At 55.3% G+C, this 69,657-nt stretch overlaps 1 protein-coding gene and 2 pseudogenes across 1 annotated transcript; 1 reads left to right on the forward strand and 2 right to left on the reverse strand.

Annotated features, from left to right (window-relative positions):
* Nucleotides 1–10,176: 10,176 nt before the first annotated feature.
* On the reverse strand, nt 10,177–11,102 carry LOC147913726 (uncharacterized; annotated as a pseudogene).
* Nucleotides 11,103–19,693: 8,591 nt separating this feature from the next.
* Nucleotides 19,694–39,980, forward strand: PDGFB (platelet derived growth factor subunit B). Its single transcript, XM_004437872.3, has 7 exons — nt 19,694–20,732; nt 28,711–28,807; nt 31,096–31,185; nt 32,388–32,593; nt 33,955–34,099; nt 37,577–37,727; nt 38,095–39,980. The coding sequence occupies exons 1-6, from the start codon at nt 20,670–20,672 to the stop codon at nt 37,699–37,701; spliced, it is 726 nt and encodes a 241-aa protein (XP_004437929.1). The 5' UTR covers nt 19,694–20,669; the 3' UTR covers nt 37,702–37,727; nt 38,095–39,980.
* LOC147913727 (uncharacterized) lies at nt 22,220–25,825 on the reverse strand (annotated as a pseudogene).
* Nucleotides 39,981–69,657: the final 29,677 nt, after the last annotated feature.

Below are 69,657 nucleotides of genomic sequence, written 5' to 3' on the forward strand. Positions count from 1 at the left end.
ATGGCTAAATAAACTATGGAACTTCCACTTGACAAAATATTAGGTGGCCAATAAAAATGAGGTTCAGAGAAGAGGAAAAAGAGACGAAGTTATGGAGAGTGAAATAAGCAGAAATGTGCCCGTGTTATAATGGTGAGGCAAAAAGGCAGGATACCAGCATTTTGTTTTTTTCTTTTAATATACAGTATGATCTCAGCCATGTTTAAAAAAAGTCCAAAACAAAAAACTATGGAAGGAAATACATCAAACCTTAACAATGATTGTCTCTGGGTGGTGGGGCTGTGGGTGGTGATTTTTCTTCCTTATTTTGACTTTTCTGCATTTTTCAGATTTTCGTAAGTGAACACGTATTGTTGCTTTTATAGTAAAGACACGAAAAATGAAAAAGAATTAGAGTTCGGGAGTGGGAGTCGATGCCATCTAAGATCTGCCTGGGTTTCTGAGGTGGAAGGTCAAACTCACCTCCGGGGCTTCAGGGAAGGTTCTGGGCTTGGGGTTGGCAGCCAGAATGTCACAACCAGGGCTGCCTGTGTGACCCTGGGCAAATCGCTCCATCCCTTTGGGCCTCAGTGGTGTCACCTGTCACATGGGGCCTGGTCCCCTAGTTCACAGGGGTGTAGTGGGAGCAGGACAAGATCGTGGCTTTATAAGGCCTTCGGGAACTCTGACAGAACAAACGCAAGTGGTGTCGTTATTATCAGTTCCAGGGAAGGCCAGCTGCTTTCAGACACCTGGAACAGATGTCAGCGTCCTCATCATGGAGTGCCAAGGACCGTGGCCCTGGTGGGGCAGATGTTCCTGCCTCACTTTGGAAGATGGAACTGGGGTGATTTCCAGAACCGTATCACGGGGCAGAGGGAGAGTGTGCCGGGGGGTTGGAGTCCTGGGTTCTGGTCCCAGCCCTCCCCCCGCTGCTGTGTGACGGGCGAGAGTCCCTCAGCCACCCTGGCCTCGGCTTCCCCTATGCCACGGGCTCTGGACACAGAGATCACCAAGATTCCCAAACTGTCTCTGTTTGAACGAGGCCACCTCACCCATGCTCTTAGGGGCAGGGACCCAGGAGTCTGAGGGGCAGCCTCTTACCGGCTGGGGTCCCCAGAACCTCTCTCTACGTGTGGCCTATGATCTCATTTCCAGCTCATCATCCCCCACGAGGGTGGGGGGTGAGGTTGGGGGACATTTCCCTGAGGGTCTCTGGAGGCTCAGTCTGCCATGATGGGTGGGATTACTCTCAGTTTCCCTCAGCATCCTCTGTTACTTGACCCCTCCGTGGATCCAGCGGTGGGGGAGGGTGGAGGCTGCTCCGGGGTGGGCAGTGTGCACCCGCGGCCTGCATGCTCCCAGCCTGTCCTTGGCACCTTGAGGAACCTCAGAAGCCCCGTCCTGACCACTCCAGCCTCCCCCATGACACGCAGTAGATCTGTCTGTACAAATCTGTCACGTCCTGTAGACGCAGAACAAGGCCCTCAGACCTAACTATGGTCTAATTAACCACAGGGTCCATGCTGTCCCGTGTTCCCCCAGGCCGGGCCCTCCGCAGGACCCACTGCGGTGACTCTCCAGACTCATTCCGTGAGACAGGCCGTGATGCTCTTCAGCACCTCCAGACGGGGAAGCAGGCTCAGAGAGGTGAAGCAACTCGCCCAAGTTCACACAGCTGGCAAGGGGCCAGCACCAGGATTTGAACCCAGGCTGTCTGGCTGGAGTCCACACTTGTGACCACCATGTTTTGGGATCATGTAGCCTCTTCCAGCCGCTGCTCTGCAAACGAGGAGAAGCTCAGCACAGGTGAGTGGCTCTCACGCTCCAGCGGCAGATTAGCGCACAGCCCAGGCCCGCACCCGACCCTGGATTTGGGGAATGGGCTGTTTGCTCAGGAGTGAGAGGGGGTCTGTCTGTCGTAGTCATCCCTGGCTTCTGCGCCCACACAGCGCTTGGGACACAGGCCGGTGGACAACGGGCTGGTTGGACCTGGATAACTTGTTCATTCATTCATTCATCTACTGAGACCCTGCTTGGAGCCAAGCCCTACGCCCAGCCCTGGGGGAAAGAGCCGAGCAATACCCATCTTCTGCTTATAACCCAGGGACTTCCAGGAAGAGGTGACAGCTGAGATTTGGTCAGAGGGAGGAAAGGGCGCTCTGGGAATAGCTGAGGCATTTGGGGAACCCCCCCAGTTTCTGGGAGGGTTGGCAAAAGGGAAGGAGGGGAGGCTGCCAGGGTCTGATGCTGCCGGGGGCCAGTCGGTGGGTCAGGGGTTGGAAGGCAGATGGAGAGTCCAAAGGCAGTCAGCCACGGGCTGAGGGTCGCTGCTTTGTCCACTGCTGTCCACTCGGGAAGTCTGAGGCCCACCCCTCAGAGAGGAGTCGGGGGAGGGGAGGTGCAGTTTAGGAAACGATGTACTCCCTGCCATCCCGAGTTACAGCTGGAAAGGGAAGTGGGGGCTGGGGGCTGGGTGGGGCTGAGGTCACAAGGCAGGAGGGGGGTGGCAGAGCGGCACCCCAGCTCGGGTCTGGGGGGCGGTTCTGCAAGCATTAGTCCCTCAGAGGCAGGACGGAGAGAGGGAAGTGGACCCAGCACCCAGGCTTCTCTGACGTCATGTCCAGCTGCTCGCTTCCTCACTCACTTCCCACTGGCCTTGTTGCTGTTTCTGCAATGTATCCAGCTCATTCTCACCTCAGGGCCTTTGCACGTGCTGTTCCTTCTGCCTGCAATGGCTCTCTTCTTTTAATCATTCATCTCTTCAAATGTCAGCTCCTCTGCAAAGTCTCCCGACCCCTCTAAACTGCACTGCCCCCTCCCTGTCCATCTCCTCTGTTTCCTAACACATATGATTGTTCATTATTGTCCCCATAGCTGGCTGCCCCATGTAACTGCCCAATTGCTCACTTGTTCATTGTCTGTTCCCCCTCTCAGGACATAAGCTCCATGAGGACAGGGGCTTGGTCTGTCTTGTTTGTCCCTAAACCCCCAGCTCCAGGCACAGTGCCTGGCCCACAGTGGGCCCTCAACACCATGGCACTGAGCACTCATCGTGTGCCAGGCACCGTCCTGTGGGCAGTAACTCATTTATTCTGAAAGCCCTGTGGGCAGGGGCCAATCCTGGATCGGCGGGTCCTGAAGCTGAATCAGTCTGGGGTCTCTAAGGAGAACATACATGATTAGGAATATGAGATAGGAACAGGGCCTTGGGAGGGACCATGGCAGTGAGGGCCTCTGGGGTGGGGATTGTCCCTATGTTGGATGTGAGGAAACCGAGGCACAGAGAGGTTAAGTGACTTGCCCCCTTGGCTTGCAAGTGGCAGCCCTGGGATTTGAACCCAGGACGTCTGGATTCAAAGACTCTGGAAGGCTTGGATCTCTAAAGCTTTTGCTCAATGTTGTTGAATCTGTGGATGACTGGTTAGCCTTCAATAAATGATTACCTTCTCCGGGCCTCAGTTTCCGCATTTGGAGCATGAGGGCAAGAGGGTAGCCCAATTCAAGAAGCTCAATGCCCCTTCTCTTCCCCTCTCACCCACCAGGGTTTCAGGGTTCTGGAGTCATTCATTCATTCAATAGACACCTGAAGCCCTGCTATGTGCCAGGCTCTCCTCTAGGCACTGAGGATCAAGTAGTGAAAACAAAGTCACTGTTGGAGGCAGACAGCAAAAGATTGAGATGCAGTTTATCATCACTATTAGGAGGTGGGACGTTCAATGGAGAAAAAGAAAGCAGGGGGAGAATGGGGGGTTTTGGGGGCCAGGTGGTTGGGGGAGGCTTCATTGAGTAGGTGACATTTGAGCTGAGAGCTGAAGGGGTGAGGGAGCGAGCCAGGCAGACATCTGGGGGAAAAGAAATCCTAGGCAGAAGGAACAGCATGGACAATGGCCCTGAGGAAGGGACGTGCTTGATGAGTTTGGGGAAGCAGCTGGAGCAGAGTAAGGGATGCGGGGGGAAGCTGAGGTCAGAGAGGTCATGGGGCAGATCATGTAGGGCGTGTGGGTCGCTGTCAGGACTTGAGAGCGATGGGAGCCACTGCAGGGCTTCGAGCAGAGGTGTCTCTGCTCCACACGCTCACTCCGGCTGCTGCATGAACAGACTGAAGGGTCGAGGGCAGAAGCAGGGAGACCAGTGGGGAGACTACTGCAGTCGTCCAGGCAGAGATGATGGTGGCCCAGATTAGGGTGGTGGGTGGAGACAAGAGAAGAAGCTGGATTCTAGATTATTCTGCACATTGGTCCAACAGGATTTGCAATGGGTCATGTTCTAATTAGTGACTGCTGCATAACAAACCAACCCCAAACTCAGTAGCTTAAAACAATTAGAATCCTTTTGCTATTTGTCCTCGTTTCTGTGGGTCAGGAATTTGGGAAGGGCATAACTGGGTGGTCTGCCTGGGAGTCTCACACAGGTGCAGCCAGTGGCTGGCGCTGGAATGGCAGGGCGGGAGCAGTGTGTGCTGCCTGGGCATCTTCCTCCTCTTCCTGTCCCCCAGGGCCCCACCCGTGGTCTCTCTGTGTGGCTGGTTGGGCTTCCTCACAGCGTGGCGGCTCAGAGCGCCACAGATGGCTGCCCCAAGAGAACCAAGCAGGAGCTACATTGCATTATCTGACCTAGCTCAGAAGCCAAAGCACGTCGCTTTTGCAAATCCAAGTCTACCCAGATTCCAGGAGAGGGAACGTGGGAGGAGTGTGTCTCCCCGAGAGGAGTGTCAACATTGTGCTATAAGAAGAGCACGTGGGATGGGAGACAGCGCTGTGGCCCTTTCCGGAAAACCCAACTTATCACTGATGGAAAAAGCTGAATTTGAGCACTGTCAGCGGGTGACGTGACCAAACTGCTCAGCTTCTGCACACCTCTGTTTCCTCATTTGTAAGAGAGGGCGGCTATCAGCTACGTCGTAAGGTTGGGATTCCAGGAGAGCCATACCTCTCACAGGGCCGGCTCCATGGACGAGCTTCCCCCACACTTCTCGCAACCATGCTCGCCTGGCTCCTGCAGCCTGGAGGGGTTCTCCTCCACGGAGAAGATGGAAACAAGAGGCGTTGAGTGGCTGTGCCTCGCGGCGTCTGTTAACTCCGTGCCATCTGCCGGGGCTGCCCTCCCGCTTGTGTGTGCGCCTGCGTGTGTGTACACATGTGCGTACACATGTGCTTCTGTGTGCTCCCGCACGTACTCCTGTGCCCGGGAGCCTCTCTCTCTCGAGCTCCCGTGCCACGAGCAGCATCCCAGCCTCCAGCCGGCTTCTCCAGCAGGAAACGTCGCCTCGCCCGCCATGGCCAGATGCTCACCTGGTCCTGAGGATTCCTCTCAAACCCAGTTCTCAGGGTGGCCCCCCTCGCCTTTCTGGGGCCAGGCCTGTCACTGTCACCTCCATCTTGCCATGTCCCCTGATCCTCCTCAACCCTCCTCTCCACGGCCCACACAGCAGCCTGAGCGATCTCCTCAGACGCAGGGGTGACCACATCACTCTCCTGCTTACAGAATTCTAGAAAGGGCAACATTGTAGCACTAGAAGGCAGCCCAGTGGTTGTCCCAGGGGAAGGGGAAGGGATTCACCAGGAAGGGCACGCAGGAACTTTTAGGGCGATGAAAATGTTCTGTCCTGATCGAGGTGGTGGGTACATGAGCATATATACCTGAAGTTTGACAACGGGTGACTTTCGTTGTGTATATGTTACACCTTGATAAAGCTGACAACAAACCTTCCCAGGCTCCTCATCCATCCGGCGCTTGTTGAGCGCTCCTGCATGCCTGGCGCTGTTTAGGCCCTGGGGCACAGCAGCGGACAAAGCAGACAAAATCCCCGTCCTCATGGGTGGGGGAGACAGCAGACGAGTAACCACGGGAGATGGACAGCATGGCTAGGGGGAAAATCAGAGCAGCCCAGGGGACAGGAGGCCCAGCCCGTTTCGAGGCCTTGGGCAGCCTGCCCCCTCTCCACTGCACCCTCCCAGAGCTCTCCCTTCAAGGCTGTTCCCCAGCAGCTGGGGTGGGGCTGGGCTCTGGGAGAGGGGGCCCTGGTGGCCTGTGCTTCCCGCGCCAGCAGGAGGAGACAGGGACACACTCATGCTCCCACCTCAATGGGGCGGGTGAGGGGACACAGTTGTTCCTTGTAAGCCTGCCCTGGGCACACACACGCCCAGACCTGGGCACACACCTACTCCTCGACACCAGTGCACACACGAATGTTGGACTCTGGCCCAAGCGCACATCCACATCCCGACTTTGGTGCTCATTCTCTTTCACGCACATCTAATGGTTTCCACACTCTCCGGGAGCACATCTCATGGCACAAACACATACAGCCTGGTGCACGCACACATGCACGCACATGCACACACACAGGTACATTTCGGGTCTGCTGCACACGTGGTAAGAGCTAATGCATACTGAGCACTTTTATGTATTTATCTCAATCTTCCCCACAGCCCTATGAGACAGGTACCATCATGACCCCACTTTACAGATGGGGAAATGGAGGTGCCGAGGGGGTAGTTACCTTGCCCAAAGTCTGAGACTGACAGCAGAGAGCCGGGATCTGAAGCCAGGCAGTCTGGCTCTGGGGTCTGGTGTTGGTGGCTCTCCATAGAGACCGCCAGGTGCTGGGGACACCTGTTTCCAGTGTCTCCTGCCCACCAGGAGGCCTGTGCCCCATGTGTGCACAGCACTTCAGTGTTTACAAAGCCCTCTCCCACCCCGTGACGGGAATAGGGTGGGTCAATCACCCCGTTTTACAGACGAGGAAATCCAGGGAGAAAGGACAGTCGTGGGTCTTCCTCAAGGTCAGGGGTGACGGCAGAGCCCACATCCCAGTCTCCTGGGCCGTGGGTCTTGCCCCAGCCTCCGGGAGTGTTGACTGCTGGTCATCGCCAGGTGCGCTGTCCTCCTGCTGCACAGACTCAGGAATTTTCTGTAGATCTGTGAGCAAGGGGAGGAGTGAGGGGCATTTGAGCATCGTGGGCGTTGGGCGGGATGGGGAGCCTTCCCGAGGAGGCAGAATGTCCAGCCTGGTCCAGCAGGGCTGTGGGAGTGGACAGGGAGTCTGAGCCAGCCCCTCAGAGAGGCCAGGTCCTGGGTCCCCCAGCCACTCTTGGGACCAGCCCCTACACAGCAGGTGTGCCTCGTCCGTGCCTGTCTGATGGGGGTGGCTTGTTCTAGCTGGGGAACAGGGACCACAGAGGACTCTGGAATCTGGATCCCCTGAGGGAGAGCAGGGTCGAGGCCAAGGGCGAGAGGAACGTGAGCAGGCCCCGTGTCTCTGTGGGCACCTGTCTGGGGGTGGGGAGAGCCGGCCCAGGAAGCGTGGCTCCCAGCCCATCCGCACTCTCTCTGGCCTCTGCGGGAGGCTGCACCCGGCCAGGCATTGTTCGCAGGTTTAAAAATAAAGGCGTCTTGGCCTGCGCCCTGCTGGCAGAGGGGAGGAGGGGGTGGCCCTGCCCCAGCCTGAAGGGCATCTGGCTGGAAAAGGAGGCCTCACCCAGCTCCACCACCAGCCGAGCTGGGAGCGTGGGGGGCCCCAGAGAATGGCCAGCACCTCAGCGTCCCCTGCTGTGAGAGGTGTGGGGGGCGGGGTCTGGGTGCCCGCTGCCCTCTCCTCACTCTAGGTGCTCAAGAGTGCCCCCCACCCTCACCAGAACAACCCGGGGCCACTGCAGGGACACGCGCTCCCCAGTACCCTCTTTCCCCCACCAGCTAATAGTAAGAGCTACGTCCCAACAACCCCAGTGGGGAAGGCATGTTATTATTACCACTAGACAAATGAGGAAATCAAGGCTCAGAGAGGGTTAGTAACTTGGTCAAGGCCACACAAGGTCAGGGGAGGAGTCAGGGCTCAAGCCGAGGTCTGTCTGACTCCTGTCTGGCTCCTAACCAGGATCCCCCCTGCCCAGGCTCCCGTCCCAGGCCCTCCCTCCCTCCCTCAGTGTCTGAAGGGTTAACAGGAGCACTGAGGGTGCAGCAGTCAGAGGAAGAGAGGAAGAGTGTGGCGGGGGCACTGTCACTGGGGAACCAGCTCCCCGACTCCCGGAGGGATGGTAAGTGGAGAGAGCAGGCCAGCAGACCTCCCAGAGCAGGTCAGGGAGCTGGGTCAGCTCCAGCACTGGACGTCCCTCACCTGAGATGCGGCAGGTCTCCCCCATGGCTGCCAGCCTCCCCATTCCAGATGAGATCCGGTGATCCCTCGTCCGCCCCCGAGGCCCTGCCGAGGTTGGCACACTGGTTCTGGCACCGGAAAGTGACATTCCAGAGGCCCCCCACAACTCCCTGCCAGCCCTGGATTCTTGGCAGAGCAGGAGAGCGGGGGCTTCTGGGAGACGCACAGGGCAGAGGCGTGGGGAGAGGGTTGCCGTGGGGGAGGGGGAGAGGGGCCAGCGCTGGAACACCTGTCTTCAGAACGTGGGAGGAGCCAGGCCCGAGACAGGGCAGACCCCCCACCCATCCCCCAGGGACGGTGCACACCCCTACCCCAACAGGAGCCTGGGCAGGGGCCACAGTGCAGCCTAGACTGAGGGGACTGGGCTGAAGGCAGCCGTCTCAGACATGGTGTTCTTGAAAAGACACATCCTTTTCATGCGGCAAAGTTCCTCTTAATATCCACTATAAAAGGTTTTCCAGGCAGAGCTCCGACTCACTGTGTGACCTTTGGCAAGACATATGCCCTCTCTGGGCCTCAGAGACTCATGAGAGGACCGAAGCAGGTAGAGCTTGAGGGTGCCCTCTAGCAAACGGTCTTTATGATCCCAAGGTGTTGTGACTTTGGCCTCTTCCCTGCTCTCCCTGCTGCCCCATCTCTACACAGCAGCTGAGAGATCCCTTGAAATCTGTGAGTCAGGCATGTGGCTCCTCTGCTCTTCACGCGGTGGGGAGGGGGCTGCCTCACACAGGGCACGCCACCCCACCTTCTTCCCCCTCTGGCCCCTGCTGCCTCCTGATCCCTGCCCACCTGCCCCTCTGCCTCCTGGAGTGGTCTCCTGGCCTCCTGACCGCCCCATACCAGACAAGTCTCTTCTCCCTGGGGCATCTGCCCTTGTCCCTCCTCTGGCCTGGAGGGCGCGGCCCCACCCAGATCGTGGAATAGTTCTTTCTGGTCATCGAAGGATCAGCTCCAATGTCTTTTCTCAGAAAGGCCTTCTCTGACCCTTTTGCTAGAAGCCTGGCCCTCCACCCACCCAGGTTTCCAGATCGCATCTCTGGTTTATTCTCTTCATAACATGTCATGACTGAAATGCTCTTGGTCCTTTAGTGCTGACTTGCTGACTGTCTTTCTTCCTCTAGACTGTCCACTCCGGGAGGGCAGGGTCACGCTCTGTCCCCGGCGCCGGGCCCAGCACGCAGCAGACGCTCAGTGAGTCTTTTCTGAATGGATGACTGTGAGGCTTGGTGTTTCTTCCAACATGCCCAGGCCCCTGGCTCTTCAGCGTGGCCTTCTTCCCTGGGAGGTCGCCGCTTGCTCCCTCCCTCTGTGCCTCCCCCAGCACGGCTGGAGGGAAAGTCCCTGGAGACGCAGCTCTGGGCCCAGCAGCCCGAGGAGCCGGGCAGGGCAGGAGGGAAAGAGGGAGGGAGGGAAGACCCATGACCCGTTGTCCCCTCACAGCCCGTTCCCCAAAGCAGGAGAGCAGCCCTGGCCCTGGAAAACCCCTGGGTCTGGCTGCTGGGGCAGGCAGTTCCGGGGTGACCTCATTGTCTTGAAGGAGGGCAGCAGGGGCAGGAAGCAAGGAGGCATCAGATGGGCTAAATTTAGAGCGTTTGATTCAGCCCAGGCAGGGCAATATTCCTGGAGGCTCCATTGTTTTCGAGGGGCCAGAGGGCAGGCTGTCCGTTGAATGGCTGGGTCTGAGCCATGCCAAGCTGTCTGGGCATGCAGGGGTGGGGGGCGGTGGGTGGGGTAGCCCCCTTCCCACCTGGGGGGAAGCCAGGCCAAGGGTCATCAGGGCAGAGCCAGGTGGGGTGCAGGCTCTGGGGATGCTGCCCTTGGGATTAAGGCCAAAGGTGGGAAGGAGGATGCCTCACAGACGAGGAGGGGGGCCCTGGGTGGTCCTGCTTAGAACCGCTTGGCTGTGCCAGAACAGCCGTTAGTCCTCCTCCCTGCTCTGTCACTTTACAGGCCAGGGGTGAGGTTCAGACCCAGGGAACGAGTTGCTGAAGGCCACAGTGATGCCCTGTGTCCTGACTGCCAGCCTGGGTCCGCAGCAATCAGCTGCGCCCCAGGCCCGCTGCCCTCCCAGCAGGAGAGATGCTGTGGGCCAGCTCCCCGCCAGGCCAGGCAGCGGCAGGGGGACAGGAGAGGGTGGCTCAGCCTGCGCAGGCTCCAGAACCTGTTGCCATGGCAACCCGGGGTCCAGGCCTGCCCTGCTCTGAAGAGGAGCCTGAAGCCGAGGATTTCCCTGGGGGAGCAGGCAGGGGCTGGGGCTGCCTTCTGACCCTGGCCTGCCAGGGCTGGGGACTCGGCCCGCGGCCCCGCCTAGCCGCATGGGCTGATCACACGGGCTGGGCCAGTGATCCTGCGGGTGTCCTGTTTCTGTACCCACACCTCCTGGCCACACTGTGGCCAGGCAGCCAAAGGAGGCTGGAGATTGTCCCCGATTCAGGGCCACCCTGATGGGGGAAGGCTCGGTGGGCCCAGTGTCCAGGAACTTTGTGCTCCTGTCCAAGTCCCCCACCTCGCATCCTACAAATTCCACTGAGGCCCCGGGAACTCCTGGGCCACCTGCTTTGCAAATGGGGGGAGGGGACCAGAAGTTCCAAAGGACCTGCTCTTCCTACTGACCTGTGACAGGCAGAGGGAGAGGACCAGTGATGCTCAGAGCGTGGCCCCTGCTCTCTGCCTTCTGTCCAGCTCAGGGAGGGCCTTGGGGAGGAAATCCCTCCTCTCCCCAGCCCCATGGTCCAGGTGAGTAACCTGAGGGTCTGAGCTAGGAAGAGGCCTGTCTGAGGCCACACACGGGGCAGTAACTTTGCCTGTGCTCCTGGGCCCTGCCCACTGTGAGTCCCCAGGCACCAGCTCTCTCCCTGCAGCCCCACTGCCCTGCCCGGGGCGGTGGCCCATGCTGTTCGCTGCTCCTCTTGATTTCACATCATGACTCATGTTATCATGTTCTCAGGAGCTGAGTAACCACCTGAGTTATTTATACCCTGGCTTAGCAGGCTTCCTTCCCTCCTCCCAGAGCTCGGGCAGCAAGGACGGAATGGGGGTGGGGAGGACCTGGGAGAGGGGATATGGACTGGGAGAAGGCAGCTGAGCACCCCCCCGATCCCCTCCCTGGGGTACCACCCCCATAAAGCACACAAAAATAGCCGTGATGATCCCAGCAAACAGGATGGGCCTGGGTCCGTGGCATCGATATATAGGTATTATGATGGTTTGGGGAGGGGGGAATTCCTTTCCCGAGCGAGTCACCCGTCTGGAAAAATAAAGAAGGAAAAAGCTGAAATTTTTTCCTTCCATCAAAACAGGAAGGAGCTGGGGGAGGTGGGGGGTGGACGGGGAGATGACGGGTGGAGGCCGAGATGCATCCTCTACCCTGGGGTGGTCTTCAGGGAAGGGAAGCCCACTGGCCCACCTGGCCCAGGCTGGCCCTGGCTGCCCCAGGGGTGTTTTCACTCTCCCTTCCTCCCAGGCCTATGTGCATTCATGGACACACACGGATGCCCACGTGCACACAGACTTGTGTCCCCCCCAGTCCCCTCTCACACTCGTGTCACACAGACATGCCCACCCCCACCAGATTCCACATGAAAAAACATTTCACTCTGGGTGGGTGGGACTTGGGGGGGTCTGCCTTCCTGACTTGTTTTTCTCTCCTTTTGAGAAGTGTGCTGGGAGTCCTGTGACATAAGTTCAAACCTGGCTCCACCTCTACCCAGCAGGGCGATCTCGGGGAGGTCACCTGCCCTCTCTGGGCCTCGGTTTTCTCATCTGTAATAAGGGTATGGTTGTCCCATGCTGCTTCCTTCTGGGGCAAATCATGGGGACTGCCTCATCCCATGAGGAAATCGTACCACAGATCTGTTTACCGAGCACTCTCTGTGTGCTAAGCACCCACATTCAGTCACCAGATTAACCACATCACCAAATGTGGTAGGTAGTCCACAGCCCAGAGGGCAGGGACTCACCCAGCGTCAGACAGCTGGGACACAGTGGAGGCTGGTCGTGAACTCTGGGCTTCTCAGCACTGTTTGCATCCAAGGAAAGATGAAGGAGGTCCCGTCAGAGCCCCAAGGAGGAGGAGGAGGAAGAGGGGGAGGAAGAAGGATGCCCAGCCCTGGGCCTCCCGCCCCCCACCCCGGGACAATTGATGACAACTCCGTGGCTGCAGAGGGCTGTGGCCTGGAGACCGGGGGCACGTCTGTGCCCAGGGAGCATCATGCCCACTGTTGTGGTGGGTACTATTAAGACGATTAGTCACTCCCGCTGGGTGCCTTCTGTTTGCTTATTGACTTATATAAGCACCGCCAGAGGGTGTTTGTACAGTTGTCTCGGTCTTTCTGTCTGTCTTCCATCTGCCTGCCTCAGCCTGTAAGCCCCTCAAGGGCAAGGGGCTCCGAAGAGGTGAGCCGGTAAAGTAGGACAAGCCGGGTACCACGCGGGGCACGTCTGCACATCCTCCTCACAACCAGGTTGTGTCGGGTCCCCATTCTACAGATGAGGACACTGAGGTCGTAGACTGTGCTCTTCCAAGCCCAGCCCTGGATGGCCTGGGACAGTCCTTCTAGGAAGGGCAGCTCTGAAGCCCAGGGCACTGGTTCAAATCTTGGCTCGGTCACTTCCTGATCCTGTGAATTAGGGAAGTCATGTGACTGCTCCAAGACTCAGTTGTCCTGTCTGTAAAATGGGGATAGTGTACTCTGCTCTCCCTGGATTGCCAGGTGGTTCAGGGGATGGTGTATTAGTTCAAGCCACATGAAATCACGGTGTTTGACCATTTTGACCCATCCTTTGGATCAGTGCTTCTAAAACCACTGTGCACAGGAGCCACAGGGCTCTTCGTAAAATGCAGATTCTGACTTGGCAGGTCTGAGGTAGGCCTGGCACCGTGCATTCCTAACAAGCCCCTAGGGGAAGCAGCTGTTGCTGGCCGGTGGCCCACATTCTGAGGATCAACAGTGTAGACCTAGCCCACAATGAAAACGTAATAACTGTGCTGTGTGCTGAGCACCTGGGCTGTGCCAGGCACTGGGCTGGTGCCTGTACATCCATCCGGTCCTCACAGCAACCCTGCAAGGCAAATGTGGTCCTCCTCAGTCTAGAGATGAGGAAACTGGGGCGCAGAGAGGTCAATGTCCTGCCCAAGGACACACAGCCAGTAAGTGGCACGGCCAGGTCTGAAGCCAGGCCTGCGGAGCTTCGCCACCAGGGTCTTTATCCATTAATCCAAACCTCTCCACAGGCTCTCGGTCCATGCCCTCGAGCAGCTCGCAGCCCTGGCGGGGACCGGGACATGGAGACATCCTCAGGCACCTCCAGGCAGTGGTGGGAAAGGACCCCTTGCTACTTTTGGGAACTCACCCCCAGGAAAAGCTCTCCAGTGGGCAGGCAGGACAGGGGAGGAAGCGGGTGGGACCTGGGTCGGTGGGGAACACGCAGGGCATGCTGGGAGGGGATAGCACAAGTGAGGGGGGATCCGCTACTCCTTGTGAACCCCAGCCTCGCCCAGGCCCCCTTCTCTCCTACTACCTGCTTCCCTCCCTCTCCCACTGAACACACTTCCAGAGTCACCGCCCTGGGGTCCTTGCCCCCAGCAGAGGAGGGCCAGGGGTCCCTGAAGTTGGCAGAACTGAATGTCACCCCATTTCTGACCCTGACTCACTGTGTGACCTTGAGTAAGTCACATGACATCTCTGAACCTCAGACGTTCCCTCCGAGCACCCTTGGCTTGTCCCATAGGGACAGGGTCTTGAACATCCAGGCCATGTCAGACCTTCTATCAAAGGGGAACTTCTTAATGGCGGTGGGAGGAGAAGGGCACTCGGGGTGGTGGGATGAGCCAAGGGAGAGGGGAGGACGAGGCCGCTGCACCTGCCATCACCAGGGTTCCCTGTCCAGTGTCGGCCCAGCATGGTGGGGCATCGCTCACGGCAGCGAGAGGAAGCTCCTCAAACAGAGGTCAGGCCTAATGCCCACCAGAGGGCTGTCCTCAGATAGTGGTGGAGCTCGGTCAGAATCTGTGGGTGAGTGAGGGCGTGGCCCATGTGAACAGGGCAGTTGTGTGTTTTCATCTTTGCTGGGCCTGGCAGATGGGTGTCAAGGTCCAGAGAGTGATGCTGGCCCCAGGCTGCCCAGGTCCAAATCCCAGTCCTGTCCTCGCTTGTCCTTGACCTTGCAAAGCTGCCCCAGACCTTGGTTTCCCCGTCTGTGAAATGGGGGTGATCACAGCTCCTCTCTCATAGGAACGTTGTGAGGCTGAACTGAGTTAACAGACCTGAAGGGCTTGGAGCAAGCTGCTGACACAGTGCGACCCATGTAAACATTTGCTCTTAAAAATATTGACGAAAAATTTGTGACTTTTACACCGTGGCAGGCTTCCCATTCTTTTGAGGCCCTTCATGTTCTTCGCAGTTACAGATACCTTCCTCTGGAAAGCTGGGGAGGGCCTGTGTGGTACCCCCACCAAGAGGGACTGCCTGCCACCTGCCTGCCGGCCTCTCCCTCCTGCCCCCTGCCCTTCCAGAATTCCCAAATCCTCAGAGCAAGGCAACAAGGACACCTAATTTGGAAAGGGCTGGCTAATCTAGATCCAGTACACAGTTTCCTGCCTGGGGGGCAGCAAATGGCTATCGGCCCTGGGGTGGTGAGCGGGTCCTGGGGCCCACCCCCTCCAGCCCTGCACAGCCTCCTCCATCTAGCTCGGTTAATTTTCTGTGTGCAAAGTGACATGAAAAGTTGGGCAGCTCCAATCCAGGCCACACAGGGAGGCATCATGTAACAGGGAGACGGCAAAAGCGTGGGCATCATAGCCCTGCATTCAAATCCTGGCACTGCCACTTCCTCGCTGGGCAATGCTGGGCCTCAGTGCCCCCTCTCTCAAGGATGAACACGGTAAGACCATAGGCCCTCCAGGAAGGGGGCAAGGACTCAGCCAGCCTCCTTCCTTTGCTGGTAACCTGGTAATAATTGTTCTCCCTGTGGGCTGTGGGTGACAGTTCAGGTAAAGTGCTCGGGGCAGGCCGAACGCTCTGTAAGGGAGGTTGTCATGACAACCAGAGTCCTGGCGGCCCCGCAGGTGAGCAGCCAAGGGCGCAGCGAGGATGACCCGTCTCTGGGGAGAGCGGGCCAGCACCAGATCCCGGGTGGGGTCATCTCCCAGCCCACATGGCCCGGCTCCCCTGGCCCCGGGGGGCCTTGCTCGATTTCCAGCCAGCTTCCAGGACAGGTAGATCTGAGCTGCCCCGTCTAAACATCCTCTTCCTCATCTGGAGACTGGACGAGCTAAAAATGCATCGGCTCGGCCCAGGAAAACAAACACTGGGCTTCCCTTGCCTTTGTATATAGCACATAGGCCCAAGGCCGCAGAAGCAGTGCGGTGGGCTCCCCCGGCTGCCCCAGGCCCGGGGGTCTGTCTGTCTGTCTGCCTTCCTGGGGTCTCTCCTGCCTCCCTAGTACTCACGGCCACAGTGGCCAGAGCCTCACCAGGTGGGGGGGTCTCCAACAGCAGTGGGGGCCCTATATGAGGACTCCTCCCTCCCCCAGGTGACACGCCTGTGGACTTCCCGGCCTTGGGCTCCTCTCCAAGCCCTCTTGCTGGAGGGCACAGGTGGGAGTGTGCGTGCGCTCGGGCAGGCAGCTTGGAGTAATAGTAACGATCATCGTGATAACCAACACTGGGGATGTGCTCACTCCATGCTTTCAATTCTTCGGAGACATTAACTCGTTTGACTCCAGGTATAATTACTGTTGTCACCCAGATTTTACAGATGAGGAAACGGAGGCTCAGAAAGGGGAAGTAACTTGCCCAGGGTCACAAGCTGGTAGATGGGAGAATGGGGCTGTGGACCCAAGTGGGCTTTGATGAGGAGCCTCGCCTCTTGCCCTCTTGAAACCTCAGTTTCCTCATCCGTAAAATGAGCACATACAAGGTAACACCTCCCTCGCAGATGGGGAGGCGGGGACGGGACAGTGAGGGGTCTGGGGTGGCCGATCGCAGCTACACAGCGGCATGGGGGTAGAGTGTGGACTTTGCCATCATACAGCCCAGGGCTGGTGTCTCAGGCCATTTGTGGCATGACCTGGGACTGTCCCCAGTTTGGAGCCCCACTTCCTCCTCCATCAAGTCGGGAAAAGCAAACTTGCGTGCCATGGTGGTGCCAGGGCCCTGTCAGCAGAGCGGGGGTACCCAGGACACGTCACTCCCATCCTTCTGGACTTGAGGGCACCAGTCTGCCCCTGGGATTGAAGTCAACAGCTTTCTTGGCCCCAGGCCCCCACTCCCAGGGTGTAAGATGCTTTTAATGGATGAGAGCTTGGACGGCTCTAAGGCCAGAGTCTAAAAAGCCCCCAGCCTTGGGCAGGTACCCTGGCCCCCAGCACTTAGCTGAGGGCTGTGGCCACTTGGTTTTCCGCTTGGCTCAGACCCGTTGGGGGTGGGTGGTGGTGAGAGCCATGGATGTGCAGCCTCCCACCCCACATAGCCCACTCCCAGCCCTACTGGAAAGCCTGATTCTGCAGTGGTCCCAACACTAAAGATGGGCTGGGGCCTTCCCAGCTCTGTGAGGGGGTGCCCCTCAGGTGCCCCGTGCTTCCAAGTTTAGAGGCTCATGTCACAGGCCCCCTCTCCTCCTCTCATCACTCCTCAGGCGGGGTCTGGCATCTTTGCCCTAACAAGCCAAGACTCAGAGGGAGAAACAGGCAAGACATTTACTCATGTACTCATTCCTTCAGCCGACATTCATGGAGCAAGTACTGTATGGAGAGCTGCAGTGAGGCGCTCGCTCGTTCAGATCTCGGTCTAGTGCTAGACTGATAAACAGGCAATGACGGTACCATGGGGTACATGCTGTGGGAACCCAGAGCAAGCACCAAGCCTGGGGGGCTTCCTGGAGGAGGTGCCGGCTATGCCGAGCCTGACACGAGGAAGAGGAGGTGTTCTTTAGAGAACTGCTGGTGTGGAAAGACCCATACGTTGACATGGGGTCTGCAAGGAGAGGAGACAGGAAAAGGGTTCTCCTTAGCGTGGCATTCAGGCCAGGTGCCATGTGGCCCCTGCTGCCTCTGCTGTCCCTGTCCTGCTACTTCTAACCAGTGCACCAAGACATCTGGATTGTAATGATTTGTGTCCATCTCACTCGAGAGCCTGGAGGTCCCGGAGTGCCAGGGCTGGGTCTCCTTCCTCATTCCATTTCCCAGTGCTTCCCACAGGGCCCGCATACAGTAGGTGCTCATTGATACTGCTCCCAGTAGCCTTCCCCACTCTGCATCCCTCCCCTGAGGCTGAGCTGTGTGCTCCCACAGCACTTTGTGTGTAAGTGAGGGCTCACGTCAGTACAGCTCCTTTCCGATGGCAAAGCACTTTCACAAATAGTAATGTGTTTGATGCTCACAAAAGCCCTGTGTGAAAAGCGTCACTGTTGTCATCATCACACCTGCCAGGAGACAGCACAGCATGGTGGTTTAAGCGTGTGGGCTGAGCAGCTGGACTGCTTGGGTTCAAGACCTAGCTCTACCACTTCCTGGCTGTGTGACCTTGAACAAGTTGCTGAACCTCTCTGTGCTTCAATTTCCCCATTTGTCAGATAGGCGTAACATATCTCATAGGAGCACCGAGAGGCTACATGCAGAGTAAGAAGAACACTCCCTACCACACAGTCACCTCAATAATCATGGTGGCTGTTATCCCATTTATAGATAGGGACACAGAAGGCCACGGTCAAGACCACCCAGCTGTCCGATGGAGCAGGGTTTTATCTCTAAGTCTGTAGACTTCAGATCTTGTGTTTTGGGATTATCTTCCCATCCCCTCCCCCTCATCTCCCTGTCACCCTGTCTCCTAATTTATCTGTTTACGCATCTGTCTGTCCTTCTGGATGGGGCTCCCCCAGGTCAGGAGTCTGTATTAGCATTTTACTGTCTCCCCAGTGCCTGGAACGGCGCCTGGCCACCGGAACACGGGAAAGCTGTGTTGAAGGAAAGAGGCCCTCCAGGGGCCTGCCTTCCCGCTCTGCGCTTCCACACGGTTATCTCGTCTGAGCCTCCAGACCACTCACGGCAGGTAAAAATTCTTCTACGACTGTATCGAGGTACAAGAGACTGCACACATCAGTTTTAATATATGTGTATACCTGGGAACCGATCACCACCAGCAAGAACGACAAACATTTCCAGTACCCCTAAACTTTCCCCATGCCTCTTTGAAATCCCTCCCTCCTTCCAATCATAGATTTATCTCCAGATTACAGGGGAGGAAGTCGAGGTACAGAGAGGTTGACCTTCCCAGAGACACTCGGCCACGAATGGCCACTCCAGGATCTGGGCCGAGGTGAGCTGGCCCCGGCCTGCCTCTGTGCCATGCTGCCTGGCAGTGATGGGCAGAGTGGGCGCCTGTGGTTGTCTGTAGAGAGGCCCTCTTGGGAAGCCCCCCTCCTCCACGCCGCCCTCACTCAGGTCCAAGGAGACAGTTTACAAAGAGACGGTGGGCATGCCTGTCTCGGTGACGAGGGTGTGTGCTGTGCGAGGAGCAGATTGACACCCCAAAGGGATGTTTGGGTACAAAGGGCAGATGACAGAGCCAGTGCAAGGGGACCAGATAAAGGTGTCCTAAAGCCAAGAGCCAGGTGATGCTGTGAGCCTGCGGGTCCCGTGGTGGGTGCTGGGCTCGGCAGGCGTGCGTGTGACTGTGACTGTGACCGTGTGACAGCTGAAGGCAGGGACGCAGCAGCTCCCAGAGCTGGGGGTGGAAGGCGTTAACTGTGTGAATGCTGGCGTGGGTGGGGGCCCTGGGCCTCAAACCTGGGGGGCTGAGGGAGGTAGTAAACATCAGAGTGACTGGAGGATCATGATGGCTCCCTGCAAGGATGCTGCAGGGCGGTGGGGGCTTGTGTGACTTTGCAGTTCAACAAATTCAAATTCAGCCAACGCTGGCAGGGCTTGTGGTGTGCCAGGCAACCAGCTAGGAGCAGGAGACATGGGCCCGGCTTTCAGCTGAACGGTCCCGGCTGCCGGGTTTGTGTGATCCCCTTGTGGCTGGCTGCTTTCTGCCTTTTCTGGCATTCAGTCCTTACACTAACCCCATCCTACTTTGAGGCTGGATGGAGGAGCACAGAAAGGAAGTGACTTGACCAAGGTCACCCAGCGACTCAGCGCCAGGGCAGGATCTGAACCAAGCTGCAGAGCCTGAGTCCTTCACCATCCTTCCGTGCCAGGTGCAAATGTCTGGTCCTGGAGGTGTGGGCTTGGCCTCCTGGCCGGCCCTGGAGACATACCCCCACCACGTGGGCTAGAAAGCAGACCAGGTCACTGTGCTGAGGGGCGCGGCTGTTGGTCGCCCCTAGTTCTCTCTTCCCAAGAGCTAGATTCATGGACAGAGGGGCTGCCAGGCTCTCAGAGACCCCTAAGCGCCCCATCCTTGTCTCAGGCCCTCCCTGAGCTCCCGCCCCCCCTCCCCTCCCTCCTGGTGCTGACTCTCGGCCAGAAGAGGAAAGGCTGTCTCCACCCACCTCTCTCCTCTATAAAGGCCAGAACAGCTGAAAGGGTGGCAACTTCTCCTCCTGCCGCCGGGAGCAGCCCGTCTGCCTCCCTGCGCTCCCGCAGCCTCCCCCGCTGCTTCCCTGAGGGCTCCCGTCCGGCCGCCAGCGCCCATCTTTCATTCCCGAGATAGAGATATTTTGCGCACACACACATACACACACGCGCAAAAAGGAAAAAAAAGCCCACCCTCCAGCCTCGTTGCAAAGAGAAAGCCGGAGCAGCCGCAGCTCGCAGCCCGCAGAGGACGCCCAGAGCGGCGAGCGGGCAGGCAGACAGACCGACGGACTCGCGCCGCCTCCACCTGTCTGCCGCGCCCGGCGCAGCGCGCAGCCGGCACGCCGCGCGCGCGGAGCAGCCGTGCCCGCCGCCCGGGCCCCGCGCCAGGGCGCACACGCTCCGGCCCCCCCCGCCCGGCCCGGGCGGGAGTTTGCACCTCTCTCTGCCCGGGTACTCGGGCCGCAGCTGCAAAGCCAACTTTGAAAAAAGTTTTTTTGGGGAGACTTTGGCTTTGAGGTGCCCAGTTCTGCGCTTTCCGACTTCGGGGGCCTTTCCAGAAAATGTTGCAAAGAAGCTAAGCCGGCGGGCAGAGGAAAACGCCTTTAGCCGGCGAGTGAAGACGAACCACCGACTGCCGTGTTCTTTTTCCTCCTGGAGGTTGGAGTCCCCTGGGCGCCCCCACACGGCTAGACGCCTCGGCTGGTTCGCGACGCAGCCCCCCGGCCGTGGATGCTCGCTCGGGTTCAGGATCCGCCCAGGTAGCGGCCTCAGACCCTCGTCCCGCGCCCAGGCCCTCCCAGCCCCCCAACGACGGAGACGGGGCCGGGGGCGGCGGCGCCCGGGGGCCATGCGGCTGAGCCGCGGCGGCGGCTGCAGCGGCCAGAGCGCCTGATCGCCGCAGACCCGAGCGGAGCCCACCTCCCTCCCCAGCCCCCGCCCCCCACCCTGGCCGCGGGGGCGGCGCGCTCGGTCCACGCGTCCGGGGCCCTGCGGGGCCGGGCCCGGAGTCGGCATGAATCGCTGCTGGGCGCTCTTCCTGTCTCTCTGCTGCTACCTGCGTCTGGTCAGCGCCGAGGTGAGTTGCGACGGCGGCTGGGGCTAGTTCGCTTCATTCATTACCCCCACCCCCACCCCTGACCGCCCTCTCCTCTCCCTGCAGTGAACTTTGGACCCTTGCAGCCTTTCGGCCTGGCGCCGGGCACTAGGTGACCTCCGAGGGCTGGGACGTGAGGTCCGGGAGGTGCCAGGCTCTAAGGGGAGGAGGCAGCGGTGGCTTTCTTTCCCATGGGCGATCCCACATTTCCGAGCTTCTAAGTGTCGGGGGAGGGTGTGTGTGGTCCTGTCTCCCAGCCCTCAGGAACCCGAGAATAAGCCCCCTCCCGGCCGAAGGGAGAGGGGGTGGGGTGGTGCCGCGGGTGCAGAAGGCAGCGCGTCCTCCCGAGCCCACTTCGGTTCTAGCTTAGATTCTGTCCAGGACCCGGCTTGTCCGGGAGGTGCGAGCTCGCGCACCGGTGACAGCCACGCCAACCTTCAGCGGAGGTTTGCGTCCCACCCTGGCTCCCGCTCCAGGTCGGGGTGGTCGCCCTCTGGCCCGCACAGGGCATGCCCAGCCGGAGAGCGCAGTCCAGGAGCAGCATGTGTCTTGGGTGCGGGGAGCGGGGGACGAGAGAGAGGTCTTGGGCACTCGGGATTAGGAGAGGAGTGGGGGTTCTTAGGAAATCCAGCCCCTGGGGCGCTGTGTGCCTGAGGCCCCGCCATACCTGCGCCCGCGCCCTGCGAGAGGAAGCACCTCTCCCCGGCTTGCAGGGTGCGGAGCGCGCCGCCTGTAAAAGCCTAGCTGCAAGGGAGGTGGGGTCTAAAAACGTCTGCGGAGCTCTCAGGTCGGATCAGTGCCCCCACCCTCCCAGGCTCACGTAGCAGTGAGTTGGCAAGTCTACCCGGAATCCAGGTGGGAAAGGGGGCGGGGCAGGGAGGAGGCGCGAGGTGGAGGCGAGGCGAGGGCAGCGGGTAGCGCGGCGTGCCAGGGTCCCGTCCCGCCTCTACTCGGCCGCGGCCGGGATCCCGCACCTCGCCCGCTCCCGGGGAGGGCCGGCCCCTCTCGGCCTCCAACGAGGCGCAGGGAGGCGGCGGCGGCGAAGGGGTTAAGGTGAAGGGCTCCGAGGCCGCGGCCCGGCCTTGGGCCGCCGCCAGCGCAGGTTGTTTTGACCACGGAAGAGCCGTCGCCGTCTCCTTTTGTTCTCCCGGCTCCTCGAGGGCCGCCGGCCGCCCGCCCTGGGGCCCCGCCCTTCCGCGGCCACCCCCAGCGGCCCGCACCCGGGAGGGAGGACGCAGGGCTCGGCCGGGCCGCCTGCAGGCCCCTCCCGACGCCCCCTCCTCTCCTCTCCTGCAGCCCCCCGGGCCGCGGCCAGCTGTTGGGGAGGGGGCCGCCGGCCGGCCCCAGCTGCCGCCTCGCCTCGCCGCGGGGCCTGGGGGCTGGGCCCGGTGCCAGGGCGTCCTGGGAACGGCGGCGCCCCCGCCGCTGCTCTCCGCAGCCCACCCCGCTTGGCCCCCCGACTGGCTCACTCACCCCACGCATGCACACTCTTGGCCGGAGGCGATGCTGCGCTCCGGCGGGCGGGCGGGCGGGCGAGCGCGCAAAGCGACGGGCACGCACTACCGCGGCCGGGTCGCGCGCTCGCCGCCGCCACGCCCGTGCACATGCGGGGCACACGCGCGCGCACCGCACACACATGCACGCCATGGCCCCCGCACACGCGGCCTGAGCACACGTGCGCGCACACCCACGCACGCATACGGGCACGCACGGTCCCTCTACACCCAGCGCCAGGTGCCCGCCCCCGCGCAACAGGTGGGTCCTGGAACCTCATCACCTCTGTAGTGACCCCATTTCCTTCCTGGGTCTCATGAGGGAAGGGGAACCGGAGCCCTCCCATCAGGTCCCGGCTCGACGGAACCCCCTTTTTTTTGCCTGGTCAGGTCAGCTCCACGCCCCTCCAGCATTACCCTCTGTGATTGCTTTTTCCAGCCACCCCCGTGTGGCCGAAAGCGGTGGTGATGTGCCCTGGGGGGCGCTGTGATGTCCAGAGCATTTCTGTCTTCAAATGAGCCCTTCTTTGAACCTCCAAGACTGGAGGACCCCGAGCCGCTGAGGGGCTCCCACCCCCGACTGTTCTGGCTTCTTTGCTGATCCCGGCATGCTCAGGGGAGACCGAGTGACAGCTGGATGAGGCTGTCCCAGGCCTGCCCTCACCATTTCCAGCTTCAGCCAGCACCTTCTCCTCCTCTTCCACAAGTCTCATGGGTATGTGCGTCTAGGGAGGAGGCTGTGGCACAGAAGCTGGTGCCTTCTCCTCCCTTTAATCACAGCATCCTTGAACGCATAGCCCTCAGGACCCACGATTGTGTGGTGCTTTGCAGTTTACGAAGCACTTTCCTGCTAGGCCTGAGTAAGCCTCAGGTGGCTGAGGGAGGAGACCTAAAGGGAAGACCTGCCGACATGGGGGCCAGTCCAGGAAGGGAGACTCTGGGAGGGCTTGCTGGTGGAGGTGGGCTTCGGGCTGGCCGTGTCCCGGGCCTGCTTGGACTGAGCCTCAGGTGGAGGCTTCAGCAGCTGGGAAGGAGGGGTGGGAGCTCTGAGGCCTATGAGGTCCCATCTCCATCAGCTGAGCTGGCTTCCTGGAGGGTGACTCCCGCTGTCATGTGACGCCTCCGGCCTCAGCACCCTTCTGCCGGGGAAGGAGTGAAGGAGCCCTGCAGGCCTTCACCACCCAGATGGTTCCTTGTGGTTTGCTGATGGCCTTAGGCGGTGGGAGACCCACCTGCTGGACTCTCCCAGTCCTGGAAGTGTGTGCAAGTTAGGATCAATCAGAATTTGGAGGCTTTGCTGCAAGACCCAGGAGCAGCGTGTGTGTGTGTGTGTGTGTGTGTGTGTGTGTGTGTGTGTGAAAGCGAGAGAGATTGATTCAGCAGGCGTGGTAAAGAGATGTTTGCCGTGGGCCTCATAAGTCCCTCTCAAAGTCTTCCCTCACCCCCCATTGAAATGTCCCTTCTAGAACAGCTGTTTTCATTTTCTGGTTTATTTAGTTATTATCTGCTCTTCCTGACCGGAGTGTAGACTCCACGAGAGAGCTTTTGTCTTGGTCCCCACTGTCTCCCGTGCTTAGAGTGGTGCCTGCTGCATGGTGGGGACCCTGAAATATTTGCAGAAAGGGTAGTGAGCCCTGGGGGGCAGGGAATGAGCAGATGTGTGTCTGGTGCTTGCTAAGTGCTTTATAAACATGGCCTCAGTTAATCCTCACTCTGAGGGTAGCCCAGTGTGGCTACACTGCCCGCCGACAGGCATCCGCCTTCGAGGACCCCCCGCCTTGAGAGACAAGCGTGTCTTGTCTTCCGTGTCTTGGGACTTGGACTGTCAAGATTGGACAGGTTGGAAGGGAAGGAACAGGAGGAAAATCCAGTTGCAAAGGTTCTGTGTATCTTGAGCTGGGTCTCAGTTTCCGCCACCTAAGAGAATGAGCAGGTTGTGTGAGTACAGCCTTCCCCGAGAGCAGCAGAATGACTGGGCCTCTTGAAAATGCAGATTCCTGGGCCCTGCCCCGTGCTGGGAGTTAAGACGGGGGTGGGGTGGGGCAGTGATTGCGTGGGGGGCCAGGATTGTAATTGCTGCACTGGCCCCTCTCCTGTTCTATCATTTTTTCTGCTTGAGAGGTGGGGAGCCCACTGGGGGCTGGGCTAACATTAAGAAGAGGAGGGGGAGTGGGAGGGTCCCAGAAGCAATAAGGAAGGGCAATCTAGGTGGGAAAGTCTGATTCTAAAAGGCTTCTGTGGTCTGCCCAGAGAAGACTTCTTCCAAGGGCTTGGCTTGGCACTGAGTCTAAGTCAGGCCTGAGACTGTCAGGCTGGCGGGTGCTCGGAGGCCTGCTCGGCCTCTCCCTCTGCCAGCCGCTGACAACGCCCCTGGTTGCTTGGGCCGAGCCTGTGTCATCTCCCTCAGCGGAACGGCAGGTGGGCTGGGGAGTGTGTAGCTATGTGTGCTCCGGGGCCCAGGCGGAGGGTGGGGTCCGAGCCCCTTTGATCTGCCAGCCTGGTCAGGAGCAGGTAATTCACCTGGCCTCACGCTGGCTCGTGCGCTTCCTACCTCCTGCAGCTGGCAGTGGGGGTGGGGTGGGGGAGGAGGCTGTTTGCCTTGGCCTGGTAGGCTGGCTTCGCCCCAGCTGCCTTCTTGCCACACCCTTGCCCTGCCAGGAACCCAGGCCTCAGATCCGGGGCATGTTCCTCAGGGTGCCAGGCCTCCTTTCCCGAGCAGCTCCGGGTGGAGGAGGTGGGAGAATCTTACGGGATTCTCTGAGGGGAGCTGCCCAGCTAAGGAAGCTTCTAGAACCAGGAAAACGGGGCTCCAGGCTGCTCACCCTCCCACCCCAAGAGGAGCCTCTGACCCCAGGCAGGTGCCCATGAGTCTCCCCCAGGGCATTGCATCCTGGAGCTGACTACAGGCTGAATTCCCCATCCCTCACCCACCCCCCACCCGGAAGGGACCTGCCAGCCCACGCAGCCCCAGGCAGTGCCAGCATCGAGCTAGGGGGCTGTTTCCTGGGGCCCAGCACAGGGGATAATGGAAAGCCAGACATTCTTCCATGGGCAGGCAGCTCTCCACTCACCCATTGTCATCCTCAAAAATGTCCTGCACTGCTGGCCTGGGCATGTGTGCTGCTCGATGCTGCCCTCAAAGGAGCCAGACTGAAGGAGTGAGTGACAACCACAGGGACAGCTCAGTTAAGTCACCGTTATTTGCCGGCTGCTCTGCTGGGTGCAGTTACCCCTCCCCGTAACCCCAGGTGAGGTATTATTAGCACCATTTACAAGATAAAGAAGTAGAGATTTTAGATTGTTCAAAGACTTACTCCAGGAATCCAGGTTTCCTTGGCAGCGGAAGCCCTTGCTCCTTCGTCTACCACCGAGTTCCTCATCCTCTGCACTATTGACATTGTGGGCCAGATAATTCTCAACTGTGGAAGGCTGTCCTGTGTGTAGCAGGATGTTTAGCAGCAGCACCAGCCTCCGCCTCCTAGATACCAGCAGCACCTCGCTAGTTGTGACCACTGAAAACGCCTCCAGCCGTGGCCACTGTCCCCTGGGGGCCCCTGGTTGAGATCCACTGCTCTCTGACATGCCACAGGGGTCAAGAGGCAACAGGAACTGAACGTGACGCCGGAGACGGGAGGCCGGAAGCCCCGTGGTGGAAGCTCCGTGGCTGGAAGAGGGAAGGACTCGGCTCTGCTACTTGCTAGTCGTGTCGACCTGTGGCCATTTACTTAATTTTTCTAAGCCTCAGTTTCCTCCTCTGGAAGATGGGGATAAATAGCACCAGCCTCTGGGACTGGTAGTTAGTCCAGCGTTTAGCTCTGTCTGGCTCGTAGTCAGCCCTCCCTAAATACAAGTGAGCTGTGGTATTATTATCAAATCCAGGGGGCTCCCAGTGAGTTCTGGGCATCCAGTGACCAAATTACCAGGAGCATGTGCAGGAATGGCCTCTCGACCTAGAATAAAGTGGACTCATACAGGCAATTTGCTGGGGTCGGGGGGGAGGATATCCCAGGAGGCCCTCCTGGTAGAGGAGGTGGGAGAATCATCTGGGAGAGAACCCCCATATGGAGAAGGGGGATTCTTCATGCATTTCATCAGTCTTCACTGAGCACCTACCGTGTGTGTCTCCCACCTTCCCAGTCTCTCTCCTGGGCTCTTCCCCGCTCAGCCTTGGAGGGTCTGTGTTTCTACAAGACGCCGTCTCCTTTGCCTCACAGCCCAGGCGCAGACATCTGCCAGGCCTGATTGGGGGTCTGTCTACTCTGCCACGGCTGGCAGCTGCAGCCAGCTCTCCAGTGGGCAAGGAAGTCTTGGCATGAGTGCTGTGGGCCATTTGGTACTGGGCCTTTGGGCCCCTCTCCCGGGGGGTGGTTCATTGAATCATTACTCCACAAATAGCCAGGGAGACCTGCGGGGCGCCCCCATCCTTGGCTTTCCTCTGCTGCTTCTCCTGCCACTCCCAGGCAGAATTAGAATCAAATCAAATGTTCTTCAAGCCCCTTGATTCACCGGTGAAGCCAGGACCAGAGAGGGGCAGTGACCAGTCTAAGGTCATGGGGCGGTTGGTAGTGGTACAAGGATGGTCTCCAGCTCTCACGCCCAGTTCTGGGGTTGACAAAACCCCTAGGGGAGCAGCCGGCCATGGTCTTACCTGGAGACCAGCCGCATGCCTTCTGTTCTATGGGGTGGGTCCTGGGTCCACATTTGGTGACTACTGAAGGTGCTGTCTCCGCCTGGGGTTGGAGGAGGCAGGGCACTTGGGGGTGGGGGAGGAAAGTGAGGGGCAGCTAAGCTGACGCCCCTCCCCCATCTTGCACATACACCCCTGGCTCCCGGCTGTGCAGCCGGGATCCTGAAGGAAAGACCCCAACTCCCACCAGGCTTTCTGCTCGGCCCCCAACCTTCCCTGTCTCGAACCTCCTGACAGCCCTGGACACCGGGCTGGATTATAAACTCCACATTCAAACGGAGCAGCTGAGCTCGAGGGTTTCAAGGAATTCATTTTAAAGGCGGTCATGCCCACCCTTCACCCTGGCTTCTCGGGCTCCAAGGCCAACTTGGGTGGCCAGAGCAGGACATGGTGGCATGCCTGGAGGAGGTGTTCCCAGATGCCCTGATAAGTGTTGAGGAAATGGAGCTTTGGGGGAGACTGATTAATCGCCAGGCTCCTAATGGAGCTTTTGGGGAGAGCCCCCCGGGGCTGGCCGCGAGGCAGGATGACCTCCCTCCCTATTGGGCAGTGAGAGGGCAGCGTTCCTCCCTCGGAGGCAGGCTGTGCGAAGCCTGGAACTCCAGTGCTTGGAGTGTTCAGTGAACCAATGGGAGCAGGAGCTCTTCCCTTCTTAATCTAGGGAAACTGAGGCACAGAGTGGTTTAATCCAAGATTCAACAAGAGTAAGTCAGGTCTGCTGACACCCTCCCCGGGGCTCCTTCTAGACCGTGCCACTGGTGTGTTTGTGTGTGCTGTGTGTGTGTTCGCGTGGGAGTGAGTTCCGACCTGCAGCAGCATCTTACACACTTTCTTTGCCCCGAGGCACCGGGTGTCCGGATTGTGTTTCTCAGCTCTCATGTGCCCTCACCTCTTTCTCAAGACCTCTGGCATCAGCCCCTCGGGTCTCCCCGGACTGTGGGGGACGTGACTGTGACCTTCCTATCGGGCTGCTGTCATGTCATTGTGGGACCTGCGGTTTCCCTGGAGGAAGCCGGCTCTGAGTGGGGCCTGTTAAAGTGCTTATTAAGTTTCAAGTGTTTTTGGTAACAGGCCAGAGAGCCTCTAAAAATAGGGTTTGTTTGGGCACGGGGCATGGGTAAGCTTTCAGGTTTCCCGGTCGTATCTGAGGGTTTCCTTCTCTCCTCTTTTGAGCGAGACACTAAATAGATATCGCTAGTATGTGTGGCCTCCAGAGACCATCCGACTCTGCAAGCATTTATTAAACACCTCGTGTACCCGGGAGGCTGGGAGTACAGGCTCTGCCGTCAGAAAGGCTTGGGTTTGAATGCAGCTTCTGCCGATAATCAGCTTGGGACTTGGACAAAGGATGTCACCTGTTTGAGCCTCTGTTTTCTCATCTGTAAAATGGGGATAATCATTTCTCCCCTGAGGAATGCTGGCTGTCGTTAGCTGTCAGGTGTGGAGGGGAAGCAGCGAGGAATCATGTTGTTGGAGTCTCCAGGAACCGGTGGTGTGATGGAGACATTACACCATCAAGTCTAATGCAAAGCAAGCTGGGGTTCCTGTTTCGGGGTTGGGGGTGCAGCATCTGAGCTGGGTCTTAGAGGCCTTTGTGCTTCTGGTTGTCAGGCCTGGAATCTGCCCCACCGCCGGGCCCCAGCCTGGCTGTCCATTTACCCGTGGCCGAGGGGCCCTCAGGAACTTTCCATAGGAGGGGGTGTGTCTGTTAGGGGAAGAGGGCCACGGCTGGAAAGCCCTCCCTCCCAGCTCACCTGGTCCCCCGGTGTCTGCCTGGCAGGGGGACCCCATTCCTGAGGAGCTCTACGAGATGTTGAGCGACCACTCGATCCGCTCCTTCGATGACCTCCAGCGCCTGCTGCACGGAGACTCCGTAGGTAAATTGAATCCTCGTCTGTCGCTCTGGCTCTCCACTAGGTCCTCCGGAGACGGGAGGGGCTGGGCAAGGGGCATCCCCTCTTCCTTGACAGCCAGAGAACCGGCGGCCCGTGGCAGCCCAGGAAGGCTCAACCACACCTGTCCAGGGCGGGGCTGAGTAGGCGGACGGGTTGGTACCTGGGATGTGGGGCGTGGCAGGAGAAGCACCCACATGTGGCTCTGGCTTTTTGCAGAGGGTGGGGTGCTGGGAGGAGGGGCACGGGGAAGGCGCCCAGCGCCCCTCCCAAGTTTGTATTCAGGTGTGGACCCAGCTGGGGAGGGTGGTGCCGGAGGAGCCACCTCCCTGCCCCCCTGGCTTAGGGCCTGTCTATAAGGTCTCCCAGGGACACCTGGCCTGACCGGCGGGCAGCCCTGCCCATCTCGAGAGCACGCTCAGAGAATGGGCACGTGCTCGGTGACACACACGTGGCGGGGCTGGCGGGCTGGGTCAGGAATGTATTTATAAACGCTGTCTTCAGAGCAAATTCCATTCTATTCTAACCTCTGGCCTGTTCCCCGGAGCCCTGGTCAGCACCCCCCCTGCACCCCAGCTCCCCTTCCCTCGGGGGTTTTGTCTCTTTGTCACTTTGTAATCCTTGCCCAGACTGCTATCTACGGGGGACAGCGTTTCCTGCCTTTGTTTCTTCTCCCATTGGGCCCCTGGCTCCCTCTCAAAAGCATTCCCAGGGCCTTTCAAACCTGCCTCTGCCGGGAGCTGGCGAGGCAGGCGGGAGGGGGCCCCAGCCGGGCCCACCTATTGTTCGCCAGGCCCCCCACCCCACGTCTCCCGCACCCCCCACCCCATGCCCGACTGGCCAGCCCTGGCCAACACAATGGGGCAACTTCCAAATTTAGCCTTTCTGCTGTTTCTTTCCAAGGCCCTTCGCCGGCACCCTCGGACAGCCCCTCCACACCCCGGGTGGGGGTCGGGAGCTCAGAGATGAGGTTTTCAATAGCAGGCCTGTTTCGAGGCAACGATGTGGCTATTTTTTCCTAATCAACTTAACCTTTCCACAAAGCACATCTTTTCCCCATCTCCTCCCCACCAGGGACATTCCAGAGATGGCAGAGAGAAAGGAAGGGAGCGGGAGGGACAGACAGACGCACTGATGTGGGAGCAGTGGGCCAGACGGAAAGGCACCAGTTCAGGACGGTCTCCTCCAAACAGGACTCCCCGGGAGCCCGCCCGGATGAGCAGGAGTTTCATCACTGGCAGGGCCAGCGGGCTGGGGAGACCGTGTGAGCCTCAAGGTGCTGCGTGGAGGGGGCAGGGGCTTGTCCTCAGCACTCTCAGTTTACATGCTGGCTCTTCAGTCATTGGAGAGAGAAAAGGGTCTGTCCACGATTCCACGTGCAGCTCCCGATCCTCTCCAACCCTATCTCCCTCAGCGGCTTCTGGCGCCCTCTCTGGAGAGAGGGGTGTCTCCAAGGAGGGCCAATGACACTGAGATGGGGGCGCCCCCGGCTAGAGAAGGGGCTGTGGTTTGTGACCTTAGGAATAAACGGACAACTTAGGGCAGTCATGGGACAAAGGGTTAGGGGAGAGAGAGACAGAAACAGATGGGCGATGAGAGACTGGGAGCTGGAGAGAGAGGGAGGCCTAGCAGGGCACGGGGCGAGGGCTCCCCGCATCCCAGCAGGCCCTGGCTTCCCACCCCTCTCTCTGCCTTCAGCCCCCACCCCCATCCCTCTCCCTCCCTCCCTCTCTCCCGCCCAACTGGGCCATTGTCCGGGGCTCCAGAGGGGCTGTGTCCAGGGCATGCTGGTCCCCCCTGGGGATTCTGGGAATTTCTCCATTCAGCACTTCCTATGGGAACGCTGGGCCGAGGGCACTGGAAACTGGCCTTAGAGCTCTCGGTCCTCGCCCTGCCCTGGAGGCCGAGGAGGGTTGCTTACAGTAGCAGAGGGGTGGGTTATTTTTAACTCCATTGAGATGGGTTCTGTCCAAGAATGTGGCTGAAGAGCCCAGAGTGGGCTGATGGCTCCCCCGCCCCAGGGATGCGGTTAGGGCCCCGCCACCTGCTGAGCCCCGTGGCCACTCTGGAGTTTGCCTGGAGCGCCGCTGTTCAGAGCTAGGACCCTTGGGTTTACAGGGAGCCAGAGGGGAGACTGTTTTCTGGAGTGGTGGGCCAGTGGGGGGTGAGAGATAATCCTCCCTCCGGCCCCAGAGTCCCCATCGCAGCCTCCACCCTGCGATCAGGCCAGCCAGTAGTTATCAGAGTGCGTCTGACCGTGCCATCTCTTGCAGATGAAGATGGGGCCGAGCTGGACCTGAATTTGACCCGGTCCCACTCTGGAGGCGAGCCGGAGAGCTCATCCCGTGGGAGAAGGAGCCTAGGTAAGACCAGGGCTGCGAATGGTGGCCCCTCTGAGGTGGGAGCCAGCCCGAGGCTGCAGCGCCGGCTCCTCTGTCCCTACTACGCTCAGCACTGAGTTGAGCTAAGAGAGTATAACCATCCTTCAATGCCCTGGATTGAGGAGTTGAGTCGTCATGCCCCCGACACACACTGTTTTCTAATTACAGTGCTTTTAAGCTCATTTATTCATTACTTCAAGCTTGGAGGTGGATATTATTTTATGGAGTTTTATATAGAGTTGGAAACTGGGGCCCAGAGAGGGTAAAGAAATAGCTGAGGTCACACAGCTAGCAAGTGGTAGGGCTGGGATCCCAAGAGCTCGTTTCACTTGAACCCAGTGCCGTCCTGGTGGGCCGCGTGTCTCTGCTGTGGCTAAGGGCTGCGGCCTGGGACCCACCTCCTGCTCTGTCGCAGAGACCAAAAGGCGAATGTCAATCACTAGGTCCCTCGGAACCTTCCCGGGGTGGGCAAGTGCCCCAACCCAGCCCCGCCTCCTCTCTGCCCACCTGCCATCCCCAAAACACTGTAGACAGTGGCTGGGGGACCTCCCGATAAGGGTTGGGGACCTGAGTTCCACTCCTCGCTTTGTGGATTTGGGCAGCTGATTTAGCTCTCGGAGCCCTGGTTTCTCTCTACGTGACAGTGACAGCAGCCCCACATTGACTGTATGCTTGCTGTGGGCCAGGCTTCACGCACATCCCATCCCACAGCTGCAAGTGCTGTGTAGGCACTGTATTATCCCATTTCAGAGATGAGGGGACTAAGGCTTGAAAGAAGCAACAACGTAAGTCTAGACGACAGAATAAACAGCACCTTGAGATTGGTTACAAGACAATACACATGTGAGGGCCACGTGTCGGGCAAACCCATAAATGTGTGAAATCGTAGAATAAAATGGTTGGGGGCTGGCGGGAGGAAACTGACTTTACAACATGCCAGCACTCTGAATGACCTCACGTGGTCCTTACAGTGGGTCTTGGGTGTAGATCTCATCATACCCATTTTGCACACGGGGAAACTGAGGCTTTGAGCTCACCAGGGCAACCTGCCCAAGTCCCATGGCTGATAATAGCCGAGACTGGAACCGCCACCCCGGGGATGGAGGAGGTGGGAATCGGCCGGGCTTTCCTGTGGGTGGGCTCTGGGCAGGCCCCCGTCCTGATGGAGGTCCCCCTCCCTCCAGGTTCCCCCGAGGTGGCCGAGCCAGCCATGATCGCTGAGTGCAAGACTCGCACCGAGGTGTTCGAGATCTCCCGGCGCCTCATCGACCGTACCAACGCCAACTTCCTGGTGTGGCCGCCGTGCGTGGAGGTGCAGCGCTGCTCTGGCTGCTGCAACAACCGCCACGTGCAGTGCCGGCCCACGCAGGTGCAGCTGCGGCCCGTCCAGGTGCGTGGGTCCGTGGCCACCCCGCTCGCCTTCTGGGGGTGGGGCTGCCCTTCGGGGGCAGGTCACTCGCCGGCCAGCTTCCGTGGGGTCAAAAGGCATTCCTGGATGCTCCTGGGCTCTGTCCAGGGAGGACCACCGTTGGAAGCTCTCTCTGGACAGGTGTGCTAAGGCCGCCATGAGTCCTCAGGGGCCACCCAGGCCGCTGTAACCAAAGCCACAGACAGACCCCAGGCCGGGCCGGGTGGGGGACATTGTAAGGGACACTGCCTCCTCCTTTACGGGATAAAATTGTCCCTTGAAGAGACATGTCTGTAGACTTTTATTGGACACTCGGGTTCCCCCAGAGCTCTCCGCTGCTCAGGGCTCAGTTTTCTTCCTTCCACAGAGAGGACGGCTCGGTTAGGTGGCCCTGCGTCTGTAACGCCTGCTCGTCTCCCTTAGACAAGCTGCGTGTTTAACAAAGAGCACAGAGCCGTCCAGGGGCAGACGTGGCAGGAGTTGGGGCAGCCCCTGGGAGAGTCAGAATGCTGATCCTGACTCTTTCTGGGAAGACTGGGTACACACTCTGACTCAAGGGAAATTTTAGAGTAAAGGCCATCCTGGGGAGCCCCCGGTGTCACGCTGGGCAGGGCAGGGCCGGAGAAGCCTCAGCTGCCTTCTGATTCATGAGTTAAGGTTTCTGCACCTCTGGGCCAGCCTGGCTCACACACTAACTCAGGATGGGCCGAGCTGCTGGGTGGTGGGCGCACGTGGGCCAGCACCGCTCTTGCCAAGTGCTCTGCTGCTTTGCCACACTCCCTTCCCCTGTGATCAGCCTTGCCTCGTGCCCACCTTCCATCCAGACCTGGGCCCCGTGCCCGAGATTACAAATGTCACTCTCCACGCCCCCACCCGCGGTCATGATATCTCCTGTCCCCAACACGTCCAGCGCTGTGGATGGATACCTGACAGCTGACCTCCCCCTTCCCGCCTCCCTCCTGGATACCGCCTCCCCCACTTCCTTCCAGACAACCATCTCCCGCCTCTGCCCAGCCCTTGACCTTGGCTGGCGCTCCTGGAATGAGGACACCACAGGCTCCACGCTGAACCCGGAAATGCCTTTCTCCCTCTCCAGGGGCACGGAGGGGGGCTGCGGCGAAGCCGGGGGCCAGGTCGGGAGGGCTTGTTTTGATGGAAAAGCTACGAGAAGGGCAGAGGGCAAGGTCCTGCTATTGTTTGGGCCGAAGAGTCTGCTGTGCTGCTGTCCGGGCTTTCGAGGAAAGATCAAGGCCGGGGACGCAGTGTGGAAGAGTGGGCGGCGGGCTCCCTCGGCCTCTGCCCATGTGGTCTCACCGAGGCGCTTGGGTGGTTCTCTCCTCCAGGTGAGAAAGATCGAGATCGTGCGGAAGAAGCCGACCTTTAAGAAGGCCACGGTGACCCTGGAAGACCACCTGGCGTGCAAGTGTGAGACGGTGACGGCCGCACGACCTGTGACCCGAAGCCCTGGGAGTTCCCAGGAGCAGCGAGGTAACCGTGGTCTGGGGTCTGCCTCTGAATTGCTCAGTCCGGCAGCTTCTGGGGGCGGGGGCGGGGGAACTGGCTCAGGCGTGCCCCTAGTTAAATTCATCTGAAGCTTTCCATCTCACTGAGAACAATCCAGATTCCTCCCCTGCCTGCGAGGCCCTGTGAGGATGTATCCCCTGATTGGCTCTCTGGCCTTGCTGCCAACCAATCCCCCTCTTTTATGCCACCCTAGCCAGATTGGCCTCCTTGAACAGCCAAATAAATGTCTGCCTCAGGGCCTTTGCACATGGCACTCTGGCTGACATTCGCTTCTCCTAGGTCTTTGCAAGCCTAGCTCCTTCTCTTCATTTGGGTTTCAGCTCAGAAGTCTCCTCCTCCTAGAAGTCTGCCCTGACCACCCCGTCCAGAGCAGCCCCCATCCCAGTCTTGCTCCACAGCCCCCTACTTTGTTGAATGAGTGCATGAGATGGTGGGAGGAACAAGGGCCTGGACAAGAGAAGATGCCATGCACGTCATCTTCAGATATTTGACAACTTGTCCTGGGGATGAGGCATCAAACCAGTTCCTTGTAGCTTTGATGGGGGAATTAGGACCAGTGGGGAAATATCATCAGGGAGAGATTTCAACTCCATATACGCGAAAGCTGGTGATCAGTCAGGATCACCAAGATGGAATTGTCTGCCTTGCGAGGTGGTGAGTTCCCTGTTGCTGGAGGTGTGCAAGTAAAGGCTGGGCAACCGTGCAGCAGGGATGTGACAGACAGGGTTCAAGCATCAGATGGATAAGTGGAAGTGGAGTTCTGTTCCTGTCCCTAGATTTCATGAATCCACGATTTCAGGGGCATAGTTTGACTTAAAGAGTTGAAAGGAACCAAAAAAATGGTCTGGTCCAATTGCCTCCTCCACATTTTACAGAGGAGGCGCCTGAGGCCCAGAGAGGCTGAGGTCTTGCCCAAGGTCACACAGCCAGTCCCAGGCAGGGGTATAGCTGGAATCCAGGTGTCCTGAAGTTTTTTTCTTGGCTCTCCCCTCACCCTGACAACTGTCACTGTCTTACCTGCCTCATCATTTTTTTTTTTAAACGATTTTAAAATTTTAGAGGTAGAATGGACCAGAGAGATGACCTCGCAAGTCAATCCTTTAGTGTTGTTAACAGGGCTGCTGGAGCAGAGAGGTTAAGGGACTTAATGACAGCAGAGCCTAGCCAGGAACTCAGGTCTTGTAATGTCTAGTTCTGGGTTCTTTAGACTGTATCCTGCTGCCTTTTCTCTCTCGAATGTTTGCAGTGAGGATCAAACGAGAATCATTAAATTAATATGATTAGATGAGCTAAAAATAATCACGCAAGTGATCGTTTCAATTTTCAGCAACTTTCTTCACTTAGAGGACAGGACAGTCTGACCATCACTTCTTATTAACAAGCCTCCTGAAGGCAGGGCCGTCTCTTAGCCTGTTCTTCATGTTCTCAGGGCTCAGCGGAGGCACGAAAGCCCCGGGAAGGCTGATAATGTGACACCTTCAAAGGGACATGTTGTAAATTATTTATAGAGTTGACGTGGAGAGTTATTTTTCTATGGGAAAATGCTATTCCTTTTAATGTTGAGAATGGGGTTCTTGCACATGCATGTGCTTCGTGCGATTTTCCAGTGCGGTTTCCTGGGAGGCACAGTCCCCCGATTAATATGGGGAGGCATCGAGTCTTGTCCTTTTAGCTCGAGTGTCTGGGCCCCGGGCTAGGGCACTCTGGCAGCCATCCGTGGGCTGGCTTGTGGGTGTGGCCCGTGTGATGGGATGGTCAGTGTAGACCTCCTGGGCCCCAATCTCTGCTCTGTCCCTTGGGAGCTGTGTGACAACCTTGAGCCCACTCAGGCTTTGTCCAGCCCAGCGTCCTGCTAGTGGCCCTGTCTCTGGAGCAGGAACTCCCTGGGTCCTTCAGTGGCCGCCCTGGGTGTCCTCCCACGAGAGGGATTGAGACCCACCTGGGTCCCTAAATCTGCCCATTTGCAGAGATGGGGTAACTGCCTTGTGGCAGCTTGTGTCTGTGAGGTGGGAGGTCAGATGTTGACCCCAAAGAGCTTCGTGGGCTGTGGAGATCTTGGAGGGCTCCCAGGAAGAGGCAGGCCTTAAGTGTGGCAGAGAAAGCTTTCACTGCCAGGGAGTCCAGGGGGCCCAAGAGGAAGAGACACAGCACTGACCTTGACCGAGGCTCGCAGACACCGAGACCTACAGCCCAGTAGTTGAAAGTGTGGACCTCAGAGGCAGATCCCTGGGTTCAAATCCCAGTCTCTCTGCCTCAGTTTCCTTGTTTGTTAAATGTAGACACTTGTACCTGCTGTGAAGATAAATGAGCGTAGAGCATCGGCAGGTGTTTTAAGGGTTTCTGGCTGTTTCCGTGTATTATCTCTTGTCCTTTGGAGGCCAGGGCTGCTGTCATCTCAGCTTTAAAGGTGGAAATCGAGGCACAGAGAGTTTATATGACTTGTCCCAAAGCACACAGCCAACACCTGGGAGAGCCCAGATGTGAACCTGGTGGTCCAGCATAGCCAGAGCTCTGGCCACCCCTATGCTGCTTCTCGGAACAGCAAGGGCCTGGCAGACGATGGCACCACCGGGGAAAGGCCCAGCTCATGGGGGGTGGTCCCGGCCTGAAGCCCAGCGGCTCCCTCGTCGCATGGCTGGAAGGGGCTGAGAAGTTGGTGGGGGGATCCCTCAATCGGGGGTCAAGCTGAGGAAATGAGAAACAAGTGAATAAGAGCAGCTGCTGATGGCTGATCACTTCTTACTCTGAACTCAGTGGCTGAAGACAACAGCCATTTTATTCTCCCTCCCGGGGCTGTGGGTTGACTGGGCTCAGCTGGGCGGTTCTACTAGCGTCTCCTGTGGGTGCAGCCAGTCGTCTGGAGGCTGCGCTGGGACAGCTGGGCCTCTGTCCCTCCCCCTGTAGCGCAGGCCTGTCCTCCCCACGTGGCCTCAGCAGGGTAGCCAGACTTCTTATGGGGGCCACAGGGCTCCCCAAAGCACAGAACTGGGGGCTGCCAGGCCTTCTTAAGGCATATCCCGGAACTGGCCGGCACCACTGCCTCCTGTTGGTTAACAGATCCAAGTCCAGGCCAGGCACAAGCGGCATGTCGGTGGGGTAATGACCAAGAACTTGAAGCCCTCTACTCCCCTCTGTGTTTGCCAGCATCCTGTCATTTATTCCTTCCACCAGTCCTGTGAGGTGGGCAGTCTTATTACCCCCGTTTCACAGATGGGGACACTGAGGCACAGAGTGGTTCAGTCATGGTCCCCGAGGCACGTACAGCTGGTGAGTGGTGTTGCTGAGATTTGAACCCGGGAGATCTGGCCCCAGACTCCCTCCGGCCCCTTTTCTCTCAGCCCAGAGGATCTGGGGTGGTCTGCGGCAGGCCTTGGTCGAGAGCAAGAGACCCTCCGCGGTGGTCGTCCAGCTGCTGACGAAACCTTTCTTTCTCTTGAGCAGCCAAGACGCCCCAGACTCGGGTGACCATCCGGACAGTGCGCGTCCGCCGGCCCCCCAAGGGGAAGCACCGGAAGTTCAAGCACACACACGACAAGCAGGCGCTGAAGGAGACCCTCGGAGCCTAGGGGCGTCCGCAGCAGGGTGTGGGCAGGTGAGCGCCAGGCCGGGAGGCGGAGGCCCGGAGCCCTGCGTTTCCTTCTCTCTGCCTGTGGCTTGGGCTGTGGGAGGGGCTGGAGGAGAGGCGTTTTCCCATACAAAATCCAGGCTCTGAGAGGTGACCCCTCCACCCAGTTATCTTCTGAGTTTTGCCCTGGGGCAGGTGGGGGGGCTTGGGAGACCCCAGCATGCCCTGAGAGGATGGGAGGTCTAAACCTCAGCTCCCCCAGCCCTGAGTGAGCCTGCTGAAAATCAGGGACACTGGTCGACCCTGGCTCCCTGCCCCTCCCAAGGGGGGCTTGTGAGCCTGGGATGGGCCCCTAGGCTGTCTCTGACCCCCGTGTCCTCTGCTTGGCCTACAGGGTTATTTAATATGGTATTTGCTGTATCGCCCCCATGGGGTCCTTGGAGTGATAATATTGTCCCCTCGTCCGTCTGTCTCGATGCCTGATTCGGACGGCCAATGGTGCTTCCCCCGCCCCTCCGCCAGCGGCTCTCCCCTCAGCGGCCTCCAGTGTCTTGCCCGGAAGCTCGAGGAGGAAACAAAAGACCCGGACTCCGTCGCTGTCTGCCCCCCAGCCCCGAGAACCCGAGATGAGAGCACAGGAGAGACTGATGGCTTCGCCGTTTGGGGAATGGGGCTCTCTTCCCCAGCGCCCGGCCTGGGCCACACCCGAGCTCTGTGGACAGGCCTGAGACCCTGCACGTGGCCCTGAGGACCTCTAGGCATGGCCTGCCCGGCCCCGGAGCCCCAGCCAGCTCTGAAGGGAACACCCCCAGGCAGGCCTGGGCACCTTGTACTCCTGCGGCTGAGACCACGTGGCAGAGCACAGACTGGAGAAACCCCTCCTGCGGTGCCCGGGCCTGGTCCCCTCTGCGTGGTCCCCTCTGCTCACAGTGGCTCCCTTTCATTTTATACGTATGAAATCTTTGAAGATGTGGACTCCTCCGGGTGTGCGTGGCCAGGGCGCCAGGCAGCCGAGTGCCCTCTCAGATGGGTCAGAGTTGAAGTTTGCTCTGGAGGTGGACGTAGATGGTGACCTGGGCACCCGCCGCCTCCACCACTCCCCTTCACTTCCGTCTCTGTTTCATCTCTCTACCTCTCCCCTGCATCTTCCTCTTGGCCCTCAGTCTGCTCCACCAAGGGGCTCTTGGACCCCTTATTGAGGCCCCAAATAACCCCAGTCACTGCTCCATAGGGCAGAAGACCAGGGGCCAGGGCAGCAGGGGGCCTGCCCATCGTATCCCAGCCCAGCCAAGACTGCCACGTAAGGTTGTGCAGGGTGTGCACTGCACAAGGGCACTGCATGCAGGGAGCACCATTCACACCATAGACGTGGCCAATTTGTATATTTATTGTGACAGTTTCCTGGCTGATGGAGGTAACATGTCTTGAGGAAAGGAATCCTTTCCCTAATTGACACAAAGGCTCCATGGGGACTGGCCGTGCCCCTGACCCAGCCCATGGCTTGGAGTGGTCGGACGGGAGTGTGCCCTTGTTGGCGGGGGAGGCACAGTGTTGTCCATCTGGCCTCCGTTTCCCTGAGTCCTCAGCTGGAGCCGTCTGCCTTCCAGGCAGGTTTGAAAAACCCAAGAGAAGGTCTCCAAGGGAGGGGGCCGCCCTTGCTCCCCACCTGCACACTCCCCCATCTTGGATCTTTTTGACTTCCACCTCTGGTGGCTCCTCGCAGGAAACCAGCTCATGGGCTGGGAGTGGGGGAGTGAGGGAAGAAGACCCCGGGGCCCCCTAGGGGTGGGGTCTGACTCCCGCCTCCTTCCCCACCTTCCACTGCGCTTTCCCCTTCCCCCCTCTCCAAAATCTGCTTCCTTCAGTTTGTAAAGTCGGTGATTATATTTTTGGGGGCTTTCCTTTTATTTTTTAAATGTAAAATTTATTTATATTCTGTATTTAAAGTTGTAAAAAAAATAACCACACAACAAAACCAAATGAGTCCCCGGAGGTCTGTCTGTTGGCATCGTGCGTGACAGTTACCCTTTCCGCCTTGGCAGGATTTGCCAACAGCTTGCTACGTGTTCCTCTCGCTCTTGGAGGCCCAGGCGCACACTCGTGCACACACACACGCTCACACATGCGTGCGCACACACACGGGCCAACTGCTCTGGGGGAGGCCTCTGTCTGGGGCGGGTAAGAGTCAGCCCACTCTTAGGTCCTGGTCCTGCAGCAGCTCCTGACGCCCAGACCCCAGGTCCCAGCCCTGTGCCTGTCGCTGGTGGTGACAAGAGATGCCTCTCTCCAGCCTGAGGGTCTCCATAAAGGAAGCAGATCCTCAGCATCGTGGGGTGGGACTGGCTTAGGGGGCGGGGGGGTGGTACCCACTGTGGGGAAGGCTAGAGGAGGTCCCGGAGGGGCTGTGGGATTTAGAAGGAACTCGGCTCAAAGTTGGATCCGGGGTCTGATCTTCGCTCAGCCCTTAGCCAGCTGTGTGGCCTTGGGCAAGTCACAGCCCCTCTCTGGCCAGAACCACATCTGAAACCCGAGAAGATGACCAGGAGATGTGTGGCCTCCAAGGTCTGGCTGTGGGGTTCTGTGCTTTCCCTTGCCTGCAAAGACTTGGGTACCATCCCATAAAAAATGTTCTAACTGTGTTCTGGGTCCCACCTGCAGGCAGACTGGGGCTGATGGGGAAGCCCAGGAGGTGGAGAATCTGACTCATCATAAGATAATCTAAAACAAAAACTATTTTGCCTGTGATAGTAGTGAGCTCCCTGTCACTGGAAGTGTGTAAGTGGAAGCTGGCTGACAGCTTGTCAGGTTAGACTCAATAATGTTTGGGCTCCCTGTGATTGACATTGATTCATTGATTCATTCATTCGCCTTGAGCCCCTACCATGTGTCTCTCTCTGCCAGGGGCTTTTACAGCAATTTGATTTAAAGTCATCCTGGGATTCCCAGCCCTGGGCTTGAGGAAGTGGAGTCCACCCGTGGTGGTGGGCGGTGCAGCTCAGAGGGGTTTCCCTGGAAACGCCTACTTCTGCCTCTCAACCCTGTCAGTAGGACCCCCCATCCCCCAAGCCCCCAGTATTCTGGGCTCACAGGGCACCAGAGAAGACTCCGGCTGGGAGGAGGAGGGGATGCTCCTCTAGGGGATGGAAATTAGAGGACAGCAGGAGGGACCAGCACATGTGGCATCGTGGCAGCTGCTAACAGCTGTCCTGTTCATGGACCACTGCAGGAACTTCTCCAGGGAAACACGCAGAGCTGCCCGCATCTCTCCCCTCCCCGGGTGCCATCCCAGGCAGCAGCGGTGCCAAGCCTGTGGGCCCTCCAGGGGCCTGGTAGGCCCTCTCTGGGCCTTAAAACCACCAAGCTAAAGTGGCATTCTTCTAGAAACCCCTCTGCTGGGGAGAAGGCATTTCCTTCATTCCTTTCTCTGCCCTGTTGGCTGCAATACAGACATGATGTCTGGCACTCAAGCAGCCATCTTGAGCCATGAGGTGGTAAAAGCCAAATGCTGAGGTTTGTGGAGCAAGATGGAAGGGGCCAGGGTCCCTGACCCCTGACTGCCTATCTCGGGAGTTTTTACACAAGAAAGGAAGAAATTTCTTTCAGTTTGAGCTACTCTTATTTAGGGTTTTCTGTCCTTTTTAATTGAACCTAATATGAATAGATAGCCCCCTTCTCTCTGGGAAGGAGGTGATGTGACCGCCAGGCTGGTCCGTTTATCTTCCACGATCCTTGGGCATTCAGCATGAACACTTCTCCTCTATTGAAAATGCCCGCTCAGATCTAATTTCCCCTGAGGAGCCTTCTCTGTCCCAGCCAGTGGCTCTCCTCCCTCAACCAGAGCAGAGTTGTAGCCCTTTTGGAGGGTTAGCATTTGCTGCCCCCATAAAATAAAGTAATGAACATTTACCACTTATAAAGTAGGATATCTGTGAACTCTTAATACTTGCAAGATGGTTGTAAGGAATGGAGGAGAAAATGAACGGCCAAGGATGGAGATCATGCAGCTCCGACCAGCTGGGTCCCAACAACATCCCCCTCTGTGGACACCCTATCTGGTGTGTTTCCACTATTCTGCAGTGTCCCCCCAGGCACCCCGGATCCCTGACACCTGTGCATACCCTGCGTTATGGTCCCGATGCAGCCGCGTGGTTACTGTGTGGTTCTGGGAAAGTCACGACTCCTTCCAGATCTCGGCCTGACTTGCCTCCCACTTCCTTCCGGCCGCCTTGCGAGTGTCAACCCACCAGAGAGGCCTGCCCTGTCCAACCTTTACAAAAGAGCTGACCCTCACCCCCAGGCCCCCTTTCTTAGCCCATTTTATTTATCCCACCGTCCTTATCCTCGTCTGGCTCACTCGACAGGCACATCTTTCGTTGTCTCTCCCACTGCCCCCCCCCGAAGTTCCAAGTGGAGTTATTTTGTTCAGTACTGTGTCCCCAGAGCCTAGAATAGTGCCTGGTACATCATAGGTGCTCAATAAATGCCTGTTGAGAGAATGGACATGAAGGTCTGTTACTGGAGGCATCAGGTGTGTCTGCCCCAAGTCGCAGCTTGTCTGGCTGATTCCCATCACACACACTGTGGTGGCTGGAAAGTTGCAGACTCTCAGGGTATCACTAGCTACAGATAAGATATTGCAACTTCTCAACTAGCTCCACACTTAGCATTGCATCTTCCTTGACAGGAAAAGATCCTTGAGGGGCTGGCCTGGTGGCATAGTGGTTAAGTTCGTGTGCTCCGCTATGGCGGCCTGGGGTTCGCATGTTCGGATCCCGGGCATGGACCTTGCACCACTTATCAAGCCATGTGGTGGCAGCGTCCCACATATAAAGTAGGAGAAGATGGGCACAGATATTAGCTCAGGGCCAATCTTCCTCAGCAAAAAGAGGATTGGCAATGGATGTTAGCTCAGAGCTAATCTTCCTCACCAAAAAAAAGATCCTCGAGGGTTGAGATCATATTGAATCCATGTTCTAAGTCTATTCAGCTGTCATCTCTCCACATCTACACTTCTCCATCCATCCATCTACCTGCCTACACATCCATCCATTCCCCACTCATCCATTCATCCATCCACCCACTCATCCATCCATCCATACATCAATCTACCTACCCACCCATCCATCCATTCCCCACCCATCCATCTACCCATCATCCTTCCACTCATCCACCTATCTATCCATGCATTCATCCATGCACCCACCCAGCCTGCCATCCGCCTCCTTCCTCCCCTCTCTGTTTATCATTTTCACCATGTCCTAAGCTCTGTACTTCCCACCTCATTTATTAACTTCTGAGGAGCTTGGTGCCACAGTGGAGAGAACACAGGTTTAGCAACAGAACACAACTAGGTCCCCATCCCAGCACTGCCACCTCTGCCCTGTGACCTGACAGAACTATTTCATGGGTCGAGACAGGAGGGCCGAGCACTTCTCCTGGCACACACTGCACCCTCAGTCAATGGCAGGCCTTGTGATTTTTTAACTCTCAGCACCCAGCAAATGGCTGATCGCAGTTCAGTGGAGTGACAACGGAAACGAATGAAAGAATGAACACAGAATCACAGAGGGATTAACAGTTCAGCTGCCGCCAACGCGTGCATTTATATTCCAGGCACCGTCCCATTATTCTACTCAATTAACCCGACAATCCTTGCAGGCAGATGTTATTGTCCTCGTGTTACAGAGGAGGAAACAAAGACTCAGTGAGGTTTGAACCCCTGCCCCGCTCCCCGGTGCACAGTTCTCCTGTAAATGGCCAACGTCCTCTTGGGGGAATGTTGGGTGGAGATTCGTGGGACAGACTTGGAATGAATTCAGGTTTTTTCCTCGTTAAGGGAGCTCCGGGTCTGTGAACTGACTCAGGTCTGGGACTGGGGAGGGACCGTGTGTCTCTGTCCTGGGGCCTCAAGTCAAACCTGTTTACCAGAGCCAGACCTTTCTGGTTATAAAAGCCGCAGGTCCTTGTGTGTCGCTGATCCATTTTTGGCCTGGGGACCCTGTGATCCCTTAGCTTCACCAATCCTGCTGGTCAGACCATTGGGATGGCCACCTGGTCCTGCTACTGTTGTGATAATGCGCCCACCCGCCCTGTGGTCACTGCTGCCACGGGGCCTCTGCCCTCCCAGGGTCTCGGTTTCTGCCCCAGAAATCGGGGTCGGACACTGGCAGGACCCCCGACCTGGACACTGAGGCCTTTTGAAGGCTGTTGGGCTGGAACACAAGGTGGTTCGTGCCTCCCAGTGAAGCGACCATAGTATTCTGGGCTCTCCCGAGGGGTCGTGGTTAGGATGGTGCGTCACCGTGGTTAATTCACGACTCTGTCTCGGCATCACACCTCGGCACTTCTGTTGTCTCCACCTCAGGGAGCATGGGCCTCTGCTGAGTTGGGCATTGGCACCTGCCAACCCACACACCAGTCCTGAAACAATTAGAGCCACCCCCCACTGACGAGGCCGGCACCCCGGAACCAGCTGTGAGAATAAGTTCAGTGCATCGATCCATTCACACGTTGTCTCCAGGTTTTTGATTAGATGAAATAGCAAGGTTTTGCCCAGAGTTTGGTTTGAGGCCCCTCCCACTGGCCACCTGGGGACCCGACTGTGGTCTGGAGACACTGAGGGATGGTGTGGCACGGGCGGTCATTAAAGGGGCCCTGTTAGGGCAGGACCAGCGTCGTCAGACAGTGAGGAGAGGCCGCCTCAGCCTGCAAGGGGGCTTGGCGGGGCTCGGGAATGCAGAGGGTCAGCATCACCCCAAATCCTCCCACGTGGCTCTGGGCACTGAGCTCGCTCTGTCCCAGTCGACGGTCTGACTTCCACAAGGCAGAGCTGGTGAGGCCATGGCGTCAGCTCATGACGTAACTCGCCGTTCTACAGGCTCCAATTCTGAGTTTCATTTCTGGCTGTCTCAGCCTTGTGGAGGCAAGAATTCAGAGGTGCTTTTAGCAAAGAAGTCCTCGGTCTTTGACTGGGTCTTGAGCAAGAATTTAGGATTTAGGAGATTGTCCTCTGTTTCTTCCACTGCCCGGCACTGTAAGAGCCGCAGCCGTACCACAGCCTAATTCCGCATTCCCTTCATCCTCTTCTAACGCAGTGGAGTCTCACGCTCAAAGCCTTGCCTTCAATGGGATCTTCATTCCAGGTGATTCCAGGTGGTGAGTTCGAATTCCCATCCCCCTCTGCAGGCCATAGGATTCCAGATCTGATTCCTTCTGTGTGCTGAATTTTTCCTGTCGTCAGTCCCAAGCAGTCCAGATAACTGGTCCCAGCCTCTCTGCACATCTCCGTTGCCTGCAACCGCTCCTGGCACTGATTTCTATATAAGGCAACATCCTCAGGTGCAGGCAACAGAAACCAACCCTGGTTACCTTAAGCAGAAAAGGAGGTTCAAAGAATAGATATTCAAAAGGATATTCAAAGAATGTTGGGTGACTCATGGATCACGAGTGAGCTGGAGACCTACCTGGGCTTGTGGTATGCAAACAGGATCAATACTCTCGGCTTGTGAGGTCAACATCCCTAACACCTGCTGGGGGCCACAGCCTGTGACTAGCACATCCCATGCCCAACACCCAGCGCTGGGCACCGCTGTCCCAGGGGCTCCGCAGGTGGGTTTTTGCTTCCCGGCAGCACGAGTTTTGTTTTTAAATCTTGGGTTGGTGAGTTTGATTGGTGACCCTCGAGGCTCAGCTGCAAGGGAGTCTGAGAACGTGGGGGGCTGGTGTTTTTAGTTTCTACAGAGGGGGGTGGTCCATGGGTCCGAGACCCAAGAAGTGGGGTTCAGAGAGTGAATGAGCAAAACAGTGAAACAAAACAAAAGCCAAATGTCTGTCTCATTTGTACCATACTTCTTCCATCTCTCCTAGGCCAGCACAAGTCTCCGTCCTTTCTGATTTATTATCTCTATTTGGCCATAAACTTGAGAACAGAGAACTAGAACTGTTACACCTACTATCGGATCCCCGGGTCCCAGCTCAATTGCGGGCACATCATGGGCACAGTAAGTGTCATGGGGTGACTGTGTGAATTCTGCCCTGAAGCCCAGGACCAGGGTGGGGTGAGTGAGGCACTCACTTCAGGTGCAAAGTTTCAGGGGCACTGAAACCTCAGTGATCAAGATAAGCAATATTTTTACACCATATTTTTTAAAAATCAAAATTAATGCAAAAAAATCCACTATGAACCAAATTTCAGTTAAAGACAGGATCCAATCCTGCCCTTGCACGATGCCTCACTTCCCTCCCCCTAATCTTGGCCCTGTCGGATCCTTTATTTAAATGAGATATACGTATCTTTATTTAAATTTGTGCCCAAGGCGAGCGCTTCCCGCACCTCACCCCGGTCCCGGCCCTGCTGTCCCAGCTCCGTTTCCACTCTTCCTTCTTCCTTTCGTGACCTCGGTTTCCGGTGTTCACTCTGTCTTGCCCCAGCCATCTAGAACCTCCTCCTGGGTTCCCCAGCCCTCCCCCAGAATAGTCCCCCCCCGGGTCCACCTCACTCTCGGCTGCCCTGGTAGTCTTCCTGGGGCAGTGTGGTCAAGTCGTCCTTTAGCTCCTGTCCCCAAATGAGGGTCACACTCACCAGTAAGACATGCAAAGCCCTCTGAGATCTGCTCTGATCTACGTACGTTCTGGCCTCTCCCTCCCCGGGGGCTCTCCTCCTCGCTATGCAGGCTGCACCTTCCGCTCTGTCCACCCTGTGGAGTGCTTTCCCCCTCGTCCAAACCCCACTCGCCATCTTCAAGGTCAACCTCGAATTCGCTGTAAAACTGTCCCTGCAGGAATGTCAAATGGTGCAGCTGCTGTGGAAAACAGTATGGAAGTTCCTCAAAGAAGTAAACAGAGTTACCGTATGATCCAGCAGTTCCGCTTCTGCATATACACGCTAGAGAACTGAAACAGAGTCTCGTAGAGTCTCGTAGAGGTGCTCGTGCGCCCGTGCTCACAGCAGCATAACGCACAATAGTCAAAAGGTGGAAGCAACCCAAGTGTCCATCGGTGGATGAAGGGAGAAGCAAAACGTGGTATGTACATTCCATTTGTACTGCATGTTATTCAGCCATAAGAGGAAGGAAATTCTGACACATGCTACAACGTGGATGAACCTTGAGGACATTATGCTAAGTGAAATAAGCCAGTCACAAAAGGACAAATACTGTATGATTCCACTTATATGAGGCACCCAGAGGAGTCAGATTCACAGAGACAGAAAGCAGGATGGTGGCTGCCAGGGGCTGGGGGAGGGGGGATAGAGTTGTTGTTTAATGGGTACAGAGTTTCAGTTATGTAAGATGAAAAGAGATCTAGAGATGGATGGTGGTGATGGTTGCACAGCAATATTAATGCACTTAAAACCACTGAACTGTACACTTGAAAATGGTTCAGATCATAAATTTTGTGTTATGTGTATTTTCCACAATAAAAAAAATTGGGGGAAGAAAAGACTGTCCCTGGAGCTCTCCTGGCCAGAAGTGAGCTTTCTCTCCCCTGAATCCCTTCAAACATTCTACCCAGGATTTCGTCCAGTTAGGAGGGACTAGGTGGCCTTGTCTCTCTGTGACGGCAGGATCCGTGCACCATTCTGTTCCTCCAAGGCCTGGCTGGGCGCCTGGCATCAGCAGGTGTTGGACGGATGGAGGAACAAAATGTGGGGGCTCACCCATCCCTCTGGCCAAAGCTCCAGGGAGCGCAGCAGCTGCAGTGAGCTTGGTGGGCTCACACGCCCACTCTCCCAACTTTGGTGCAGTCACCTGTCGGCACCTGGGACGACTCAGTGACCCGACCCTGCACACTAGAGCCCAGCAAGGGCAGGCACGTGGGGAGGTGGTGGTGAGTGGGGTCTGGCGTTGGTGAGTGGGGCCTATCCCATTGGAGAGTCTCCTCCTTCCTGGCATTTGAACTCCTCCAGGACGTGGCAGTCTGGGAGAATGGTTAAGAACACGGATCAGCTCTGCTGCTCACTAGCTTTGTCTCCTCATTTGATAAATAAAACAGTCCCGGCTTCATAAGATTGTGTGAGGACCAAATAGATGATGTATGTAAACTGCTCAGCAGGGTGTCTGAGGGGGCATAGGTACCTTGCCTGTCACCTCACCTGACCGGTGACCATCCTCCCTTTTCCTGATAAACAGAACCCTGATCTGCTTATGGAGCCAGCAAAAATGCTGTGATCTTCATGCCAGAAGATGAACTGTACTTGGTTTAACCCAGTCGTGGGCATCTGATTCCCCTGGACCAGCGGTTGGTCTAAGTGCGGCCGTGTGACCGCGTTCTGACTAAGGAGACATAAGAGGAAGTCTGTTGGATAAGGACGGAGGGTGACAGTGGGGATCTTCCTCAACAAAAAGACAGACTTCTAGAGAGATAGTCCTTCCCTATTCTCCCTTATTCTTTCTTTGAATGCAGATGTGATGCTTGAAGGATCAGCAGCCATTTTGCAATAATGAGGTAATAAGGATGACGAGGAGGTGAAGGAAAGGGCAGGAACTCCAGCCCTGACATTGTCAAGCCACCCAACAATGCTGGGGTTACTATCTCCTGATTTCTTGTGATGGAAGAAAATTAAGTCCCTGTTTTTCTTCCCTCAGCTAATGTAAGTTGGATTTCTCTTTCCTTTATTTGCAATGGGCTGCACTCCTGTAGAACACACTGTCACACAGCCCAATAAATGTCAGCTTTTATCTGACCTCATATTCTTTTCCATCCATGGGCAAATGTACCACTGTCTGAGCGTCTCATCGTGTATGAGATGGAGGGAGAGACACCTGTCTCCCCAGACTCTTGGGAGGATTAAATGAGACGCATGCTGTCCAATTGCTCTGCGGCCCATGAAGGCTTCGGCTGGGAAGGAGGGTTGTTGTGGGCCTCCCTCCTGGAGACCAGGGCTCCCCTGGGTGAGGAACAAGTTAACTGTGGCCAAAGAGACTAAAGCAAGAAGGTGTACCTAGGAGCAGGGCCTGGCCCCTGCCAGCTTCCCCGTTTCTGGGGAAGGAGGTTTGATGGCTGAGGCAGCGTGATGGGCTGGGGAAGTGCTGCAGCTCTGGGGCCCGGCCGCCTCTCCTCCCCCTGGGCATGTTGCAGCCTCTCTGTGCTCCTGCTTCCTCATTTGCAAAGTGGGGGTAATGGTAACGGAGAATCAAATGAGGTGGGGAATCAAGTGAAAAGTGCGTGTAAGCTCAGCGGACGTCAGCTGTGTTAGTCAGCGATTGCCAAACTAACACTGCGTAACAAAGTCCCAACTCAGCAGCATAGAGCGTGAGCCCGGGCCTCCCCCTCCCGGCCCTGAGGGTCGACCGGACTTGGTTGCAAGCTGTGGGTTGGGTCCAGGCCTGCTCCACCTGTCCCTCATCCTCTTTGGAGCCGTGGCTACCTGGTCTTCTCTTGGGGAAAGGCAGGAGAGCAAGAGGACAACTGTCCAGGACGTTTCAGACCGTTTCTCAGGTCATGTCCACTGACATCCCTTTGGCCAGAGCAGGTCCCGTGGCCAAGCCCATGGTCCAGGTGGGGGAAGCACGGTGCGGGGCAGACAAGCAGCCCCGCTCTGGGGCAGGGAGAACTGAGGCCAGCGCTCCAGTCCGGCATGTTCGCCGGGTCGCAGGAGCACGGCATGCTGCGGGCACTGGAAGAGGTGGAAGCTTCTGGTTTCCACATGAGGCACTGCAGCGAACGCAAGGTTAAATGAGGACACCGTCACCCTGTCTGCCCCCAGGACCTGGCATCCGGCACGAATTTAACCCCATTATGTGCCAGGCCCTGGCTGGGCCTTGCTGGTACTGGGGACATGGAGACCGACGAGACAGGGTCCTGCCCTTAAGAAGCTCACGGGCCGCTGGGGTAGAAAGGCGGGTAGACCATCTGGAGAAGGTGACAGGGCTGTGATGGTGGGAGGCAGGGACGCTGCGGGGGCATCAGGGAGGATGGTCTCCAACTTTGCCAAAGGACAGGGAGAGCTGGGAGAAGGAAGACGCCTGGATCTAGGCTGCGGGGGGCGGGGGTGGGCGTCCACAGTATGGACGGGGGAGAAGGGGGTGCAGCAGCAGATGCAAAGGCACCTAGAGTGGCAGAAGGAGAAGGGCGGACAACACGGAGTTCTGTGTGGCTGGGGGCAGGAGCCGGGGAAGGCGGGAGAAGAGGTGGGAGGCGCAGAGGAGCCCCAGGGGCTCAGCAGGCCTTCAGCTGGAGGATCCACAACAACTGTAGGAGCCTCTCTGCTGGCGGCACCTCTTGGGGCCCCCACAGCGGCCTGCCTGTCCCCCATCTCGGCACGATCTGCACCCCGTGTCATCATTGCCCATTTGCTCTGGGCCCTGAGACAGAGACCGCGGGTGTCCTGTTCCCCGCACAGGTCCAGGGGAGTTTGGAGCCTGGCGGGGCCCGGCGTGACTGGGGTGATTGGGGAGGACGCCTTGAAGGAGGGGAGGAGCAACCTGACCTTCAGGTGGGCTCGCCTGCGGCAGGTGGTTCAGGCCTGCAGGGGAAGTGAGTCTGGCCAGGGGCAGGAGGTGAGGTGGGCAAGACCATGTCCTAGGAGAGGGGTCGGGGGCAGGCAGGGGAGACGAGGACAGAAGGGTTGTGGGGTCAGATGGTGGCACTGGGAGCCAGGTGAGGGATGGTGGGGCTGGGGCGCCCTGGGCTCCCAGAGGATGGTGAGGTCATGTCCGATCTGCTGGAGAATCAGGTGGGAGCCTGGCTCTGGGGGAGGAGGGTGGTGACTGCAGGACTGTGGGCGGGGCTGGGCCTGGGGTGGGGCTGCCCAGTCAGTCATTCAACAAATAAGTGTTTCCTGAGCACCTACTATGTGCCGGTCCTGGACGGGGTGCTGGGATCCGGCTGTGATGGGAGAAAGATCCTGTCCCTGTGGAGCTTGTATCCTGGTGGGGGGAGATGGCAATGGAAGCCAATGGAAGAAATAGGGACGACACACAGGAGGTCCAAAGGTGATAAGTGCCACCACCCAAGGGCCACTCACTACGGACCTACTATGTGCCAGATGTGTGCAAGCTGAGATCTCTGTCCTCCAGGAGCTCAGCCCAGTGCGTGTGCATTCGCCCCCCTTCTCTGTGGGTGTGTGGCTGGTAGTCTGTGTGTCTGTGTGTGCACAGCTGTCTGGGCGTGGTTGTGAGTGCAGCCGTGTTTTGCCAGCAGCTCTGAGTATCCTGAGTGTGTTTGTGTGTGTGTGTGTGTGTGTGTGTGTGTGTGTGTAAGGAGGGAGGCGAGGTGCTGAGGGCCGTGACTTAGACCTTCCCTGGCTGTGGCAGAAGCAGAGGTCTAGGGGGGCTTCTCCCACGTGCGTCCGCTCTGGGGTGGGGCGGGGCGTCCCGAGGGTGCCCGTGCCTTTGTGGGAAGAAGGTCTGGGCGCAGCCGGAGTGTGTTGGCGTTTCCTGGGTGATTGACGATGGGAGCAGACTGTCTTCCCGTGACAGATGTAGGAATGTTTCTGCTAATCAAGGCGGGAAGCAGAGGCGTGGGGCCGCCTGAGGCCTCCCCCAGCCCTGCGCCAGGGCCACCTGTCCCGGGCCTGGGAAGCAGTTGGGCAGCACTAGGAGAGGTTCCCAGCCCGGGGCCTCCACTGCCCACCCCCGCCTCCCCCAGAGTCTCCGGTCAGGCACCGCTCACCTGCCCCCAACTGCCTCTAGAGGGGTGGGAGAATGGGGTCCAGGGTTCAGCCCAGAGACGATCCCAGACGTGGAGGGGGTTTGGAGTGGGGGAGTGGGACGTCGGGCATCTGTCCCAGCAGCTGGGCATAGCAGAGAGGGGAATAAGCGTCCACCATTCCAAGGTTCCTCCCTGTGAACCCTGCCCCCGACCAGCCCTGCCAAGGGCAGCGCTAGGGCACCCCCTCTTCTCTTTTCTGAGTCGTGGGATGATAGAGCCCCAGAACAGTCAGTGATGGCAGGAAATTACTCCAACAGGGAAACTGAGGTGGGCCGCAGGTCTCAAGGTGGTGGCATGGTCATCCTGCCCCCAGGCCCTTGTTCTCCCTGCTGCAGTCACCCCTGAAGCTCATGTCCTGGGTGGGGAGGGCAGGGAGGGGTGCAGATAACATGACCGCTCGCACCAGTGTGGTCCGCGCCTCTGCCCCCATCTAGGCTTCCGTCCACTGCCCTGTCCACACACATCCCTGTGAGTGGACGGAGGCCCCAGAAGTGTGAGGACTTCGTAACTGAGGTCAGGGTGGGGCAGGGTCCAGGGAGCTTTGGTGGTTGCCTGTTGGCTGCCAGTCTGAGCGGCTCCCACCCCCAAGAACTCACTGGGAGGCTGTGGATTGTGCATCGTCCTCATGCGCCCTCCCCCACTGCATCCTAGTGACCTCCTCCACCCGGTCCTGTGGGGCTTGTGAACCAGGGAAGGACTTGTTGACTTGGTGACTTGCCTTGTTTTCCAGGCCGGCACAGGCAGGACAAGCCTGGATCCCCAGCCTTGACCCCAGCCTTGACCCTGGCAGTCCCTGTGGGTCCAAAGTCACTTTCCCAGGTTTGGCTCTGAAACGTCTCTTCTCCCTCCCCCTTTCCCAGTCTCCCCTTTGAAGATCAGGGAGGATGGAGGTGCCTATGAGTCACCCTATGACTCAGAGGAGGCAGAGCCAGGGCCTGCGTGTGTGTGTGTGTGTGTGTGTGTGTGTGTGTGTGTGTGTGTGTGTGTGTCTTGACCCTACGTACATGGTTGCCTGGGAAATACTGGACTTGTCCCCATTGAAAGGTGCTAGAATTCACTTAACAAACATTTCACTGATTGATTAATTAATTAATTAATTGAACAAATGTGATTGGGCTGGTAGGGGATTCGGGATTCTATTCTGTAAGACAGTGCATCTCGAACATTAATGTGCAAGATAATCCCCAGGGGCTCTTCTCCCTCCCCCTTTCCCAGTCTCCCCCTTGGGAGATCCTGACTCTGAAAGGCTGAGGTGGGGCCTGAGACTCTGCCTTCTAACAGGCTCCCAGGTGAGGCCAGCCCTGCTGGTCTGGGAACCACACTTTGAGAGGCAAGAACAGAAGAGTGTTTGGAAGGGGAAGCTCCGGCTCTGCTCAGCAATTCCTGGCCCTGAGTCAGTCGTGAATCTTCCCAGCTCTGCACCAGAGCTGTAGGATGGGGTCACCCAGCACATGCCTGTGGTTCAGGGGTCCTGGCCCAGGAGCTGTGAAGGTGGCCAGAGAAACCAGCTTGTTCTCCGGCTGGGCCCCGATGGCCAGCAGGTTAGATGACCTAGAAACTCTGTGTCCTGTACCTGTTTCCTGAAGACCTACTGTGTGCACCGTTTAGGGGCATGAGTTGGAGGGAGTGACAGACATTGGGGAGCTGAAATCTGGCAGAGGAGATCGTAGAATTAATGGTAGCAGGGACCCTTGAGGCCACCACCCTGCTCCCACTTTACAGATGGGGAAACTGAGGCCACAAAGGGAGTGGGAACTGACTCAAAGTCTCATTAGTAATTGACAGGGCCAGGACTTGATGGCCTCACCCTCTCGCTCTCTGGCAGGATTCCTTCCCTCCTCGTCCCAGGAGAGAGCACACAGGAGGAACAGGGGCGTGGCAGGGGAGGCTGGGGCCAGATTAGGTCCAGAGAGGTCTGAAAACTTACATTTTGTTGGGGCTTTTGGTTATACTGAAAGCATGAAGAAATATCCAAACAGGGTTAGCGAAGTCGGGTGTTTGCTGTGTTTTAGATATTTACGCTGATCAAGCTGACACTTCAGACACAACAGCCTGTGCAATGATTGCCTGTGGATCCTTGTTCGGAAATAACCTCAACAGTCCAAGTGGATCTTCTCCGACCATGAGGCCCAAGCGCACGGGCCTCCTGGGCCCCGCTGGTGACAGGACCCCCTGTATGTTACCAGGAGCCTCCTACGGCTGCCGATGAAGGATGGAGGATGAGAGGAGGGACCAGATGCGCGAGTGTGAATGTGAGCTCCAAAGGCAAGGATGTCTTTGTCTGTTCTGTTCACTGCTCTTTCCTCAGAGTCTAGAATAGTGTCCAGTGCACAGTAGGCTCTTCACACATATGGTTGGATGAATGATGGCTGAGCCAGAATGTGCCTGTGGGGACGGAAAGCAGCTGCTGGTGCAGGGAACTCTGGTTCTATTCCTCTGGCTGCAGTGGGGCTGCCCCTTCCCTCCAACTCTGACCAAGTGAAGCCGGGTGGAGAGCCAGGTGCCTGGGTTCTGATCCTGGCCTGCCGTGTGATAGGGTGGGTTGGTCTCCAGCACCCTTGTCTGTAGAACAGGACTACGCCAAGTTACACCTTCAGGGTCTCAAGGCAGCATCAGACAATTCTTTGAGGTCCTTTCTAGCTCTAGGATCCAGAGGAAAGACTCGGGTAAGGGGAATTCTGTGGGGGGCACAGAGACAAAGGGGACAGAGGGACAGTTGGTGCCCAAAAAACTTAGCACCTTGCCAGGACAGGAGTTTTACAGTCATGATGAAAGGAGAACATGCGCATGGTCCCACATCCACCAGCACACTCCGTGCATCACTACAGTTTTCAAACCGTGCCCATGATTAGGTCTCACTTATTCAGTTGGTTATAACCCCCTTGCTTCCCTGCCCCAAGCTGGGTCACCTACTGTAGTAAAATCCACCCCCCCCCCCCCCACGGAGTCCCTCGCCTTTCCTTGGATTCCCCAGCCCGCTGGCCCTGTACAAACGCAAACGTCTGGCCCGCCACCACAACTGTTCCCTAGGGAACCTGCCTTGGCCCCTGCGATTCAGGCGTCCCTCTCTGTCCTCTCAAACCCGCAGGGTCCTCGTCCACCCTGGAAGTCTGCCAGGGCTATATCACGCTCTCCAGTTCACAGTTTCTGGTACCAATGTTTCTCCTTTTCAGCATTTGAGACATTCGCCTGCCTTCAGCATCTGGCTCCATTCCCATTCTCTAAGTTTCCTCAAGGACGTGATTCTGGTGTCCTGGCCTCCCAGACACAGCTGGTCCCCAAAAGCTGGGCATCAACCCCAGCTCTCATGGAGTGGGGGCTGAGGGAGAGGAAGAGGGAGGCGATTCTAGCTAGACTTTTTTTTTAAGTTAAACTTTTTGTTTTGAGATCATTGTAGATTCACATGCAGTTTTAAGAAATTAAATAGAGACATCCCGTGTACCCTTTACCTGGTTTCCCTCAATGGGAACATCTTGCAAAACAATAGCACAGCATGACAATCAGGATATTAACGTGACACAGTCAAGATACAGAACATTTCCATCACCACAAGGATCCTTCGCGTTGCCCTTTTATGGCCCCACCCACTTCCCTCCAATCCCTACCCGCTCCTTAACCCCTGGCAAGCCCTAATCTCTTTTCCATTTCTGCAATTTTGTCATCTCAAGAATGTCATACAAGTGGAATCATACAATATGCAACCTTTGGGGATTGGCTTTTCTCACTCAGCATAATTCTCTGGAGAGTCGTCCAGGTTGTTGTGTATATCACTAGTTCATTCTTTTTTATTACGGAGTAATTTTCCATAGCATGGATGTCCCACAGTTCAACCACATATTCGTTGAAGGACATCTGGGTTGTTTCCAGTTTGGGGTTATTATGAATAAAGTTGCTGCGAACATCCCTGTACAGGTTTGTGTGTAAACAGAAATCTTCGTTTCTCCGGGATAAATGCCCAGGAGCGCAATTGCTGGATTGCATGGGAGTTGCATGTTTCATTTTTAAAGAAACTGCCAAACTGTTTTCCAGAGTGGCTGTACCATTTTATGTCCCACCAGCAATGTATAGTTTCTCTGCATCCTCACCAAAGTTTGGTGTTGTCGCTGTTTTTTATTTTAGGCATTCTCTTAGGTGTGTCATGATCTCTCATTGTGGTCATCTGCATTTCACTGATGGTTAATGCTGTTGAACGTATTTCCATGTGCTTATCTTCCATCTGTAGATCCTCTCTTTAATGAAATGTCCCTCCATGTGTTTTGCCCATTTTCTAATTGGAATTTTTTTTTTCACTGTTGGATTTTGAGAGTTCTTTATATGTTCTAGACACTGGTCCTTTGTCAGATAAGTGGTTTGCAAATATTTCCTCCCAGTCTGTGTATGTCTTTTCATCCTCTTAACAGGCTCTTTCACAAAGGAAACGTTTTAAATTTTAATGAGGCCCAGTTGATCAATCTTTCCTTTTGTGGATCATGCTTTTGGTGTCAACCGTAAGAACTGAGTACTGAGCCCTAGATCCCAAAGATTTTCTCCTGTGTTTTTCTCCAAAAGTTTTATAGTTTTATGTTTTACATTTAAGCCCATGGTTCATTTTGAATTAATTTTTGTATAAGATGTGAGACTTAGGTTGAGGTTTTTTTGCTTTTTGTTTTTGCCTATGGATGTCCAATTGCTCTGACACCATTTGTCTAAAAGTCTGTCTTTCCTCCGTTGAATCGCTTCTGCATGCTTGAAAAAACTCAGTCAGGCATATTTGTGTGGTTTATATCTGGGTTCTCTAATATATTTGGTTGATCTATGTGTCACTCGTGTTGCCAATACTATAGTCTTGATTATGTAGGTAAATAATACGTCTTATATACCTTATAGGTAAGGTTTACAAGTCAAGTAGACTGATTCCTCTCGTTTTGTTCTTCTTTTTCAAAATTGTTTCAATGATTCTAATTCCTTTGCTTTTCCATGTAAATTTTAGAATAATCTTGTCTATATCAACAACAAAACTTGTTGGAGTTTTTATACAAATTGCATTGAATCTGTGTGTCAATTTGGGGAGAACTCACATCTTTACTATGTTGTCTTCCAATTCATGAACATGTATGTCTCTCCATTTATTTATCTTCTTTGATTTCTTTCATTAGCATTTTGTAGTTTTCAGCATGCAAGTCCTATGTACATGTTTTGTTAGATTTACACCTTGAACATTTCATTTTTTTTTTTGAGGGATTGTAAATGGTATTTTAAATTTTGGTGACCACATGCTCATTGCTAGGATATAGACATAAAGTTGATTTTTGCATATTTATCTTGTATTCTGCCACTTTGCTGAACTCACTTATTAGTTCTAGGAGGTTTTTTTTGTAGATTCCTTGAGATTTTCTATGTAGACACTCATGTCGTCAGCAAATAGGGATAGTTTTATTTCCTCGTTTATGATCTGTACGTCTTTTATTTCTTTTTCTTCTCTTATTGCATAGGTTAGAACTTCCAGCACTATGTTGAATAAGAGTGTGATAGTGGATATCCTTGCCTTGTTCCTGATCTTAGGGGAAAAGCATTTAGGCCTTTATCATCAATTGTAATGTTAGTTGTAGGGTTTTTGTAGATACTCTATTAAGTTAAGGAAACTCCCCCTCTATTCCTATTTTTTCTGAGAGTTTTAATCATGAATTGGATTTTGTCAAATGTTTTTCCTCCATAGATTGATATGATCATGTAAATTTTCTTCTTTAGTCTATCAGTATAGTGGATTACATTGATTGCTTTTCAAATATCAAATCAGTCTTACATCCCTGGGATAAATCACACTGGTCCAGTGTGTAATTCTTCTCATATATTGCCGAATTCTATTTGCTCATATTTTGTTAAGGATTTTTGCATCTATATTCATGAAAGAAATTAGTCTGTGGTTTTCTTTTTTTGTATTGTCTTTGTCTAATTGTGCTGTCAGAATAATACTAGCTTCATAAAATAAATTGGGAAGTGTTTCCTTCTCTTCTATTTTCTGGAAGAGATTGTGTAGAGTTGGTATTAATTCTCTGTTGAACACTTGGTAGAATTGTCTGGTGAAAACATCTGGGCCTGGAGACTTCTTTTTGGGGAGTTTTAAAATGACAAATTCAATTTCCTAGATAGCTATAGGACTATCCAGATTATCTTATCATACTGAGTGAGTTGTAGTAGTTTGTGTTTTTCTAGAAGTTGGTACATTTCATCTAAGTTGTCAAATTTATGTGTGTAGAGTTGTTCATAGTATTTCCTTATTATCCTTTTGATGTCTAGGGTCTATAGTGATATCTGCTGTTCCATTCCTGCTATTGGAAATCTGCATCTTCTTTCTTTCTGTTTTTTCATTCTTTCTTTGTCCATCTTGCTAGAAGTTTGTCAATTTTATTGATCTGTTCAAAGAACCAGCTCTTTATTTCATTGATTTTCTCTATTGTTTTTCTGTTTTTAATTTCATTGATTTCTACTTTTATCTCCATTATTCTCTTGCTTTGCTTGTTTTGAGTTTGTTTTATTCTTCTTTTTCTGGGTTCATGAGATGGGATACTTTCCTTCTTTTCTAATATGTGCATTTAGTGCTATTAGTTTGCCTCTCAGCACTGCCTTAGCTGTGTCCCACAAATTTTGCTATGTTGTATTTTTATTTTCATTCAGTTTGATATATTTTTGGAATTCCTTTGAGACTTCTTTGGTGTATGGATTATTTAGAAGTGTTTTGTTTAGTTTCCAAGTGTTTGGAGATTTTCCTGTTACTTTTCTGTTATTGATTTCTATTTCGATTCCATTGTATTCAGAGAACAACTTTGTATGATTTCAATCATTTTAAATACACTGAGGTTCTGATTTTTTTTTTTTTATGATCCAGGATATGGTCCATCTTGGTATGTGTTCCAAAGGCTCTTGAAAAGGATGTGTATTCTGTTGTTACTGGGTGGAGTGTCCCATAAATGTTTAGCAGATCCTGTTGGGTGATGGTGTTGTTGAGTTCTTCTAAATCCTTGCAGATTTTCTGTCTATTTGTTCTATCCCTTATTGAGAGAGGGTGTTGAAGTCTCTAACTATAATAGGGGATTTGTCTATTTCTCCTTTAAATTCTTTAAGTTTTGCTTCACACATTTTGCAGTCCTATTGTTTGGTGCATGCATGTTTAGGATTGCTGTGACTTCTTGGTGGATTAACCCTTTTATCATTATATAATGTTTCTCTCTGCTTCTAGTAATTTTCTTTGCTTTGAAATCTACTTTATCTGATATTAATGTAGTTGCCTCTGCTTTCTTTTGATCAATATTTGCATGATATATATTTTTCCATCCTTTTAACCTGCCTACATCATTATATTGAAGTGAATTTCTTGTAGACAGCATACAGTTGGGTCATATTTTTCAGTCTAGTCCACCAATCTCTGTCTTGAATTTGTGTATTTAGACCATTAACATTTAATGTAATTATTGATATGTTAGGGCTTAATTCTGTCTTTTGTTTTTTTGGTTTTCTGTTTGTTCTGTTTTTCATTTCTGTTTTCTTTTCCTGCATTGCTGTGGGTTACTTGAATATTTTTTATAATTCCATTTTGATTTATCTATGGTGTTTTTAAGTGTGTATCTTAGTATAGCTTTTTTAGTAATTTCTCTAAGTATTACACTATATATAAATAATATATCACAGTATACTGGTATCACCATTTTACCAGTTTCAATGAGGTGTAGAAATCTTGCCTCCCTTTAAGTCTTTTCACTTTATCCCATTTACAATATAATTATCTTAAGTATTTCCTCTACATACATTTACAACAACATCAGACAGTGTTAGAATTTTTGCTTCAGCTGTCAAATACAAGAAGAGAAGGAAAGTCCAATGTTTTTACCCATATTTTTTGCTTGCTGTGTTCTTCTTCCTTTTTCATGTTCCAAGATAACTTCTTTTATCATTTCCTTTCTGTTTAGATAACTTCCTTTAGCTATTCTTTTTGAATAAGTTTGCTGGTGACAAATTCTCTTAATTTTTCTTCACCTAAGAATGCCTTGATTTCTCTTTCATTCCTGAAGAATATTCTCTGGATAAAGGATTCTGGGTTGACAGTTCTTTTCTTTCAGCACTTGAAAAATGTTGTGCCACACCTTTCTGGACTCCATAGTTTCTGAAAGGTAATCTACTGTCTTTCAAATTGTTCTTCCCCTATAAGTAACATGTCATTTCTCTCTTGCTGCCTTGAAGAATTTTTTCTTTGCTTTTAGTTTTCAGAAAAAGTTTGACCATGGTGTGTCTTTGTGTGGATTTCTTTGGATTTATCTTGTTTGAGGTTTGCTCAGCCTCTTGAATCTGTAGGCTCATGTCTTTTGCCAAATTTGAGACAGATTTTCAGCCCTTATTTCTTTGAGTGCTTTTTCAGCCCTGCCTTCTTTTTCTTCTCCTCATGGGACTCCAATGATACAAATGTTAGATCTTTTGTTATAGGCCCACAGCTTGCTGAGGCTCTTCTCATTTTTTTCAGCCCATTTTCTCTCTGTTGTTCAGGTTAGGTAATTTCTATTGTTCTATATTCTGGTTCACTGATTCTTTCCTCTGTCCCCTCCAGTCTATGGTGGAGGTTCTTCTTTATATCTTCTATTTCTTTGCTGAGACTTTCCATTTGTTCATTTGCTTCAAGTATGTTCATAACATTTCTGTTATCTTGGTGTTGGCATTTATTGATTGTCTTTTTTCATTCAGTTCGAGATCTTCCTGGTTCTTGGCATAATGAGTGATTTTCTACCAAAACCTGGACATTTAGGGTATGATGTTATGAGACTCTGCAACTTACTCAACCTTCTGCTTTAGCTGGTTTCCTCTGACATTGTTCCAGCAGGGGAAGTGAGGATGCTGCCTCACTCCTGCTAGATGGGGTTAGAAGTCCAAGTTCCCCACCTGGCCTTTGTTGATACATCCAGTGGTGGGGCTCCTTATAATTGCTTAAGTGTGGAGGAAAGTCCCAGCTCCCTACTGGCCTTCACCCTGATAGTGAGATTGGAGCACCTTGTTATCACCTGTGGAGGGTGGAAGCCTAGGTTCTCACATCAATCTTGCTGGCATGCATAGGGCCACAAATTTTTCTGAGGTGTTTGGCTGGAGTAGAGCAATTATTATCTAAAATTTTTCTGTCTTGCTAGGGTGCCTCTTTTCTGGGTCTTGGCTAGAGAGAGCAGACTTTTTGGGGGGCTTTTAATGTCTAGGCATCTTGGTGTTTCCAGGTTGCTGGCTTCTTCAGCTCCAAGTCTGGGATATATGAGGCAAATTTTAAAAAACAGAACAACCAGGAAACTGGTCACTGTGTTGTCCTTGGGTGCTGAGATCCCTGGATAACCTGCCTTCTCCCTCCTTTCAGTCTCCTGTGGTTGTTTTATATATTATGTCTAGGGTTTTTATTGTACGTAGCAAAGGAATAGGAAAAAGAGTACGTCTACTGCGTCTTCCCAGAAGCAATAAATTTTAAAATTTAAATTTCACTTTACTTTTTACCTCAAGTGAAGATTTTTGAGTTAATTAAAATCCATGGTTCTTAGTACACTTTCATCATCCATGCAGGGCCCTCTCTTATTTCATATAAAGTATGTGCGTGTGTGTGTATAAAAATCTCCCCTTCATCCCTGAACCAACTCCTGTTGCCTTCCCCTCAAAGCCCGCCCCTCTAACGTCCTCAGTAAATGCCCTTCAACATGTACGTATCCTCAACAAGTATGTAGCTTCTTTTTTTTTGGTGTTTGTATGTGTTTTAAGTCTACACAAAGCGTATCGTATCAGACATCCCATTTTATTTCTTTCCCTTTTTACTCAAAAATAGATCTTTTTGGCTTGATCCACGTTGTCCTGAAGACGGGTGGCTTCTTCTCACCGGCACATGCATCCGCCACCTTGTACTCACTCATTTCCTGAGTGGGGGGCACCTGGGTTGCCTCTGCTTCGCAGCTGCTGCAAGCAGTGCTGCCAGGAACGTCTCGGGCATCCCCCTGGGTGTAATGGCCTGGTGTAACGTGCTCCCAGGTTTACACCGAGGAGTGAGGTCACTGGGTCATGGCCTCATGCTGTCACAACTGCTCCGAGTCCTGGCATATTGCTTCTGGGAGGGCAGTACCTGTTAACGCTCCTGCCAGCAGTGTCTGGGCGATCCTGTCAGGAAGACTAATTAAAGTAGCTTTGGGAATTCTCTGGGAAAGCAGGCATTATTTTGGCAAAGTGAACAACTTTCCCCTAAATCGTGTTTGGGCTGGTAAATGACTAGGTGGTGTGACTCAAAGTTCCCCTGGATTTCCCCTGGGGAAAGGGGAGAGTCCTGCCTGGTCCAGTGCAGGGGAATTAAGGTACAGGGTGTGGAAACATCCAGAAGCAAGGAGAGATTTGAACCCCCAGAGATCCTAGCAGTTGAAGTAGCCCCTAGGAATTAGGCATGAACGGGAGGCGAAGGGGACAGCCCCCAGCACAGAGCCTGGCACGCAGGAGGCGCCCAATTAATATTCATCAACCAAATGAATGAATGAACGAAAGAAGAAATGACTGGCCTGTGGCTCTGCACACCTGCTGGGGTGAGGCGTCTGTGCTGCTGGGAACCCCAACCTTTATATCCCACATTGGCTCTGCCAGTGGGAGGGGCACTTGGGAAGGGGCAACCTGTGTCCTTGAGGCCCCCAAACCTGCCTGTGATTGCCCTGCTGGAATCTTCCTGCCTCCCATCATTCATTCATTCATTCATTCATAAAATACTCCCAGACACCTAACTGGGCCAGGACCTGTGCTGAGTTCCCAGGGGTTGAGGAATGAAGAGCACAGTCCCTGACCCCAGGACATTTACATCTAGCGCTCTTGGTCAACGTGGTGCCCTCAGCCTGGAGACTCCCCCACGTGCTCTGGCCCTGACTCCTATTTGTTCTCAGGCTCCTCACTGGACACCCTTCCCCGATCTTCCAGTGTAAGCCAGACCTTCTGATTCCCCCATCCCTGCGTTATTCTCCACTGGTTGTCTGGACTTCCCTTTGGGGGCATTTACTGCAATTTGTCAGTGTCTATTTATTTCTGTGATTATTAAAACTTTTTTATTATCTAACCTTTTAACTTGTGACTGTTTTATTCACAAGTCTATGTGCCTGGCACATAACAAGTGTTCAACAAATACTGTGGAGTGACTGTCAGATGAAGTGAAAGTGCCTATGGCTCCCCCAAGAGGGAGTGACCACCTCTATCTGGGGCCAGGACAGAGGGCTTCCTGGTGGTGGTGACCCCAGAGCAGAATGTTTGCCAACTGGATAAGGGAGTTCCAGGCAGAGAGAACTGCATGGCCTGTCCAGGGAACTGAGGATAAGCTGGTGGGAACCACCACGGAGGACCTTGGGCAATGTAGGCAGAGGCTTTTTTCTTTTTAGATTTTTATTGAAGAGGAATATATGTAAAGAAAAATGCTCATATTGGAAGCATCCAGCTTGATGAATTTTCACAAGCTAAACACACCTATGTAACTAGTGCTCAGGTCAAGAGACAGGACATTACCAGCACCCAAGAAATCCCCTTGTGCCTCCCCAGGCATTTTTCCTTCTTTTTCCTCCAAAGATAGCCACTGTCCTGACTCCAGTGTGGTTTCATCTGATTTTTAAGTTCATATAAATGGAATCACACAGTGTATACTCCTCTGTGTGCAGCTTCTTCCTCTCAACTCTGTGTGAGTTGCGTTCGTGTGGTCGTGGTACTTGTCCCTCACCCATTCTCATTCCCCACTGCTGTTGACGGACATTGGGGTTATTCCGGGTTTTGGCTGCTATGAGCAAAATTGCAACAAATGTTCTTGCACATGTCTTTCAGTGGACATACGCACGCACTTCTGTTGGCCATACGCCAGGGCGTGGAGTTGCTGGATGTGGGGAAGGCGTATGCTCAGCTTTGGTAGGCAATGCCAAACCACTTTCCAAAGCGTTTGTACCAAATTCCGCTCCCTCAGCAACAGTGTTCTGAGACTTCCAGGTGCTCCATATCCTCACCAACACTTGATATTTTCTATGATTTGATTTTAGCAATTCAGGCAGATGTGTAGTGGTATCTCATTGTGGTTTTATTTTGCATTCTCCTGATGACTAATCATGTTTTCATAGATTTTTAGGCCACCTGGAGAACCTCTTTTGTGAAGGGCCTGTTCAAAGTCTCTTGTCCCTTTTCTGCTAGTAGCCTCTCTTTTTCTCATTGATTTGCAGGAGTTCTTTATATATTCTGGATACAAGTCCTTTGTCAGGTATACATTTTGCAGACGTTCACCAAAGGACTCTAAAGCAGGGACTGATGCCGTGGAACTGCGTTTCTCAAAGCTCCCCCTGGCTGTGGATGCAGGACAGACCGACTGTGAGACAAGGAAGGAGGGTGAGATAGTGGGGGTGACCAGGGCAGCAGTGGCTGTGTGGCTGGACGGCAGCCGCCATTTCCACAGCAGAATTAACAAGCAACATCTGTCATGTCACGTCATGACAAAAACAAGATGTGCGTGGTGACAGAGAGGGGGCGACAAGGCTGACTTCCAGGTCTCCCTGGTTGGCCGTGGAGCTGACGCACTGTGCCAGCCTGGCTGCTGGCAGCCAAAGGCAGCTTTGTCTTCCCAGGCCCCACCCAGGCCTGCTGGTTAGAGATGCTCTGGGGTCACCGTCAGGACACTGGAGAGAACACCCAGTGTAGAATCTGGGTCTCCCGTGGCAACTGGGGGACAAACACCCTCCAACACACACACATATACACGTACACACAGCTGGGCTGGTCCAGGAAGACCCGGTGCCCCAGATGCACTGGCAGCTGCAGAATCTGGGCCCAGCTGGGAGGGACAATGATGCCCTGTCTGCAGCCTCCTCACCCCTGCCGAGCCCAGGCTCAGGGGATGAAAGGCCTGCCCTGGTCCCTGGGGAAAGGGTGGACACAGATGCTGCACTGTCTGGGCTCCCACTGAGCATCGGGGCTGAACTGGAATTGGACCCGAGTCCCTCCCAGGAAGTGAGGACCCCCTGGTTAATTTCCTGATGAATGTCCTGCCCCCGCTGTTTTTTGGAAGTGTCTCCTACCCAAGGCATGTCGCAGCCTTGGGTCCAGTGGATCACAGCATGTCCGCCATGGTATCGTAATCAGACCTTACACTTTCCTTCCATTACGTGAGGAATGCGGCGTTCCCCACGCGCTGCGCTGTGCGAGTTGCTTTACAGGTGTGATGTCAATCACTTCTCCCAATGACCTGTGACAGAAGTCTTCCGTTCTTAGTTTTATAAATGAGGACACTGACCTGCCCAAGTTCACACAACCAGAGTGGTGGAGACAGGATTTGAACTTGGGCCAACTGGACCCTGCAGCCCTTTCCTCCGTCTCCCAGGCCTCCCAGATATTGGGGGCCATGGGGGGATTGGAACGCCCTCCCAGCCAGTGGCCTCACCACCACGTTACTCTGTGTATGGGAGGGGGCCTGACTCCAGGCTGTGCTAGGGAAGGAGGGGGTACTCCAGAGAGAGCTCAGGTTCATACCCTGGCTTTGCCCTTCCAGGGTGTGAAGCCTGAGGAGTCACTTTTCTCAGGGCCTTGGCCTCTCCATCTGGACAATGGGCTAACTGCTACCCAGTCTTGCTCCCAGACTGCTTGGGCGAGAAGGTATGGAAATACCCGGCAGACCAGAGCCCGGACGGAAGGGCCATTTGCTGTGTCACGTGCTACTTGTTTGGATCCTCCTGGTGCCTAAGAGGACATTTTCTGTTCCCTTTTTTGGTGTTAGGGAAGAGTCAGATTGCTTCCTCACTCCAGCTCTCTCTGGCCTGCACTTTTCCCGGCTTAATCAGTTTCCAGCTGCCCAAGTGTCCCAGCCGGGCCCTGGATTCCGGCCAGTGGTGGCCACCCCTATCCCAGGGCTCCAGGCCGGCCAGATGGGCAGCTGGTACTGGAAATAGCTTTGATGGGAGATTCCCCCCTTTCCGGTGCTCAACCACTTCCTCTCTGACGGCACGCAGTCTCCAGAAGGTTCTTCTGGGTGGACCCTGGAACTCGCCTTAGGTCCTTGTCTGTTGTTCTCGAGTGTGCCCTGTAGTAGCAGATACTGGGGGGCTGCCTCCTTGGCATCCATCCCCTTTCCTCCCTCCTGACAGGACTCCATGTTTCCCTGCACACAGCTGGGTGAGTAGACACCACCTCAGCTCCAGGTGGGCCCTGATTGGCTTAAGCCAATTACTATATCCCATCTCACGGACACTGTGATTGTCGCTGGGATGGACACATGACCCAAGTCAGGCCAATCAGAGCAAAGACTCTATTTGAGATCTCAGAGGCAGACTTTCTCTCTCTCCACCCCATGTGAAGAGAGGGAGGTCGACCAGACCTGATTGGGAGCAGTACTGAGACAGGGAGAGCCCATCTGGGAAAGGAGCAAATGAGAGAACACGGAGAAGGGAGATGGAGGCAGAGAAACCAGGTCCTGTCACCCTGTTTGCACGGCTGGATCAAGCTTCGTCTGAAACCTCAAATACCCCTGTGCTTTTCAGTTACTACACAGCCCATAGAGTTCAGTTTTTAAAGCCACCTCAAGTAGGGTTTTCTGTTACTTGGAACCTAAAAGTCCTGAACAAGGCCTATAGCATAATAAGGGCCAGGCCTCCCATCCTCTTCCTGCATCTCCAGCTCGCAGGATGGAGCCCAAGGCCCAGCCCAGCATCTGCCCTGACCACAGGCAATGCTTGTGTGGAAACATGACCAAAAATGCCCCTGTCCTGTCCTTAGTCTCAGACCCAGAAGACCACTCAGAGGCCTTGAGTCCAAGGCCCCCATTTTTTCAGATGGGCGCCCTGAGTCTCACCACTCTCCACCCCTCTCCCAGTCTATTGGCTGCACGGCTGGGTGGGCGGATGGGACGGGCTGAGGACCAGCCGTGCCCAGAGTCCCCAGGCCTCTGGGAGATCCCCTCCCCCACCACAGCTCATCTGAGGATGGCAGCTGTATTCTATATTGCTAAACCCAGAGTGGGCCCACATGTGCACAGAACATAAATAGCTCTCATTGGGGTTGTCTCAGTAGCCTACAGGGTCAAGTTCAAGAACCCTAGCCTGACATCCAAGACCCAATCCCCTCTACCTTTTCTCCTTCACTCTCTCTACTCCTCCCTTGAGTCAAGGAGGGGAAACTTGGGGCGACTGTGCAGCCTCCCATTCCTGCAGAAATGTGTTGGCTATTGCTGGGCCAGTGGGGTGTGTCACTTTATGTCTATGACCATGAATCTCAAGTTGGCCCTTGGTGTTCGTTCCACTTGGCTAATTCTGCATCATAAAGCAGAGGCTTGAGACAACAAGAATTTTACGATCTCTCGTGGATTCCGTCACGGATTTGGGGAGGGCTCAGCAGGGTTGTTTAGGATCTCACAGAGTGGCAGTCGGATGGAGGTTGGGGCTGGAGCATCTGGGTGCTGGCCGAACACTTGTCTCTCTCCGTGGACTCAGAGCTTCTCCACGCGGTCTCTCTGTTGGAACTCGCTTGGTCTTCCTCACGCATGGCTGCCCAGGGCTCCAGCGTGAGTGTTCTACAAGATGGAAGCTTTTCTCATGTAGCTTCCAAAGTGTTACAGCGTCACTTGCACCGCATTCCATTGGTAATGAGTGAGTCATAAGCCTGCCCAAGTTCAAGGGGAGGGGAATTAGACTCCACTTCTCGGTGGGGAGTGGAAGGTTCTAGAAGAGCTTGTGAGATGGGAGATGTTGTTATGGCCATCTTTGGAAAGTGCAATCTGTGAGTGTTGTTGGGCAATGCTGCTACATTTCCCTGGTCCACTCGCTCCCCCTCCATCTGAGAGGTCACTTTCACACCTTCTCCTTCCTCAGCGAACTCCAGGGCCTTCTTCCCTTCTTTGTAGCCCATGGCTTTGCTGCTTTCTCACTGACATAACAGAAGGAATCATGGCAGAACTTCCACATGCTCCCACCACCTGCCTGCTGGGCCCCGCGCCTTCCCCCTACTCCTGTGGGGGAGCATCTGTGAGTGTCGCTAAGGCCCGCCCTTCATGTGCTCACTGAACCCCATCCGCCCTGCAATTCACACCCCCCCTGCACTACCAATTCCCCTCTCTGGGCTCATTCTTCAGGAGAAAATGCTAGTTCTTCTCCCATCTTAAAAACAAAAAAAAAACGGAGCCAAAACTAAAAACAACCCTTTCTTCACCCCGTCTCTCAGGCTGTGTGCTCTCAGGTCAGCGCTAACATCTGCAGGGCCTGGGACAGGAGGACAGATGAGGCTCACATACTCCAAGTCTAAATGTCCAAATGGCGTACACACGACAAGCAACTGTGAAATCAAATATGTTCTCTCTTTCTACCTGGTGAGTAGATCTTCTTCATGAAGGGTTTGGGTTCAGAATTCCCCGCTCCTGGAACATGGCGGCATGGGGAGAGCCAGCCTCGGCCCCAGCCCAGATCCTTCTTTTCTCTGCCCTGGCTTCACCACGCCTTGAACAGCCTTGAGCACCTGTGTGTGGACACCCAGCCCAGACCAAGCTCTGTCCACTGTCTCCCTGCCCCGCAGTGAACAGCTGCCCCTGGCCAAGGCTTGGAGGCAGCGGGAGGAGGCCGCGTGGGGCCCTCTGAGCCTCGGGCCTGGGTTCCAGGGCAGCAGGGGGAGTTGTCTCCACTCGCCCTTTTAACTTCCTCTCCTCTATTCTTTCCCGAACCCTCTCTCTCCTATCAGACTTGCACCCATCGCTCTGCAGGACTCACAATTGTTGTGTCTCCATCGACCTCCACGCTGCGCAGTGCCGAGGACCGTGGCTGAGGACCCCCACTCTCCTGCGCCTCCCACCTACCTGGCCGCTCCCTTCAGGCTCCTCTGCGGGTCCCTCCTCATCTCTCCGACTCCTAAATGTTGGGGGGGCCTGGGCGCAATCCTTGGAACTCTTCTTTGTCTACACCCATTGCCAGGTGATCTCGTCCTATCTCACGGAGTAGTTGCCACCCCCAAGCCAGTGACAAATGTGTGTCCCCGGCTGGGACCTGAACTTCGGACTCCTGTGCCCCGCTGCCTGCTCCTCCTCCCCGGGGATGTCTCAGATCTGTCACTGGGCATCTCAACCCTCAGCTGTCTGACTCCAGCGCCTGCTGGCCCTGCTCCCCGCCATCCCAAACCTGCCCCCAGCTCCATCCTTCCAAGTGCTGGCCCAAGCCTTAGCCTTGGCCCTCCTCTTTCCTCTACCCTCCCCCATCCAACCCGCTGCAAACACTGTCAACTCCGCCTTCAAAATACATTTAGATTCTTGCTCCTCCTCCGCACCACCCCCAGGCTGGCGGCCCAGCCTAGCCCCTCCACCTCTCCTCAGCCCTCACCGCCATCCCCACCCCGAGTGGGCTTGTTACCAGGTAAGTCAGATGGCGCACTCCTCTGCTCGACCCCCACAGCTCCCACTCTCACTCAGAGGAAACGCCCAGGTCCTCACCACGGCCCACAAGGACCTACGGCCCACCCTGACCTCCCTCTCCTGTGCTCCCTCGGGGTTCTGCATTTGCGGTGCCCCCCAGCCTGACGCCCTCCTCCTCCAGACCCCACGCCTCACTTCCTTTAGTATCTGAGCAAATTCCCCGCTGGGTGAGGCCTTCCTGACCACGTCACACGACACGAACCCCCCTCCCCACGGCCTCTCCCGTCCCCCCACCCGTTCCCTCCATTTGAATGGAAGCTGCATTGCAGGATCCCCAGACAGTGCATGGCACGTGGTGGGGACTCAACCAATATTTGTTGAATGAATGAATTAATTGTAATCAATCCTTGCATCTTTTCCCCATGAATGCCCACTGAGCTTTAAAGTCTCTCTCAACCCAGCACTGCAGACTTCTAGTGGGTTGAAGGTTGTCACCTGTTTCTCATCCCTGCCTGTAGTTAATCTGTGCTCCAGACAAAGGGTAGATCCCCTAACCACCCACCGTAATTCCCTCCACTACCACATGCCCTCCCTGAAGCCCTCCTGTGATTGTCACCTCCTCCTTGAAGCCGTCCAGATTCATCCACCTCTTTTCCTCTGGTGCCCTTTGAGGGGGACCATATTCCACCTCCTGATTCATCCATCTCTCTCTCTCTCTTTCTCTGGTGCCCTTCGAGCAGGACCATATTCCACCTGTGTCTGCGTTATCCACCTGTGACTGGTGACTGTCCTACCCTCCAGACGGACATTGCACTCAGCACGGAGGCTACGTCTTGGGCATTTCTGTAATCCCGAGCTCAGCAGAGCCTCGGTACACAGTAGGTGCTCACTCTGTGTTTGCTAACTTGAGTCAAACATTTGGCTTAGTTTAATGTTGAATAT

The sequence above is a fragment of the Ceratotherium simum genome, chromosome 25 (genome assembly GCF_057802395.1).
Source record: "Ceratotherium simum simum isolate JZ-2026a chromosome 25, ASM5780239v1, whole genome shotgun sequence".
In the NCBI taxonomy this organism is placed as follows: Eukaryota; Metazoa; Chordata; class Mammalia; order Perissodactyla; family Rhinocerotidae; genus Ceratotherium; species Ceratotherium simum.

What these genes read in the sequence shown, in the direction of transcription:
- PDGFB (XM_004437872.3), top strand. Translation starts at nt 20,670, where the DNA reads ATGAATCGCTGCTGGGCGCTCTTCCTGTCTCTCTGCTGCTACCTGCGT. An exon ending in TGCGTCTGGTCAGCGCCGAG is followed by an intron (nt 20,733 to 28,710) that starts GTGAGTTGCGAC and finishes TCTGCCTGGCAG; the next exon opens with GGGGACCCCATTCCTGAGGA. An exon ending in GCTGCACGGAGACTCCGTAG is followed by an intron (nt 28,808 to 31,095) that starts GTAAATTGAATC and finishes CATCTCTTGCAG; the next exon opens with ATGAAGATGGGGCCGAGCTG.